This window comes from Panthera tigris, chromosome D1 (genome assembly GCF_018350195.1).
Source record: "Panthera tigris isolate Pti1 chromosome D1, P.tigris_Pti1_mat1.1, whole genome shotgun sequence".
Classification (NCBI taxonomy): Eukaryota; Metazoa; Chordata; class Mammalia; order Carnivora; family Felidae; genus Panthera; species Panthera tigris.
In genome coordinates this window covers 42,884,995-42,937,809 of record NC_056669.1, presented here as the reverse complement: position 1 = coordinate 42,937,809, position 52,815 = coordinate 42,884,995, and the positions used below count along the sequence as shown (strand labels likewise).

General features: G+C 39.6%; 2 protein-coding genes across 2 annotated transcripts; one reads left to right on the top strand and one right to left on the bottom strand.

Moving 5' to 3' along the window:
• The first annotated feature begins 5,782 nt into the window (after positions 1 to 5,782).
• Positions 5,783 to 9,308, top strand: LOC102958341 (tripartite motif-containing protein 77-like). The gene is made up of 4 exons (XM_042958617.1): positions 5,783 to 6,190; positions 6,660 to 6,682; positions 7,557 to 7,654; positions 8,668 to 9,308. Exons 1-4 carry the CDS (start codon positions 5,984 to 5,986, stop codon positions 9,159 to 9,161), a joined length of 822 nt encoding a protein of 273 aa, XP_042814551.1. The 5' UTR covers positions 5,783 to 5,983; the 3' UTR covers positions 9,162 to 9,308.
• A 15,505-nt stretch (positions 9,309 to 24,813) lies between these two features.
• LOC102953201 (heat shock cognate 71 kDa protein-like) lies at positions 24,814 to 47,622 on the bottom strand. The gene is given in 3 exon segments (XM_042959602.1): positions 24,814 to 25,792; positions 47,337 to 47,419; positions 47,478 to 47,622. Coding segments are annotated over 3 exon segments (1,143 nt in total). The 3' UTR covers positions 24,814 to 24,877.
• Between the last annotated feature and the right edge of the window lie 5,193 nt (positions 47,623 to 52,815).

Here is a 52,815-nt window from a genome sequence, read left to right as displayed (position 1 = left end):
AAGTAACTTATTTTACTCATACTATGTCAAGCTTATTCATTATAAAGTGTTGGTAAAAACAGAAAATAAGTTGCTACCATTATTAAGGAGACTAAAACAGGTAATCCAGGTAAGAGGAGTTAATCCATGCCTAGAATTGGAAAACAGTATTAGCTTCTACTATTATCACTTTAATATTATCATTAATGTTATCAGTCTAGAAATGATTATATTGGAATGAATTCTTGGCCAGTTTCTAGGCCCTTCTACACAGGGCAAATTTAAACTTTCTTCCTGTCCCTCAAACTATCTCCTCCAGATGGGTGGGTTTGGGTAGAAGGCTTTATGTTCCATGTCACTGAAAATCGTGTGTTCATCAAGCAGAAAGCCATGAATCTCCTCCCACAAACTGTTATTCATAAATATATCTGTCAGCATTACTGCCTCGTTGCTACCTATTTTTCAAAGAGGTATTGTAAAGCTGGTTTTATAACTGTTCAGTAAAGCAATAATTCACCTTATGTCTAACTCCAACTTATTTTGGACCCAAAATGAATTTTCAGCCTTGCACGTATACAGTCTCTCCCATTCAAGTCCTTCCAGATGGGAAAGATAACAGCAATCATATAATTAAATATTTAGTCACAATTTATGGTAACTAAAATCATGTATTTTTAAAAATTTCAATAAATGATTTAATATATTAGCTGGCAATAAAGCGAAGAACTTATTAATAAACAATCTTTGGATGAGTCCTGTTTTAACCAATGTTTTTCATATCCATTGATGATTCTTGCCAGAAAAGATGATCATCATGATTGTAAAATGATTTTTCTATTTCCTTAATTCCTCTTACATGTATTTATGGTCAGTCCCAGAGTGGCTTACTTTAATGCCTTGATGACATTGTCACACACCCAGGTCTTCCATTTCTGTCATCCTCAGGGTGTATGCTTTGGTCTCTAGGCAGGTGGACATTGTGGTAACAAAATGACAGTCTCATGCATTACATTCAAATACTGTCCAGAGGGGCATGAAACAGTTGACTTTTCCTTATGGTTCTTCTCAGGAGCCTATAAACACTTCACAAAATCCTCATAATAGCATTTCCTTCAAATAGCATTGGCTAAATAGGGTCAAGCGGCCTATAACCAATCCCTGGCAAAGGGATAAGGATGATTGCATTAGGTGAAATCTGATCCATGCTCTGTTCTGGTGGTTGGATCTGTACTACATTCCCAGGTCCACTTAGAAGGGAAGACACAAATAAACAAATTTGGAATTGTACAAGGGAGCTGGAACTCTGGTATGAAGGCCATGTTTGACAAATCAATAATCTGACCTATATCATGAGGACTGTCTTTTCCTCAGCATCTGTTATATGCAATATATAGCGTGTCCTGCTATATATACTAGGATATTCGTAATAAAGGAAGGAAATAATTTTTACACCTCTTGGTATTTTTTAATATATTTTTAAACAATTTTAATGTTTATTTTTGAGAGAGAGAGCACAAGTGGGCAAGGGGCAGAGAGAGAGGGAGATGCAGAATCTGAAACAGTCTCCAGGCTCCGAGCTGTCGGCACAGAGCCCAACACAGACTCACACTGACAAACCATGAGATCATGACCTGGGCCAAAGTCAGGTGCTTAACCAATTGAGCCACCCAGGCACCCCCACCTCTTGGTATTTTTTAAAGTTTTGAATATTCACTTCTTTAAAAGGCCTATGACAAACTAATTTCCTCTTTCTTTCCTTTGTCTCCTCAGAAATATGGATTCCAACATCTTCCAGAATGAATTCACTTGTTCCATATGTGTGAAGTACTTCATAGACCCGGTCACTATAGGCTGTGGGCACAGCTTTTGTATGCCTTGTCTTTGTATCTTCTGGGAGGAAGCCTATCATCCTCCTTCCTGCCCTGTCTGCAGGGAAACATCCCATCAAACGAACTTCAAAACCAACATTGTTTTGAAGACACGGGTATTCCTTGCCAGACGGGCAAGACCTTACCACTTACCGAGCTCTGCAGAACAGATGTGTGAGATACACATGAAAACTAAGAACTTCTTCTGTGAGGTTATGAAGGACCTGCTCTGTTTGCTGTGCTGTAAGTCAAAGGAGCATGAGGCCCACAGACATTGTTCCACTGACTGGACCGCTGAGGAATACCGGGTAAGCAATGGCTGAGACAGAATCTGGGGGATCTGATATTTGAGAGACTAGAAAAAAAGAATTTATTCATCCATTCATCTTACTGAACAGGTATTAACTGGCATCATGTGTCCGACACTTGGATAACCTATTGAAAAAAGGATGTTCTCAGTCCTACAGCATTTACATTTCCACAGTTAAAATCTTACAACTCAAGCTTGATGGTGATAATAATGTTGATCATAGTTGGAACTGTGAAGACCAAGGTAGACAAATCTGTTAGTTTCAGGAATGGTTATTGTCCATTATAACCATAATTACACAAAGCCTAAACTAATAGACTCTATTTAGAAACACCGTCTCTCCACGAAAGTAATAGGGTATTAGGAGATGATAACTGGTAACAGGACCATTAAAAGGTGAGATAGGTTCATTTAGTGAAAATTGGTTTTATGATGTAAAGTTTGACAGCCAGTTTCCTCCATGGTGAGACACCCTTTCCAACTGTAGCTTTACTATGTTGTTATAAAAGTCCTCCATATTTGACATTGAGCTTAGCAGTGAAATGCATTGGCACTTTGCCCTCTTTAATAATCATATATTTTGCATTCCCTGCCCCTCTCTATCTGTTATGACATGGAAGTTTCAATAACAGTGTTTCTGATGCTCACATTCATGGTTCTTTTGTAGCAAAAGCTCCTGAAAGAAATGAGGTCTGTGTGGGAAAAGACACAAGAAAATCGGAGAAATCAAAAAAGAGAGAGCAGCAAAATCAGAGCATGGGAGGTAAGCAAGGGATTCTTTTTTCTTTAGTACCAGCTTCAACCACACAGTGACTATACAATAAAAACTTGAGCTAAAATCATAATGTTAATAGTCTTCCATGAGTGAGTAACCAATAGCAAATCAGTTCTACCTAATCATGTACAGGGAAGTACGTCATTATTGTGAGGCTTTCTTCCTAAAACCAAAAAACCCACCTAAAAGATTTTATTTCCTGGATAACACCATAACACACCAACAGGTATAGGAAAATCACTATCATAATGGGAGACAATAATTGATACATGAGATAAATACAGGGTTTCTTAGAAGGAAAAAAATCTTTGAATGTGCAGAAGATACTCTCTGATTATATTAATGATTGGACAATTTGATATTGTAAACTCATGAGAATATCAAGCAGATAAATATGTGAGGGTTGAGCCTAACAGCTAGAGGAATCCTGAAGAAGTTGATATCCTAAAAGGTTCATGCTGGTTAACACATGTACTGTAAGAGATGCAGTGTTGAGACATATGGCTTGAAACAGTAGCATTGGCTACTTCAAAATGTGACCTAATGAATGAGAGAGGAATGCAGATCTATCATTTGTGGATTCAAAAATATGGATTGAACGCCACTAGTAGAAGATGTGAAACAAAAGCCTATCCGTATTTTTGAGGAAGTAAAGATTTCCTGATGGAAATATAAACAAACAGTATGAGGGAACCTTGTCAGCACTAATAAAGGAATCAAATGGGGCTGTGTGAATGACAAGGTGATAAAACAAAATTATCTTCATTACTTAAAGATGATATCATTAAGTATATAACCTACAATATTTTTTCTTTGAAATATCCAGTGCCTACTGTGTCTCAGTAACTGTTCCAAGCCAACATAGAAATAGACAAAAGCAACAGATTTCTTTGCAGTCAAGGAGCTCATGCAGTAGTTGGGGAAGGTATTTGACAAGTAAAAATATAAAACTTAGAGTATGAGTCATCGTGATAACTGCTTTTTGAGAAAAATACAGTAGGAAAGTAAATAAGGAAAGTAGCTTTGACAAAATTGAGTTTTCAATACGGTGGTCAGAAAAGACTTACTATGGAATATCACTTTGGGCAGACACCAGCATGATGTCAGAAATCAAGGCATGTGGCTATTTGGGAAAATAGCTTTTAGGAAGAGGTAATTAAACACATCTCACACTAAACTTAGGATTTCCCCACACCTGCCTGTATTTCTCCATTATGAAGACAATAAAGGAAAGTGAGTAACACTAGAGACATTTGAAGTCAGATCTAAATATTGAGTGTGACCTATTTATGAGAAGCACAGTTGAAGTAAGCATGCTAAGTGGGTGAACTGAATGTAAGACGAACCAAAAACTCATTTAAAATACTGAAGTTTAACTGGTGTAATAAGGAGAAGTATCCAAATGGATAGATAAAGGCATAGAGATAATTAGGTGTCATTTTACTGAAGGTTCATCTAATATATGCTAGGAAGTTGAAACATATTGAACGCAGTTAAAAGTTGCTGAAGGAGTTAAAGCAGAGATATCACAATTCTTTTTTAGAAAGTTCATTCAGATAGCAACTTATAAAGAATAATGATTGATTGGAAGACCTCAAAATGAAAGTCAAGGAAGCAAATAGGCTGTTTAGGAACCTTGAAAGGAAATTTGGGGAATGAATTGAACACAGATAATGGGAAATAGAAGGATTCAAAGGACAGTCTTTATGGTAGAGAAATGCCAGAAAATATTATCTGTTTGAGTGTAGAATGTTAAATGGATAAAATTTAAAAATGCACCAGATTTGCTTGAATTTGGAACATCACCAAGGTTAGAAATGGAGGAGGTATGGCTGGTCTGGGTTAAGATAATGTTTGTTTGAGAAATGTGCCACTGTAAGTTCCTGTGAGATATCCTAGAAGAAATGTGCAGTAGGCAGTTGGATGCATAAGGTTGGAACCTATGTGAAAGATTGGGATGGGACAGGGGCATTTCACAATTGTTGGAAAATTTTAGGCATTGGAGCAGAGGGTTTTCACATGGGAATTTTTAGAAAGAAAAGTAAAAAAGTTTTCACATGGAAAGATAACTTGGGAAATCCCTGTATTAGTAACTCCAGCTGGGAAAGAGTAGCTGGAGAAGGCAAATTGTTAGAAAGAAACCAGGAGACAGGGATTTCCTTGAAGCCCAGGGTATGCAGGGTTTATAGCAAGAAGGACTGATGAAATATAAAGAACTTTGTAACGTGCATGTAACAACTCATGTGGATTCAGCAAAGAAGGTTCTGGGGAGATAAAGAGCAATCTCATTAAAACAAGAATAAAAGAGAGATTTCACTGATTGGAAGAATGATTGAGAGTTCCATAAACAAGTCCAGTGAATGTATACCTGTGAACAAGAAGTAGGCTTTTTTGGAGTAACAATGACACCACAAAAGCCAAGACATCGGGTCAACCGAGTACGTTTGTTTTAATTTCAAAACTATGTGCATGAACAAACCACGTTTAAATGTTAGGAGGAAAATAGGGAAAGATAAAGTGAAAAAAAGTGAGAAGAGAGGAATTAATACTGGAAGGTGGTTGTCTGTTGACCAATGTCTCTAAGGACATGTGGAAGTCAGCTAAGAAAGGGGGTGTAGAGCCTTGGGCAGGATGAGTTAAGCTGCACTCATACACACAAGGTTCTGGAAGTAATGTTTGCTATTATTTTCAGAAGCGAGTTAGTCTGTAGCTAAAATATCTGGGCATACAAGAGATGAAATGGATTTAGTAATGAGGATTCTTAGCATATTAGGCAGGACAATTATTAAGTCACAAGTACCTATTATTAAGAAAACGTAGATATTTGGGGGAAGGAGTTAGAGTCAAGTTTTCACTTCTAGTGCCAAAAAATAACCAAATGAGCAGAAAAGGGGATCAGGGGGCAGAAAGATGTCCCTAAATTTCTGTTTTCAAGAAACCACCAAATTGCTAAATGTCAGAGGAGAAACAGCAGATGGTAAGACAGGGAGAGCCTGCTCTGTGATCTAAACAACCCACTCACCGCAGGGTTATGTGTCTCTGCGGAGGGAGATGATCCGTGCTGAATATCGGAAGGTGTACCACTTGCTTTACGAGGAAGAGAGACGTTATTTAGAGAGAATGGAGAAAGAAAGCAACGAGATTTTACAACAACTCAGAGCAAGTGAGGACAGCATGGACCAAAAGGGAAAAGTCCTAAGAGGAATGTATGAGGACCTCAAGGAAACGTGTCATGAGCCAGACGTGGAGCTGCTCCAGGTAAGGACTGAGGAGAGTCACGGGGCTGCCTGGAGAACGTCCACAATCTCTTCGTCTACCGTCACGCGTCACGCGTTGGCAGTGATGCTTTGTGATGCTGTGGGAGCGGTTTTACCTGTCTCTGTGATGCAGAAGTCCAAAGGGTATTCTTGCCATACATAAGAACCCAAGTCTGAAAAAGCAGGTTAAAAACAATCCTAGAGAATACCTCCTTCTCAAGTTGTCATATACATTCACTTACTGATGGACAGCCCCGAGAAGCTTGTTTGAAGACTCTGGATTTGTGTGTGGACCTGGCAAAAATGAGAAATTTCAGAATCTATACAGTTCATTTTCTCTTTCTGTTTCCGTGCGCATGATACAATTTCCTGGAATTGGGGCTTACCCACTCTTGGGAATAAGTAATGAGGTCTCTACTGCGAATCTTGCGGCATATACTGAGATTTTTTTTTTCTGTTTCTCTTTGCAGCATTTTGAAAACACTTTAAAAAGGTAAGTTTACGCCTGTATTAAAAGTTTGAGAATTGTTTAAGAGTAATCAGGCTATTGGTGCTGAAATAGGAGCATAATTTATTATGATAATAGAACCCATTTTATAATACATTTATTTTTCCATGTCTCAAGGTAGAGACGCGTTTGTCATTTTGTGTAAGGTGGAGCTGGACAGGGCTCTGTGGAAGCCCGTGCGGTTGGCAGTTCTGTGCACAAGCTGCGTGTAGACAAAGCGCCAACTGCGATTTTAATGCCTAGAAACGTAAGAACACATTGAGGATGTGGCCCAAAGCTGTGACAGGCTTATGTGGGAGAAATAGGTGTTTCGGAGAAGCATAAAGTGGGAGAAGGGAGAGAAAGCCACGGGGCGGGCGGGGGAGGACCATGTAGGGTTTGGGCTCCCACGTAGCACGTGGCTGACTCCAGCTTCACGTGGAAAGGCTGTCTGTGGCACTTAGGGAAGCTGGGACCTGGGAGCAGAATCTCTGCCCGGGCTAAGCTCCTCACCCCTGTGCTGTGCTTATATGGACACAGCATCTCGGTGGTGACCAGTGTGGATTAAAAATCAAAGTGCCCTTCTGTAATGTCCTGAGTTTCGAGCCATTTTGCAGAACCCCTGCTTGGCTGTGAAGAACCAGATCCTGAAATATTATGCCAGGATCTAAGCGTTAGGAGGTAGAATTGGGTTTAGTTTGCTCTTCATAAAATAAATGGATATTTGTTAAGTTTCCTAGTTTGTGGAGTTACATTCATAACTATTTACGATGCTAACTATGAGGATTTTAATGAAGCATCTTCACTGGGACGTAGATTAAATATCACCATTGTCATGAAAATGAACTCAGAAAGAGTAAGTGACTGTTCTTTTTTGCAGGAGTGAGTCAGTGCAGCTGCACATGCCCCAACCTGTGGATCCACGGCTCAGTTCATGGCCCATCACGGGGCTGATAGAGAGACTCAACCATTTTCTTGGTAATAGACCGCCCTTTGGTGGGATAGCCGTACGTTCTCCTCAGCTAATGTCTATGGGTTATGTTGCTCCATTGTACGATTGATGATTTCATATCTGGGCATTTTGTAACCCAATTTGCCTTTGTGGAAAAATGATATATGTGGACCAACAAATAATATCTGGAGAAAAACCCAGTATGATAGTTTATGATAAGCTACCTGGAAGTAAGCAATAGGAAAAGATAGTTGATGTGTGCATCATGCTGAGACTTGGTGTTAACTGTATGAAACGTGTAAATCTGCACGAACATTCAGTATATTCCAGGTTTCGGGTTATGTGGTGATTACTGGCTGTGAGATGAGCAGAGAGTTTTGTTTTCTAGAATGTTTCACAATAAAGGCGCTTTACACAGTACATCCTTTATTCACATAATACAAAAATACTTTGTATAAATCAATAGTGTTAAGAACAGAAAATGAATACTTCTACACAATCCCACAAAGTAAGCTAACCACTTATTGCATAATTTTCTTCTCAAAAATTACATTTGCTGAAAATTCTCACAAACATTCTACTTGTAAAAGACATGGATTTTTCTTTCCGGTTATTTTATCTTGATATATATTGGTAAAAAAATACTTAAATATGAGGCAAAGTGACCACTCTTTAGGAATTACTATTATTTAGAGTTATTCTTCTTTTCTGAGAAGAGAAGTTGGCTACTCCTTTCTGTTACTGTCAATTACTAATGATGTCCCAATTTTAAAAGTTTCAGAGGAAAAAAACCAGAGCTTAGCAATATCCCTCTTCTTTATACATTTTAAGAAAATTCATAAATGTCTTCTATTTTGTCTCATTAATGATTTGCTCATTATGAAGACAGGCCCTGGCATACAGTAGATTTCTAGAGCTTCCTCACTGCCCTGGCCCTTGTTTCCAGGGAAAGCTAGAAACCCAGACACGATATAAAGCCCAGGTCCACCAGGAATTGGTAACACTCCATGTTAATGTGACTGTTTCCTTCCTCCTGCAGTGCCCATTTTTTTTGAAAATGAAACAACGACCTGTCACATGCCGCTGTTTGAAGATCTGAGACATTGGCTCTTCAGTCGCGATCATCCTGACGTTGTCACTAATGCAACAAGATCAAAATACTTTCTGGCATGGGGAGCCCAGACATTTACCTGTGGTCAGCATTACTGGGAGGTGGATGTGGGGAACTGTCGGAACTGGGCCCTTGGATTTTGCGATGATTCTTGGACAATGAGGAATGACATGGCGCTTGACTCAGAGGGGATTTTTCTACTCTTTTGTATCAAAGAGGACAACCAGTGTCGTCTCTTTAGCTCCTCCCCACTGTCGCCTCAATATGTAGAAAGGCCTCTGGGCCACGTGGGGGTGTTCCTGGATTATGAGTGTGGTGTGGTGAGCTTTGTGAACGTGGCCAATTGCTCCCTCATTTGCAGTTTCCTCTCACGTTCCTTCTGTCTTCCTCTCCGACCCTTTCTATGCTCTGCACCCTCGTGAGGAGGGACATGTCAGAAAGTGACCGCAAGCATCAGCTTAGCGAAGTGCCTGCTTTATGGTCTTCAACGTCTTCCTTTATCCAACCCATTGACTATTTTTAAAGGTTGATAATTACAAGCGTATACATTTGTTTCCATTGTATTTAAATAAAAATAATCTCTCTTAGAGGTTGATCTATCTTTATTCTATGTCGTGTCCTTTCACTTGATTCTAAGGTAGCTGGAGGCGAAGAATACCTGAGTGGGTTTACTCGGCTGCATGGGTTAAAGCAAGAGCACAGTTTTCTTCTCACTGGCAGACCTGGAATTCTCTCCTCTTTGCTCTGCATCTGCTAAGGTGTGTTTCTTCACCAAGTCTCATCTTTAAAATGTCTTCTTCATGGAACGGTTTTTTAAAGCTTCCGGACTAAATGAGGTCTCCTAATTGTATGGACTCAGAAGACCTTATACTCAGTAAAGTCCACAAGCTAATATTGCCCCTCTCCTCTTGTTTACCCATTATATGAGAAGATATATGCCAGGCTAATGTATAGATATATTTCAGCAGGTAGCACTAAGTTTAACATGTAATTGACATTCAATAAATGTTTGAGTAAATTCATACATATTACACAGTAGCAAATCAGGACATGGGGTACCACTGTCAAAAGCATACTAAATGTAACCAAAATTAAATGGGACTACTGAGGAGTATTATTTAAATGTATAGTGACCTATATCTTACGTTCACACACAGTACAAATCTGCCTCTCAGGCAGTAAGGCAAAGATTAAGCATCAATGCTACCTAGCCCTCTCTCTGAGGGACATGAAAATTATTGATCCTAATGAATCAGATTCCAGAGCATGAAAGTTGAAGTTCTTTAACAGACACACCATATCAATGCCAGTTGGGAAACAGAAGCAGGATGTTGTCACTTTTTCTTCAACTCAAAAAAGATTTATACATTGGTGTGCCTGATAAAATTTGACACTTAATGAAAGAAAGAAAATATCGTGGCAGCCCATGTCATATATATGTCGGCATGGAACTATTTCAATTTTCACCTGTAACCTGTCTTCTTCTATATCAAGTTTTAAGTAATCTAATTTTAAAAACATTGTGGAATGATGAGCTGTACATATGAGAAAAGAATAACACTTTAGGTTTAAATTCAATCATTCTCAAACTCAACTACACATTAGTATCACCTGGATAGATTTTAATTCTCTGGGATGTTGTTCAGGCAGTGGCACTCTTTAAAGTTCTTCAAGCGATTTCAATTTAGAGTCAAGTTTGAAAGTATTGATTGAGAGTAGTAGTTCTTAAACTTGGCTATACATTAAATACACCTGGGGAGATCTCTAGAAGCTGGGTTGCAGACTTACATGGGAGTCTAAGATAACCGTGCCTGTGCCTAATGTGCAAACCCCGTGCTCCTGTGTTCCCTGTGTTTGGCCATTCGGCTCCAATCACATACTCATGTATTTTGGTAACTCCCGCAGGCTCACAAAATAGGTGAGCAGTGATGACACAGTATTCCAGATAAAAAGCCCACAGGAGATGATTCCGATATCCAAGAAGGTGGAATGAAATGGCAAAATTCTGGGTTTCACAACCCCTTTATTTGAAGAGCAGTCAAATGAACTTATAAAGTAGAAAAGTAGAAAAGGCAATCAAGTATCATTGATTTGCTTTGATGGATGAGGGCTCCCTCAGGTACTAGGTTCCTGGTGTCCCAGGTCAGGCTCCTGACTTAGCCCAAATCTGTGACCAGAGAATATGAAAGACTTTACAGGACATTTCAAGAAGCCATCATTGTATGTCCAAATGATCCACTGCTTTGTCACGTCCACAAAACTCAAACTTCCACTGTCAAAATCAAGGAACACACCAATGAACAAGTAGTTCAGTTTCTCATAAGTAGGAACAGTGAAGTTTCATATTGATTCACAAAACACTGCAAGGACACCGATTAACTAAATCAAAATACTCAAGTCAATCTCATCCCTTGCCACTTAAAACAGCATCCAGATGACTCTACCAGTGAGTTCCATACATCCAAAAATTCATGAACTCCCCCTTCTCAGAAGCCTTCATTCCTCTTTCCTTCATTTGTTTTTGATTCTTCCAAAACTATATGAAAAGCCAAAACCACATTCCCTCAAACTACTTGCATCCACTTTATGAATTCCTGACACTAGCGAAAAGCTTGTCATTGATAATCTCTTTCAAACCCATCCTCTCACATCAGAAACTGGGCAAGCAATTGAAATGTATGAGTGATTCAAATCATGCAATATTCTGCTATGGGTTAGGTTAGGAAACTCACCTCCAGTCTCAAACCTCCCTCCTCCACAGCCTGACGTTTCTCTCTTCAGGGCAATGTTGCATTTGACTCTCTGGTTTGGAGGCCACCAGAAAGGATCTTCCTAAAATTCTCACTACCTGCTTTCAAAATGGATGTCTGTCCTCATAGCCCTATCTTCTGCTGTCCACCTTCGAAGGAGAAGGCCCTCCGTATTCATTAAGGACACTAATCCTTACTCCACTGCATATTCCCTGCCGGGATTTAGGGTCTGTCTCTCATCCTGCATGTCAGCTTTTTCTTTTGCTTTTTTCCCTCATTTTTTAAGTTTTATTTTTAAGCCTAACATATTCTTCTATTTGACCTGTTGCATTCTCTACCTCCTACTGTTTTCACCATCAGGGGCACACTTGTTCAACTGCTGTTCATGTTTCCTTTTGATCCCCGGGATCAAAGGTCCTCACTGGACTAATCAAATGGAAATACCTGCAGTTCCCAATGATACGCTCTTTAATACCTGGAGTGTATAAACGTAGAAATCTCTGCCTCAAATATCCAATGATTTTTCACATCTACTTGACCTTGAGAACTCAGATTGACCTTCAGCCTGAGGAATTTGTCCTGAGAGCCTGAATAATGGCTATTGAACTGGTCTAGATCAGGCTCTGTGCCTCCATCTTAACACTTGTTGAACATTCTTCTCATAGTCCTTTTTTGGTAGTTACTGGGATAGTAGAGCCTAAAGATCCTAAGAGGCATGCTTGCTACCTTAGGTTCAATAGATGGCTGGGTCATTTCTCCTGCTGTTCTGTGGCAGAATTGCGTGCCACATGATTTCAGCTGAAGTTCCTAACGGCACAGTTTCTAGGTCATCTGTCTCACCCTGATTCAGAGGGAAATACAGTCTTATACTTACCATCCAAGGTACATTCATACTGCCATATTTATGGAGGCTCTCTTGGATTCCTTGAATCTTCTTCCATAAATATCTCATCTGGTTTGAGAGCTTATTCTGTAAAAGAACTATGGATTGTGGCAAATACATCCAAGTTTCAGAACTCCAACGGTGGGAAGGATGTAGGGATACTAGAGCCTGTTTGCCCCCACTACTGATCAAAATTTAGGGGATTTCCAATTGCAGAACCACGCAATGTCAGGTTATCATTCGCCTGGTGAAACTGGTCAGCATCTTGCTTGGCAGGGTCAGTCTTCAGAACACAAGGCATCTTCGATCCCAATATACTTCCAGTGATGCTTTTCCCCTGCTAATTCCAATGCACTTTATCCCACCTGTGCCCACTGTTGGGGATATATGTAGCCTATAAGAAAACCTTTCTGTACTTTTGTAGTTTTCACAGCCAGTGGCTCTTTCTCAAGGGGAGGGCTTTATAGTACCTTGAGCATGATGACATCTGTCTCACCGATGGACATCATGACCATTTACTTAATCATCCTGCCATGAGGAGCAGTAGACTGGTGTATTATTTTTTAAAGTTTATTTTGAGAAAGACAGAAAAAACATGATCAGGAAAGGGCAGATAAGGAGAGACAGAATCCCAAGCAGGCTCTGCACTCTCAATGCAGAGCCAGGTGCAAGGCTTGATCTCACAACCTTGAGATCTGAGTCATGTTCAGTTAGATTTCTTGAGGAACTGAGCCAACCAGGCGCCCCCTGGTGTCCTGGTGTATTTCCTTCACAGCCTCCTCCTGGGTACCCAGTACCTGGCATTCATGAAGGAGGACTCAGGCACCCTCATACCCCTCATGTCCTTACTAAAATCCCACCTGTCAAAGTGTTCCCAGTGCCATCACTTACGTGCTGTTCCTCAGCAGCCTTGTCAACAGAGCAGTATTTGTGCGCCTCATGCTCTGGAGAGTCAGAACAGAGTAAACAGTGCAGACTCTGCTCCTCACTACAGAAAATCATCTTTGTCTCTTTTTGGCCCCACACATCTGCTCCTCAGAGCACAAGAATTCCCTTAGACTGGCTTTCCTGGCAATGGACAGCAGATTCTTCAGAACAATATTGGTTTTGTACTCTGTTTGGAGAGTTCACTGCATACTGGGAACCTGGGAGGGAATTCATCTCCCCTCTAGGAAAGGCAGAAACAGGACCAACAGAAGCTGTGCCCACAGGATATGGTTACTGGGTCTGTAAAGGAATTCAGGAAGAGTGGGCAGATGAGTTCTTTCATGATGGCGTCTGGGATGTTGGACTCCAGGTTTCTGGGGGAAGAAAATCATATAGGTTATCTATTCCTCTTCCTTAGAGAAATAAAAGTCCCAAGAAAAATTTCACTCGGGGTGTTACTCTTATTACACTGGGTCTGGAGCATAATAGGTTTGATTTTGTAGAGGACACACAAATGGAAAACCAAGACTCAAGAGAGCTCTGAGATCTGTAGAAAACTGTCTTGGCTGCCTAGCCAAAACTATCCACTTCCAGCTCCCCTTCCTTTGCTCCTAAATTGAGAGAGGGACAGAGAATAGGAGGGGGAGAGCACACACAGTAACCCCAGTCTTGCTGAGGTTTCATTTTTCACCAAAGAGATGGAACTAGAGGAGGCTGACATAATTTATAGCTCCAGTAAAGGGTCCCGAATGCTATTAAAAAAAAAAATGGTGGGGCGCCTGGGTGGCGCAGTCGGTTAAGTGTCCGACTTCAGCCAGGTCACGATCTCGCGGTCTGTGAGTTCGAGCCCCGCGTCAGGCTCTGGGCTGATGGCTCGGAGCCTGGAGCCTGTTTCCGATTCTGTGTCTCCCTCTCTCTCTGCCCCTCCCCCGTTCATGCTCTGTCTCTCTCTGTCCCAAAAATAAATAAAAAACGTTGAAAAAAAAAATTAAAAAAAAAAAATGGTAATGCTCATTACCAGTCATTGATTTAGTTCAGGGTATCTAAGCCTGCATGTCCATTACCTTATGTAATTGTCAGGCAATTCTCCTAGTATGCCCTTCTCTTAATTAGAACCCACGTGTCACATCTGTCTTTCCACAACAATTTCTGAATGTTAAGTTAATGAAGAGGAACTAAACATTGTTGAGTGGGGCCTGATCCTAAATACAGTCTACCTTCATAAATAGACTCACCATGTGAAATTTTCCACCCTCATATTTTTGTTATCTGTACCACTCTAATAAAACAAATGGAGAATTAAACAGAATGACTATCTCTTCCACGTCTTTAAGACTATTGCCAAACAGCCCTTCACATTGTGATAAGATATAATCTAAATGAAACAATAATCAGTACCAAAAACAAATCCTTCCCCATGAAATTTATTCTGCATTGGGTCCTTCTGTCTATATCAGTCAAATACAGATGTTCTTCAAATTTCTCATATTTCTATATACTCACCAATATCACTTTTCTATTTACCCAATCCTTTCCTAACTTCTTGAACATCAAAGTCAAGAGAACTCATATGTTTCTTAAGAGACAAGCATTTACTTCGCTTAAAAACAATATTCTCTTACAAATCATTGAATGCCCCATCTAGTCCCGTATTATAGACTATTACCTCTCTTGTGAATCCAGGCATGCAGCAGAGTAGACCATCATAGGTACTCCATGTCTAATCAAACACTCCTAAAACCCTTTTTAGCATCCACCCAAGTACAAAACTACAAGACAGGTACAGCTTGGCAACTACTTTCTTAGTCTTTCTACTATGTATAAATGACTAACGGATGCATAAAATAACAGAACTAAAACTAATCATCATACTAACTCCATATTAACACCCATAATGAGGCTAATAGAACACGGATGGCTCTAAGTAGGCAAACATCACTTCACAGATACACCTCAGGTCCCTCATAGGAAAACAGGAAATCTGATTTGTTTTCCTTTGGGAAAGTCGCTGCAACCAGCCAACCCTCTTCTGCTACCTTGTGTACTCACTTATAGAGCATGCCTCTGATCTCACAGATGCTTGCTGTAGCAGTGCTGATAGGAAGTCAGCTTGAGGACCAGGGCTTCCAGGTGAGAGCTTTCAGAGGTCTCCACAGCCAGGTGAGCTCCAAACATATTCTCCTAGTTCTGGAGGAAAATGAGTCTGGCCCCTAGAATCTCCTCATAGTGAGTCTCTGAAGACCACCAATTTCTTCCAAGTGATAGCACTTCAGAGGTCTTCAGAGGGGTGTTCCTATGGATGATGGGATTTCTTCAAACCAGAGGAAAAAATGGATTTAACATCCTGGCTAATCTCCTCCTGGCTAATCTCCATAAACCCATCTCCCCAAATGTCATCTCACCAAGGGCCACCTGATTTCACAACAAGCCAACTGGTAAATGTGGTCTTCATATCTAAATTTCTGTACACCAATGGCTTTTGTTCTCAACTTGCAAAGAGGTAGAGAGGATTAGTTTCATCAGTTAGTGATTTCATCTAATGTCTTTGAAAACTGGTTTGAAATTGGTTTCATGAGGTGTGTGCAAATATCTTCCTTTCCTCATGGAGGTAGTGCTTTGTTTCATTGATTGATTTACTGTTGTTGTTTTTTAAGGTCAGACTTTCATGTAGAACATCTCTGGCCACCTCTCCAGGATGGATGTTTCTTCTGTCCCTCACACTCCAGATCAAGCCCAAGGCCTCCCAGCCGCAGCAGGACAGGAGCACTCTGTCTAGTGCTCCCCAGTCCAGTTCAAGGGAGACAGTAAAGAATGGCCCCAGATCACACACCCCCTTAGGTCAACTTCATTCATAACTTGCATTGCAACACAACAGAAACAACAACCAGGATGGATGGGAAAAGGACAGTAAAAAGAAATTTCTTCTTTTTTTAAAATGTTTGTTTATTTTTGAGAGGGAGAGACAGAGTGTTAGCAGGGGAGGGGCAGAGAGAGAGGCACAGAATCTGAAGCAGGCTCCAGGCTCCAAGCTGTCAGCGCAGAGCATGACCCAGGGCTCGAAGTCAGGAGCCCTGAGATCATGACCTGAGCCAAAGTTGGAGGCTTAATGGACTGAGCCACCCAGGTGCTCCAAGAAGAAATTTCTTTTTAAGGAATAACTGATAGTCCCACTCTATCAGAACTGGATAATTCAATCTGAAAACCTAGCTTTCCTGATGTATTTCCCACCTAACAATCAGCCTGGCAATGCATTTCTGGAAAGAGTGGCAACTATGACCCAGTCTTCAAGTCTTACAAAGTATATGTTTATATACATGTGAAGTGGATGATGCTCCAAAGTGTTCATATGCATGGTTTTTAAAAATCATCTTGAATTCCAAAAGCACATGCACCCTCTCACTGGGGCCCACTATTGTCAAAAGCACCCCTAAGGGTTTAATTTCTCACTGCTTCCCCAAATTGACAGCGCCCTCCAGTGCTCCCGGCAGCATCGAAACATACGTCACTTAGGGCAATAATATCTCTTTACCCCAAACGGTCATAAAGTGTTGCCAGGAATGAGGACGTTAAAGGGATTTTGTTTTATTGTGGGTTCTTGCATGCTTCCCAAGCTGGAAGTGGTGGAGACACTGGGGGCGCCCACACTGGCCCAGGCACACCCCTGCAGAAACTGGTGCTGTGCGGGGAGGCTCGGGGGTGCCACCAAAATCATTTGCCCTAGCCCTGCAGGTCCATAGAGAACATTAACCCTCTGCCCCTCAGGCAGCAGCTCTGCAGATCTGCTAGTTGAAACTCAGCAGTTTAACTGCAAATCTGCAGAATCCGTCAAGGTAGCCCTTACATTAGCAGCTGGATTCAATAACCAAGGGAAACTGGGTGTAGGCTAGGAAATGGCTGCCACCCTCTTTTCCCCCGGGGTAGTTTAGCCTAAGCCCCCTGGTATGTCAGAAAACCAGCATGATGTCCATGCCATTAAACCTGCAAAATATGAAAAGAGGACTCCTCCTTCTATTCCAGGTTGACCAGACAGCAGCACCTACAGGGTGAATGCCCTGGATATATATTCTCTTTAATTCAACAGATTTCCATGTCAGTCAACATTTCAGATTCTCTGGTCAGAAATGGAAACTTTGGCCTTTAAGATCACTCACTGTGAACTTGAACTGAGGTCAGTGAATCTTTATTTTTCATGTTTTCTCAGTGGTGTGAATTGGCTTGGAGTGGTTTGGGGTTGTCAGGTTTGGTTTTGGGTTTTGGGTTTTGGCTTGGAGTGTTTTTGGGTTTGTTTTTGAGTATTCATTGAATCCCTTAGCTAAGAACACACGAGATAGTGTGGGCCGAGTTTCTAATGACAGAATGTCATCACTTAACAAGTTGAACGATTTGTAGCCTATTTTATCAAATGATACCCCGAATTTCAGAACGTCTGTTTACTGTTTATTTAGCCTTTGGAAATGCTCCACAGTACACCCTTGTGTGTGTATTATTGTTTGTGAGAGAGATTGCTAGACGTGATGTTGCTCTGGTAAAGGACATGTGAATGCAAGATTTTGAGCGTTACCACTGCACTGTCCTCTTACGGAGTGGGATGGTCTGCTCTGGCTGGACGGATAGGGATGGGGGACGCTGAGCAGGTTTCCTAAACCACCCGCTGAATGAGAAGTGTGTTGGGATGGACACGGCTCAGACCAGGGAAGGGGTGGGGCTACAGGGCTGCTGAGGTTCTCTCACAGGGGCCCACTATTGTCCAAAGCAACCCCAAGGGCTTTATTTTCCTCCCAATGCTTCACAATTTCCCTGTTACCTCTGAGATTTTGGCATTTCCTCATTCTGCTCCTTTCTCAAGTTTTTAAATAAGGTTCCTTTTTTTAACTATTGTCCCAGCCTTGCTCAATATGTATGTCATTCCCAATAAGGGAAGGTTTTGGAAGGTTCTGGAAGGGAGTTCTGGCTGGTGATGTTTGAGAGTCAAAGGAAGCAAATGGTTCAAACCCCTTCACATATTATCATTAACTCCTTGCATTTAAAGTGTGCAAACTACCCTTTTCCCTAGTTTCAGCAGCTTTCCTTAAATTGACTTGCCACACTTCCTAATGAATCCCTGTTGATGACTTTTGGGGTTCTTAAGTTCATTTGATAGCCTTGTTTCCTTCTTCTGTTTCCCCCTACACTGAATTTGGTACCCTACAGATCATGTAGAGGTCTTGGCTTGTCTGTACCAGTTCCTTCTGGACATCACTGCTCCTTCCCCTTTTCTTATGTAACACTTATTTTTAAGACCAAACTCTAGAATAATTTCCTTCCAGTAAATTTTTTACATTTTAAATAATGTGCTTCACTTCCTATCAAGTGCTTTGCAGCCAAGGACCTGTCCTGCTGTTATTACCTACAAGAATATATTAAAACAGAGCCAATGATATTAAAAAAAATTGTTAGTGATATTTTGGGTGAAAGTTGCATCTAAATTCCAGCACGATTATAGACCTCTCTGATATATGCACTCTAATATATATATTTTTTTTTCTTTTTTTTTTTTTTTTTTTTTTTTAGAGAGAGAGGGAAAGGGGCAGAGAGAGAGGAGGACAGAGAGAATCCCAAGCAGGCTCCATGCTGTCACTGCCGAGGGCCTCAAACTTGCAAACCTCGAAATCATGACCAGTGCCAAAATCAGGAGGCAGACGCTTAACCAACTGAGCAACCCAGGTGCCCCTGATATGTACACTCTAGAGTAATTTTATTAGTTGAACTTTTATTCATTTTAAAGTTATTAATTTTGTTATAAAAATTTCATTACATAAAGACTTTTTATTGGACTTAAAGAAAAATATAGCTGGTGGAATAAATAAAAGACAAAAATTAACCTACCATTATTCAAAAGTTCCTAGGAAGCATTTTATTTTTTTAATTTTATTATTATTTATTTTGTATACATGGTTCCATTTAATTACTTATTTATTTTTATTTATTTTCAGGAGTAGAATTTAGTGATTCATCACTTACATATAACACCCAGTGCTTATCCCAATAAGTGCCCTCCTTAATGCCTGTCACCATTTAGCCCACCCCCACCCATCTCCCCTTCCAGCAACTCTCAGTTTGTTCTCTGTATTTAAGAGTCTCTTATGGTTTATCTTCCTCTTTGTTTTTTATCTTATTTTTGCTTCCCTTTCCCATGTTCATCTGTTGTGTTTCTTAAATTCCATATATGAGTGAAATCATATGATATTTGTCTTTCTCTGACTCATTTAACTTAGCACAATACACTCTAGTTCTATCCACATTGTTGCAAATGACAAGATTTCATTATTTTTTATCACCAAGTAGTATTCCATTGTGTATGTGTTTGTGTGTGTGTGTGTGTGTGTGTGTGTGTGTGTGTATACATATACATACCACATCTTCTTTATCCATTCATCAGTTGATGGACATTTAGGCTTTTTCCATAATTTGGGCATTTATTCATTGCACTTCTATAAACATTGGGGTGTATGTGCCCCTTCAAATCAGCATTTTTGTATTCTTTGAATAAATACCTAGTAGTGCAAGTGCTGGGTCATAGGGTAGTTCTATTTTTAATTTTTTGAGGAACCTCCATATTGTTTTCCAGAATGGCTGCACCAGTTTGCATTCCCACCAGCAGTGCAAAAAATGTTCCCCTTCCTCTGCATGCTGGCCAACATCTTTTGTTTCCTGAGTTGTTAATTTTAGCCATTCTGACAGGTATGAGGTGGTATCTCATTGTGGTTTTGGTTTGTATTTCCCTGATAATGAGTGATGTTGAGTATCTTTTCATGTGTCTATTAGCCATCTGGATGTCTTCTTTGGAAAAGTGTCTATTCATGTCTTCTGCCCATTTCTTCACTTGATTATTTGTTTATTGGGTGTTGAGTTTGATAAGTTCTTTATAAGTTTTGGATACTAGCCCTTTATCTGGTACGTCGTTTGCAAATATCTTCTCCCATTTCATCAGTTGCCTTTTAGTTTTCTTGATTGTTTCCTTCACTGGGAGACATTTTATAAGTGCTAACTGCAATATTCACTTATAAACTACATGAATGTATAAACAATGAAATGGATATACAAAGAGGTAATTTTTTTTTGTTTTGTTTTTTGTTGTTTATTTGTTTGTTTTGAGAGAGAGATCTAATCTCTCTGGAGAATCTAGCTGGAGCAGGGGAGGAGCAGAGGGAGAAGGAGAGAATCTTAAGCAGGCTCCATGCCCGGTGCCAAGCCCTGTGTGAGGCCAATCTTACACCATGAAATCATGACCTTAGCAGTAATCAAGAGTTGGATGCCTAACTGATTGAGCCACCTTACATGCCCCAACAGGTAATTGTTTTAACTAGTGCCATCTTATTTTAGGAGAAAATTCAGAATTCCAGTCCACTTTTGTTGAAATCCAGTATTATTGCTTTTCTTGACCAAATTATGTAGCCTCTTGACATTTCCTGGTCAGTCTTTCCTGCTAGACTATGAGTGTCATGAAGTCAAGAATTGTAATTTTCATCTGTTACCCATGTAATTAGGACAAAGGTTAGAAAAAAGTATTAATTCAATTAATGTTAATACAAACTAGATTGTTATGAACTAAATATTAATTATAATCCCCAGGACACCACCAAGGGAAATAACTCAAATATATGTAGCAAAAGAAAAAACAAGGAAATTAAAATGGTACACTAGAAAATTTTTACCATCTGAATAGATGCAGTAAAATGCATTTGACAAAATTCTGGAAACCATTAATGATAAGAACTTGTATCTGGCAAACTAGCAATAGAAAAGGAACTTCCTCAATGCAATAAAGGGAAACTTTAAAAAAACTACAGCTAACATAATAAAGATGAAATATTGAAGACTTTTCCTTGAAAAACAAGAATAAGACAAAGATGTAAGTTCTATTTTCTTTTTTTAGTTGGCTATACACCCAATGAGGGCCTAAAGTCACAACCCCTAGTTCAAGAGTCACACACTCCACCAACTGAGCCAGCCAAGCACTCCAAAGTGTAAGTTTTCACCACTTTTATTTAATAGCATACCAGATTTCCTAGACATTGAAAAAAGGAATAAAAGAAAAGAAACAAAGATAGAACAAAAATAAATCATTTTAATTATAATTGGCATGATTGTATACATTGAAAATATAGAGTATTCAAAAAACTTACTAGAATTAGTGTACAGAGTCAATATATGTAAAAAATTTTTTTTCTCCCACTCCAACACAAAAATCATTTGTGTTTCTATAGACCAGCAGGAAAAATGGGGGAAAATGTAAAATTTTTAAAATAACATCAAAAAGCATGAAATACTTAGGAGTAAATGAAACAAAAGACATGTAAGCCCTCTACTTTTACACTAAAAATTATTAAACATTACTAAAAATGATCAACGAACATCTAAATTAATGGAGACACCATGTTCATGCTTTGGAATACTCAATGTTGTCATTCTCCCCCAAAATAACCTATATGAATTCAATACAAATGTAGACAAAAATCTTGAAATCTTTATTGTACACATATATGTAAAAAAAAATTGTGGGAGGGGTGCCTGGATGGCTCAGTTGGTTAAGTGTCCAACTCTTGATTTCAGCTCAGGTCATAATCTCATGATTCATGAGATCGAGCCCTGCATTAGGCTCTGTGCTGACAGTGTGGAGCCTGCTTGGGATACTCTTTCTCCCTCTCTCTCTCTGCCCCTCCGCCTCCCCTGCTCACTCTCACTCTCTCAAAAATAAATACATAAACTTTTTTTAAAAATGCCTTTACTGTGCTTGAGAAGAATTGTTGTGCCCTCCATAGATGCATTCTCGAAAAATTACTTTTTTATAAAAGCTTTTAGTAGACAGAAATGAGAGATAAACATTCTTAGGGCTTTGTTGCAGTAGTAAATCAAGAAGTTGGTTTGCAAAGAGAAGAGCTTCATTATATCAATTTGGTCTTTGTATTAATATATTTTAGTGAAGTTGAATATCCATATAAATTAACTGACTGATGCTTATTACTTACCTCTGTGTAATTTTAAGCTTGATAATTATTTAAGATGAGAGTGTAGTGAACTGACATTTTCAGGAAGTTCTGTGAAAATAGGGTGCCATTCCTAATACACTCAAAATAATCACTCACTAAAATCATGTGTGATGCATTAATATGATTTGGTATGTGATGCTATTAGGTACTTCTAGGCACAATGAAGTATGATTATCACTGAGCCAGAGCACAAGGAGGGAGAAAACAAACTACATGTGGAGATGTCTCATCATTATCCAAGCCTTCCAGCTTTGAGGTGAGTAAGGGATGTGTGGAGAATTTTATAGTATTGGTTCTCAAACTTGCTCAAATGTTGGAATCATCTGAGGACTCCTGGGAATGGTAATGCCTGGGTTTCTCTCTGAGAATTTTTGGTAAATTGTTCTGGGTTATAATCTTAAATTGGGGAGTTTCAGGATCTCCCCAGATGCATCTAATTTGTAGTCAAGCTTAAGAACTACTACTCTAAACCAATACTGTTCAAACCAATACTTGACTCTACATTGAAATCACCTGAAGACCTTTAAAGAGTGCCACTATCTGAGCAGCATCCCAAAGATTTAAAATCTAACCAGGTAATTCTAATGTGTAGTTGAGTTTGACAGCCATTGCTTGAATTAAACCTAAAGTGTTCTTCTTTTCTCATATGCACAGTTCATCATTCCACACTGTTTTTAAAATTAGATTACTCAAAACTTCATATAGAAGAAAAAAGGTTACAGGTGAAAATGGAAACAGTTCCATGCTGACATATATATGACATGGGCTGCCATGATATTTTCTTTCTTTGATTAAGTGTCAAAAATTTTTTTGTAAGAATTTATTTATTTTTTAATTTACATCCAATTTAGTTAGCATATAGTGCAACAATGATTTCAGGAGTAGATTCCTTAATGCCCCTTACACATTTAGCCCATCCTCCCTCCCACATCCGCTCCAGCAACCCTCTGTTTGTTCTCTGTATTTAAGAGTCTCTTATGTTTTGTCCCCCTCCCTTTTTTATATTATTTTTGCTTCCCTTCGCTTATGTTCATCTGTTTTGTCTCTGAAAGTCCTCATATGAGTGAAGTCATATGATATTTGTCTTTTTCTGACTAATTTTGCTTAGCATAACACCCTCTAGTTAATTCCACATAGTTGCAAATTGCAAGATTTCATTCTTTTTTATTGCCAAGTAATACTCCATTGTATACATATACCACATCTTCTTTATCCATTATCCATTGATGGACATATGGGCTCTTTCCTTACTTTTGTTATTGTTGATAGTGCTGCTATAAACATTGGGGTGTATGTGCCCCTTTGAAACAGCACACCTGTATCTCTTGGATAAATACCTAGTAGTACAATTGCTGGGTCATAGAGTAGTTCTATTTTCAACTTTTTGAGGAACCTCCATACTGTTTTCCTGAGTGGCTGCACCAGTTTGCATTCCCACCAGCAGTGCAAAAGAGATCCTCTTTTTCTGCATCCCCACCAGCATCTGTTGTTGCCTGAGTTGTTAGTATTAGCCATTCTGACAGGTGTGAGGTGGTATCTCATTGTGGTTTCGATTTGTATTTCCCTGATGATGAGTGATGTGGAGCATTTTTTCGTGTGTCAGTTGGCCATCTGGATGTCTGCTTTGGAGAAGTGTCTATTCATGTCTTTTGCCCATTTGGATTATTTGTCTTTTGGGTGTTGAGTTTGGTAAGTTCTTTATAGATTTTGGATACTAACCCTTTTTCTGATATGTCATTTGCAAATATCTTCTCCCATTCTGTCAGTTGCCTTTTAGTTTTGCTGATTCTTTCCTTCGCTGTGCAGAAGCTTTTTATTTTGATGAGGTCCCAAGTTCATTTTTGCTTTTGTTTCCCTGGCCTCTGGAGACATATTGAGTAAGAAATTGCTGCGGCCAATGTCAAAGAGGTTTTTGCCTGCTTTCTCCTTGAGGATTTTGATGGCTACCTGTCTTACATTGAGGTCTTTCATCCATTTTGAGTTTATTTTTGTGTATGCAGTAAGAAAGTGGTCCAGGTTGATTCTTCTGCCTGTTGCTGTCCAGTTTTCCCAGCACCACTTGTCTTTATTCTGTTGGATATTCTTCTTTTTTCCAATTAATTTTTTTTTAACGTTTATTTATTTTTGAGACAGAGAGAGACAGAGCATGAACGGGGGAGGGGCAGAGAGAGAGGGAGACACAGAATCAGAAGCAGGCTCCAGGCTCTGAGCCATCAGCCCAGAGCCCGACGCAGGGCTCGAACTCACGGACCGTGAGATCGTGACCTGAGCTGAAGTCGGACGCTTAACCGACTGAGCCACCCAGGCGCCCCCTTTTTTTCCAATTTTAAATACAGTTTTAAGACATTGCATTTTCCACTTAACAATACAGTGCTTATAAAGTGCAATGTTGCATTTCCTTTTCTTGTGCACATATTCCATATTCAAGTATCAAGAATGCCCAGTTTATTAACTATATAAGCTCAACTTCACTGCCATAGAATTTGTTACAAATTTGGGTCCTTCAAATGTTTTGTGTGGAACAATGCTAGACCTATTCTCAGGTTGGCTTAATCAACCTCTTCAATGGTGGGCCCAGAGGAGGCACCACCAGAGGGGGGAGCTCCACCACCAGGGAAACCTCCAGGCATTCCTCCAGGCATGCCTCCTGCACTCTGGTACAGCTTCATGATGATGGGATTGCAGAACTTCTCCAGCTCTTTCTGCTGATGTTCAAATTCTTTTTCTACAGTCTGGTTCTTATCCAGCCAGTTGATTATTTCATTACTCTTGTCCAGAATCTTCTGCTTGTCCTCATCATTGATTTTACCCTGAAGCTTTTCATCTTCAACAGTTGCTTTCATGTTGAATGCATAAGATTCAACTGAATTATTGGAGGACACCTTGTCTCACGGCTTCTCATCTTCAGCTTTGTACTTCTCAGCTTCCTGGACCATGCGCTCAATGTCTTCCTTGCTCAAGCGACCTTTGTCATTTGTGATGGTGATCTTGTTCTCTTTTCCTGTACTCTTATCCACAGCAGAGACATTGAGAATGCCATTAGCATCAATATCAAAGGTGACCTCAATCTGAGGAATGCCACGGGGGACAGGAGGTATGCCTGTGAGTTCAAACTTGCCAAGTAGGTTGTTACCCTTGGTCGTGGCTCGCTCACCTTCATAAACCTGAATGAGCACACCAGGCTGGTTGTCAGAATAGGTAGTTAAAGTCTGGGTCTGTTTGGTAGGAATGGTAGTATTGTGCTTGATGAGAACAGTCATGACTCCACCAGCAGTTTCAATGCCAAGAGAAAGGGGAGTGACATCCAACAGCAGCAAATCTTGAACATTTTCAGATTTGTCTCCAGAAAGGATGGCTGCCTGGACAGCTGTACCATAAGTGACAGCCTCATCAGGGTTGATGCTCTTATTCAGTTCCTTCCCATAGAAAAAGTCTTGTAGAAGTATTCCATTGGATATTCTTTTCTGCTTTGTCAAAGATTAGTTGGCCACACATTTGTGGGTCCATTTCTGGTTTCTCTATTCTGTTCCGTTGATCTGAGTGTCTGTTCTTGTGCCAGTACCATACTGTCTTGATGATTACAGCTTTGTAATACAGCTTGAAGTTTGGGATTGTGATGCCTCCTGCTTTGGTTTTCTTTTTCAAGATTGCTTTGGCTATTCGCAATCTTTTCTGGTTCCATACAAATTTTAGGATTGTTTGTTCTAGCTCTGTGAAGAATGCTTGTGTTATTTTGATAGGGATTGCATTGAATATGTAGATTCCTTTGGGTAGTACTTACATTTTAACAATATTTGTTCTTCCTATCCAGGAGCATAGAATATTTTTTTCATTTTTTGGTGTCTTCTTCAACTTCTTTCATAAGCTTTCTATAGTTTTCAGTGTATAGAATTTTCAACTCTTTGGTTAGATTTATTCCTAGGTATTTTATGGGTTTTGGTGCAATTGTAAATGGGATTGATTCCTTGATTTCTCTTTCTATTGGTTCATTATTGGTGTGCATTGATTTCTGTGCATTGATTTTATATCCTGTGACTTTGCTAAATTCATGGATGAGTTCTAGAAGTTTTTTGGTGGAATCGTTTGGGTTTTCTGTATAGAGCATCATGTCATCTGTGAAGAGTGAAAGTTTGACCTCTTCCTGACTGATTTGGATGCCTTTCATTTATTTGTGTTGTCTGATTGCTGAGTCTAAGACTTCCAATACTATGTTGAATAATAGTGGTGACAGTGGACATCCCTGTCTCATTCCGGACCTTAGGGGGAAAGCTCTCAGTTTTTCCCCATTGAGGATGATATTAGAGTTGGGTCTTTCATACATGGCTTTTATGAACTCGAGGTATGATCCTTCTATCCCTATTTTCTTGAGGGTTTTTATCAAGAAAGGATACTGTGTTTTGTCAAATGCTTTCTTTGCATCTATTGAAAGAATCATGTGGTTCTTGTACTTTCTTTTATTGATGTACTGTATCACATTAATTGTTTTGCGGATATTGAACCCAAACCTGCATCCCAGGTATAAATCCCACTTGGTCGTGGTGAATAATTTTTTAAAATGTATTATTGAATCCGGTTGGCTAGGATCTTGTTGAGGATTTTTGCATCCATGTTCATCAGAGAAATTGGTCTATAGTTCTCCTTTTTAGTGGGGTCTTTGTCTGGTTTTGGAGTCAAGGTAATGCTGGCTTCATAGAAAGAGTTTGGAAGTTTTCCTTCCATTTCTATTTTTTGGAACAGCTTCAAGAGAATAGATGTTAACTCTTCTTTAAAAGTTTGGTAGAATTCTCCTAGAAAGCCATCTGGTCCTGGACTCCTTTTTGGGGAGATTTTTGATTATTAATTCAATTTCCTTACTGGTTATGGGTCTGTTCAAATTTTCTATTTCTTCCTGTTTCATTTGTGATAGTTTATATGTTTCTAGGAATTTTTCCATTTCTTCCAGATTGTCCATTTTATTGGCATATAATTGCTCATAATATTTTCTTATTATTGTTGGTATTTCTGCTGTGTTCATTGTGATCTCTGTCCTCTCTCATTCTTGATTTTATTTATTTGGGTCCTTTCCTTTTTATTTTTGATCAAACTGGCTAGGGGTTTATCAATTTTGTTAATTCTTTGAAAGAATCAGCTTCTGGTTTCATTGATCTGTTCTACTGTTATTTTGGTTTCAATAGCATTTATTTCTACTCTAATTTTTATTATTTCCTGTCGTCTGCTGGTTTTGGGTTTTATTTGTTGTCCTTTTTCCAGCTCTTTAAAGTGTAAGGATAGGTTTTGTATATGAGAACTTTCTTCTTTAGGAAGGCTTGGATTGCCATATACTTCCCTCTTATAACCACCTTTGTTGAGTCCCAGAGGTTTTGGGCTGTGGTGGGTGATATCATTTTCCTTGCCTTCCATGTACTTTTTAATATCCTCTTTAACTTCTTGGTTAGCCCATTCATTCTTTAGTAGGATGGTCTTTAGTCTCCAAGTATTTTTTATCTTTCCACATTTTTTCTTGTGGTTGATTTTGAGTTCTATAGCATTATGGTCGGAAAATATGCACGGTGTGATCTTGATCTTTTTTACTTGTTGAGAGCTGATTTTTGCCCCAGTCTGTGATCTATTCTGGAGAACATTCCATGTGCACTGGAGAAGGATATGTATTCTGCTGCTTTAGGGTAAAATGTTCTGAATATATCTGTTAAGTCCGTCTGGTCCAGTGTGTCATTCAAAGCCATTGTTCCCTTGTTGATTTTCTGTTTAGATGATCTGTCCATTGTTGTAAGTGGGGTGTTGAAGTCCCCTACTATTGTGGTATTATCATCAGTGAATTTCTTTATGTTTGTAATTAATTGATTGATATATTTGAGTGCTTTCACATTTGGATCATAAATGTTTACAATTGTTAGGTCTTCTTGGTGGATAGACCCTTTAATTATGATATAATGCCCTTCTTAATCTCTTGCTACAGTCTTTATTTTAAAGTCTAGATTGTCTAATATAAGTATGGCTACTCTGATTTCTTTTGTCGACCATTAGCATGATAGATGGGTCTCCATCCCTTAATTTCAATCTGAAGGTGTCTTTAGGTCTAAAGTGGGTGTCTTGCAAACAGCATATAGATGGATCTTGTTTTCTTATCCATTTTGTTACCCTATGTCTTTTGATTGGAGCATATAGTCCATTGATGTTTAGAGTACTGAAAGATATGAATTTATTGCCATTATGTTGCCTATAGAGATGAGTTTCTGGTGGTGTTCTCTGTCCTTTATAGTCTTTGTTGCTTTTGGTCTTTTTTTTTTTTTTTTTCATCTTTTCTCCCCTCAAAGAGTCCCCCTTAAAATTTCTTGCAGGGCTGGTTTAGTGGTCACAAAGTCCTTTAGTTTTTTGTTTGTCTGGGAAGTTTTATCTCTCCTTCTATTTTGAATGATAGCCTTGCTGGATAAAGAATTCTTGGATGCATATTTTCCAATATACCACAGTGAATATATCCTGCCACTCTTAGAATTCTGGCCTGCCACGTTTCTGTGGATAGGTCTGCTGTAAACCTGATCTGTCTTCCCTTGTAAGTTAAGGACTTTTTTTCCCTTACTGCTTTCCTGATTCTTTCCTTGCCACAGTATTTTGTGAATTTGACTATGATATGCCTTGTTGGTGGTCGATTTTTGTTGAATCAGATGAGAGTTCTCTGTACTTCATGGATTTTGATGTCTGTCTTTCCCCAGGTTAGGAAAGTTTTCTGCTATGATTTGCTCACATAACCCTTCTGCCCCCTTTTCTCTCTCTTCTTCTTCTGGGATGTCTATGATTCTGATGTTGTTTCTTTTTAATGAGTCACTGATTTCTCCAATTCTTAAATTATGCTCTTTTGCCTTAGTCTCCCTCTTTTTTTCAGTTTCATATTTCTCCATAGGTTTGTCCTCTATATTGCTGATTCACAGCTCTGCCTCATCCATCCTTGCCACTGTGGCATCCATTTGAGATTGCAGTTCAGTTATAGCTGATATATATAGCTAATTTTATATATATATATATATAATTACATATATATAATTTATATATATAATTTATATATGATTTATATATATAATTTATATATGATTTATATATAATTTATATATTATATATAATTTATATATATAAATAATTATAAATATATATATAATTAGCTATATATATATATATAATTATTTTTTATTTCATCCTGACTACATTTTACTTCTTTTATCTCTGCAGAAAAGGATTCTAATCTATTTTCAACCCCAACTAGTATTCTTATTATTGTGATTCTAAATTCTGGTTCAGACATCTTGCTTTAAGTCCCTGGCTGGCTGTCATTTTTTCCTGTTCTTTCTTTTGGGGTTAATTGCTTCATTTCATCATTTCCTTCATTTCATCATTTTGAAGGAAGAAAAGGAATTAATAAGGTAAAAAATTAAAATTAACAAATAAAAAACAACACACAAAAAACCAAGTAAATGATGCTAGTTCCTAGTGTGTTTTGGTCTGCTTGCTGAAAAGAGCTTGATATATTAGAGAAAAAAAGGTAAAGATAAAAAAAGAAAAAAAGAAAAAAGAAAAAAAAGGAAAACGTTTGAAAATTTGAAAAAATAAATACAATGAAATAGAATAAAATAAAATGATGGAAGTAAAATAGAATTTGAGAATTTTACAAAAAATATAGTAGAAAAAAATTAAAGAAACATATTTAATAAAAATGAAAAATAAAAATGAATATTTTATCTTTCTGTATTCAAGAATAAGAAAAGAAAAAGAAAAAGAAAAAAATTGAATAGATGGACCAGCAAACAGACTGAAATACGATTGAAATTATATCAGTTTCCCCTAGAAGTCAAACTATGAAGCACTTTATAGTCCATAAACTAAGCAGGCAGAGAGACTTATGGTGTTCCTGAAGAACGAGTTTGGCCCAGTTGTGTGGGGCTCAGTGTAACGGCTCCATTCTCCACTAGATGGTGCTGTTAGCTTACTGGGGTGGATTGTTGTGGCACTTGTAGGTGTGTATACACATGTGCGGGGGTTGGGGGGTTGTGAAAATGGCATCACCTAGCTTACCCAGTCTCTAGTATCAGAATTCTGTTCTCCCTGACCAGTAATTGCGCACCCCTCCTTTGTCTCCAGCTTCTGTTCACTCCCTGCTTTTACACTGTCCATGACCAAGCCGTCAGGTTGCAGGTGGCACCTCCCTCCTGAGTTTTATCTCAGATAGGGCTGTTTCCCAACCCCTCACTTCTGAGGGACTGTGGCTTTGACCTGTTCTGTCCCTCTGGGGGAGGGTCTCACCGAGCAATGGCCAGGTGCTGGCCACACCCAGGAACATTCACGGGACTGTGCTGTTGCCGATGCCCAGAGACTGCAACTGGTTGCCAGCCCACCCCAGAAAATTTTCACACGATATTGCAGCAGCAGCATTTCAGGGATTATAGAAAATCACCACACACGTCTGGCACCAGGCTTCACCATAGTGAATGTGGTTGTTTTCCAGGGTCCGCTGGGACCTTTGCCTGTGGGGTGGCCACACAGCCTCTACCAAATGTCCTCCCAGCAGGGGAACTGCCTCTTCCTGTGTGGTCCAAGGACCCCTTGGACCTTGCTCTCTGCTCTTGGGTATTCACCCTTTCCACCAGAGCACCACGAGGTATCTAGCTGTGGAGTTGCAGACTCTGCGCTCCCCCTGTTTATAGAGTCTTAATTGAATTTAGACCCACTCCTTTCTCCTTTTTACTTTCTCTCTTTTTTTGTTCAGTCCCTTGTGTACTTTCTCTCCAGCTGCTTCTGGGCGGGGTGGGGGATGCTTTCCCATACTCCCCCTTCCCCCCACCACTCCATCTCCATCCTCTCTCCACAAGCAAAAACAGCTCCTTGCCCTCCGTGCCTCTCTCTCCCCTAGTTCACCTCTCCACACTGCACACCTGCCAAGTTCTGTGGTTCAGGTTGTGCAGATTGTTGTGTTAATCCTCAAATCAGTTTTCTAGGTGTGCAAGATGGTTTAGTGTTGATCTGGCTGTATTTCACAGACAAAAGAAGCAAAAAAAACTTCCATGCTTTTCCACCGTGTTGGCCCCTCCAAGTACCAAAAAATTTTTAAAGTTTATTTATGTATTTTGAGAGAGAGAGAAAGATCATGCACAAGGTGGGTTGGGGAAGGGAGAGAGATAGAGAGTGAGAGAATCCCAAGCAGGCTCTGCACTGTCAGCACAGAGGCTGATGCAGGACTTGAACTCACCTGAGCTCAAATTGTATGCTTAACCAACTGAGTCATCCAGGCAGCTAATTTTATGTGTCAAATTTTATCAAGCACACCTATGTATTATTCTTTTTTGAGTTGAAAATGTGACAACATCCTGCTTCTGTTTCCAAATTGGCAATGACATGGTGTGTCTGTTAAAGGACTTCAACTTTTATGCTCTGGAATCTGACTCATTAGGTTCAATAATTTTCATATCTCCCAGAGAGAGGGATAGGTAGCATTGGTGTTTATAAGAGAAAATGGCTGCTTCTACATCAGAAAACATTTCTGCTCTCAGCTCAACTCCTGATAGAGGTGTGTTTTGGTCAAATTTCCTCATATCTCTTTGATTTTGTATTGCCCGTTTGAATAGAATTTTAAAAATATCTATGTCTTTGAGGTCTATGATTTTATAAGATTTAACTTTCAGTCACCAAATACATATTGGTCTTTGAGACTTCTAAACCTTTTGAGCTGTTAGGGGCTCTGAAACCTATGAGCAAGCTCTTTTGTTAAGGTGGGGAGGGAGCTTAAATTCAACATCTCCTTACTTGAGAAAATCTGAAAGGAAATATTAGTGAGAAACAAAATATGAGCAGAAAATCTAAGGAAATCTGGGAGAGGAGGGGCATGTACTTTGAATATGGAAAGGTAACAATGTAACAGTAACAGTACTATGATTTCCTTCAATCCAATCATATTAGAAAGAAAAAGATCACTCCTTCACTCAGCATTTATCATGGCACTTGGAACTCTTCCTTTATGAGTCTTTCCCCTGACCTAAGTCCACTGCCAAAGGCATCTGGTAATCATGCATAACACTGCATTAGTCTAATCCTATGAAAAACAAAAATCACAGTTACAGAAAGAATGCAGCCTGCAAGAATCAAAAAGAATCAAGAAAAATCGTGTGATTTTTGTAGCCTTGTGCTTGGAAGATCTGTACACTTTTGGAGACCTAGGGTAGTCTAGAGATGCTCCTTATATGGAGGGAAGGGAACATTGCCTCATGAAGGTTCAGAGTAATCTGACACCCTTTCTCAATAAATTTGTACTAACATCATTCTTCAAATGACAGTAAGAACAAGCTGTAGAGGCTATTATTTTCTCTGGCATCCTATCCTTAAATACTGATATGTAATTCTGTATGTATCAACAAAAGTATCTTTTCCTAGAAAATGGGTACTAGACTATAGCTAATTTGTTCAAAATATTACCTATTCACTGGTATGCTTATATTTTCCAAAGCAAGTTTTCTATGGACTCTCTTTTATGTTACTCCCCCTTATATGTTCTAGATTTTAAACACCAGTTAGAATATCTAAACAATTTTAAAGATCTTATCCAATGTAATATATGTGTGCGTATATATATATATATATATATATATATGTATATATGTATATATGTATATATGTATATAAGATATGTATCCATATGTGTATATGTATATAGTTCCTAGTACAGTATTTCCGGGGGGGGAGTTTTTCTTTCAGGGTACATTTGTTGATGTCTGGAAATATTTTTGGTTGTCACAGCTGGAGGTCACTACTAGCATTAGTGGGTAGAAGTGTCACAGATTCTTCAAACATCCTAAAAGACAAAGGACAGCCCCACCAGAATGAATGATCCCATTGCCAATGTTGATAGTTCTGATTTGAAAAATCCGTGGCTGGAGGATTAATAATAACACTTTTAACCATCCAGTAACTGGAGACAACAGGCAATCAGTGGAAGTCATGCATAAATGGAAAGCTAAGAATGAAAATTAAATGCCATAGGCTTAAGGTTTCTCTAGGATTCCCTGATGTTATAGATGATTAATTTCAATTCCAATCTACGAGAGGACAATATTTTGACTTGGGATTATTGTCACTATGATTTGAGATGTCTGGCCTTTCAATGTGTAAATATATTTTCAATGCTACAAATAATACATCTGAGGGCATTCTTGGATTACTTCATTGCTTATTTCCTTATTAACAGTTTGTTCTGGGTACAGAGGGGTAGCCAGGATTGAGACAGACTTCATTCCCACCTGCTGAAGGCTATCGTCAGGGAAGGAGGCACAGAACAGATAGCTACAGGAATTGTAGCTACAATTTGGGTTATGGCTGTGAAGAAGAAAACAGGGGGAAGGACTAAGGGAATGGATAATGAAGGACAATCTAAGACTAGGGTGAGGAAGTGGCCTTGGAAGGCAGACTCCAAAGGAAATTAGGGTGTAGTGGGTGGAGATGCTAAAGTGGGAAGACTAGTGATAAATTCAAGTTACTAAATCCAGTGCGAGCAAGCAATAAACGTGGAATGAAGTAAGCAAGGAGCAGAAATTGAGGTTTTTTAGGTTTCAAAAAATATTGAGTGCATTTTCCTACCCGTTTCCCATTTTTTCCATTGGTTTGTTGGTATATAGCTTGTTTTTGTTAATACAATCTTCTCCTAAAGATCTCATTGTATGAACAGTTTTATTGTCTTCCTGCCAGTCCTATACTTTTGTGTTCTTCACTCCTCCCACAAATATGTTTATAAATTGTGTGGGCTAAGACTTCCATCCAATATTGGGTGGAAGCGGTGATAGTGACTATCTTTGTCCTTTTGTCTCGTTTTAAAGAGAATGCTTCCAGGAATTCCCCCATTTACAATGGCATTGCTTATATTCATATAAAGAGTATGCTTTCTCAGATTAAATATTTCCTTTTAACCATGACTCTCTCCCTAATATTTTTATTGTGACAACACGTTGCATTATTTTTTACTTTCTTTAGGTCCTAGTGATGTGTTTTTGGAGTGTTGGGGTTCAGAGCCAATGGCTAAGAAAGATTTCTTAAGACATCTTCGGTGCAAAAAGATGGTTTTATTAAAGTACGGAGACAGGACCTGTGGGCAGAAAGAGCTGTACTGAGGTTGTGACAGGTGATTGATTATACATTTTCAGGTAGGGAGGGGGTTAGGGATAGCGTAAGTCTTCAAGGTATTTTGGAAGCAAGGTTTCCATGACCTTGAGGGACTGTTAAGAAAGGTCATTTATGGGGCATTTATGGGACACCTGGATGGCTCAGTTGATGAAGCATCTGACTCTTGATTTTGGCTCATGATCTCAGTTTTCATGAGGTTGAGCCCCCCGTTGGCACTTCACAGTCTCTGTACTGACAGTGTGGAGCCTGCTTGGGATTCTCTCTCTCTCCCTCTCTCTGCTTCTCCCTCGCTCTCGCTCACTTGCTCAAAATAAAGAAATAAACTTTTTTTTTAAAGGAAGAAGTCATTTATTGCTTTTTTTTAAAATATGAAATTTATTGTCAAATTGGTTTCCATACAACACCCAGTGCTCATCCCAAAAGATGCCCTCCTCAATACCCATCACCCACCCTCCCCTCCCTCCCACCCCCCATCAACCCTCAGTTTATTTTCAGTTTTTAAGAGTCGCTTATGTTTTGGCTCTCCCCTCTCTAACCTCTTTTTTTTTTTCCTTCCCCTCCCCCGTGGACTTCTGTTAAGTTTCTCAGGATCCACATAAGAGTGAAAACATATGGTATCTGTCTTTCTCTGTATGACTTATTTATTTCATTTAGCATAATACTCTCCAGTTCCATCCACGTTGCTACAAAAGGCCATATTTCATTTTTCTCATTGCCACGTAGTATCCCATTGTGTATATAAACCAAAATTTCTTTATCCATTCGTCAGTTGATGGACATTTAGGCTCTTTTCATAACTTGGCTATTGTTGAGAGTGCTGCTATAAACATTGGGGTACAAGTGCCCCTATGCATCAGCACTCCTGTATCCCTTGGGTAAATTCTTAGCAGTGCTATTGCTGGGTCATAGGGTAGATCTATTTTTAATTTTTTGAGGAACCTCCACACTGTTTTCCAGAGCGGCTGCACCAGTTTGCATTCCCACCAACAGTGCAAGAGGGTTCCCATTTCTCCACATCCTCTCCAGCATCTATAGTCTCCTGATGTGTTCATTTTAGCCACTCTGACTGGCGTGAGGTGGTATCTGAGTGTGGTTTTGATTTGTATTTACCTGATGAGGAGCGACGCTGAGCATCTTTTCATGTGCCTGTTGGCCATCTGGATGTTTTCTTTAGAGAAGTATCTATTCATGTTTTCTGCCCATTTCTTCACTGGATTATTTGTTTTTTGGGTGTGGAGTTTGGTGAGCTCTTTATAGATTTTGGATACTAGCCTTTTGTTCTATATGTCATTTGCAAATATCTTTTCCCATTCCGTTGGTTGTCTTTTAGTTTTGTTGACTGTTTCCTTTGCTTTTTATCTTCATGAGGTCCCAATAGTTCATTTTTGCTTTTAATTCCCTTGCCCTTGGGGATGTGTCAAGTAAGAAATTTATTGCTTTTTAATAAAAACTCAGTCATGAGACCTGTGAGATGTATATCAGGGGACCATAAGCTTGGCGTATGATTGCTAACATATATCTTGGGGGGTGGGTGGTGATGGGGAGAGATAAATGAAGTTTCCAAAGGAATTTTTACATGTTAAAGTAGACTTCCAAGATTGCAGCAGTTGGGATAATGTTAAGCTAAGATTGCCTTTTGCCCTGAGCAAAGTGTCATTGTCCAGGCAGCTGAGGTCCCAAAGGAAGCTCACTCTCAAGGACTTGTCAATGAGCTGTAAGTTGTAAGGAAATTTAATTTTTCATTTGCCTTTGTTTTACACATCATTCTCCCCTGCACAATTTTGACCCTTAAATCTTCAAGGTTGCTGAGGGTGGAAGGTCTCTTTTTATGTAACTTTTTCCTGGTAATGAGAGGCATAGAGATGTCCCTAATTATGGGTCAACGTTTGTCAGTGGGGGCTTATACATGTAGGAGTTATGAAAGGCAGAAGCAGTTGAATCCCAGGGAGACTGAATGTATGGATCTTCCCGAGTAGAAAGCATTCTCTGTCAGTTTGAAGTTATGGCAGTGAAGGAGTCTCGGCACCAAGGGAGAGACATAGGAGAAAACAGCAAAACATAATTAGAATAAGAAAAAGAAAAGCCCAAATACAAGTCCTTTGATAGTTGACAAAAATCCTCTTCCAGTCCAGGAGTTTAACAAATCAGTAAAGGAAAGAGAGGGGTGGTTTAGAGCTCTGATTTGAGTATTCATGTCGGATAGAAACCCAGAATTATTTCTGTGCTTGTCTGGAATGTACACACAGCATTCTGTGTTTATGAGGGCAAGTTCCACCTTATGCTGCAGCTAAAGCATCTAATGCCATTCCATTTTGTAAAACTGCTTTATGCATTTGTGTTACTTAGTGTTTATTAGGGAGATGTTATTTTGAGTGTCATCTAGGCCTTTGTGTACGAATGAAGAGCTTCCTGTGCCAAACAACATCCTCTAATCCCAAAGAGGGAACAAAGATAGATGCTAGGTGGTCATGCCAACGAAACACAGAACATGTCCATCGTTGTTTTAAGTGTGGAAGGTTGGCTGGCTGATAATGGTTTTAATAATGCGTCTGTGCATCCAGGCAAAACCCAGAGGACAGCAGCCTATCCAGCCAGGGGGAGCTATAGCCACAAGTAAGAGCTGCATAGCCATTGGATCCCCTTAGGAGCCAGTCAATTCTGTGCCTCCTTCACTGCAGTCAGGAGATTGAAGGCCATTGGTTTTGGAGGGCCTCCTTTCCAGGGGATTTTGGATGCCAGGCTGAATGCAAATAGTCATTAATTTTTAAGGCCCTATCTATTTGCTGAGTTATGTTTACAATAAAAAGATGGTCCATTGTCATTCTGTAGGGACCAAGGGAGACCAAATCTAGGGACAATTTTTCTTAGCAGGTTTTTGTCACCTCAGTGGCCTTTTGGCTCAAATAAGTGAACTGGTATAAATCCTCTATTACCTTCCATTGGTTATTTTTTGGGTATAAAGATTTTCCCCTCATTATTAACAAGTCAGTCCTGTTCATTTTTTAATATCCTCATTCCTGCACTATGTGAATTTTGTGGTCTGAATAGACTGGAGTTATGGACTTTATTGGAGTTAAAACTGGTATAAGACTTAATATTTGCTATTTTGTGCTGTCTTCTGGGCTGCACAGTCTATAAAATATTGTTTCCTTCATAGTCTAAGGTCATATTCTTTTGATGTCCTTTGAGGTGAATTATAGCTACCTCCTTAATTTGGTGTACAGCCACAAGAAGAGTGATAATTTTGGACCCATATTTGATTGGAGTGTTCAGGCTTGATGATAATCCCCTTTGCTTCCAAATTACCTCCTGGGCATGGAGGACTGGAAAGGCATATTTAGAGTCAGTACAGATATTAATTTTGAGGTCCTTTGCCAATTGTAAAGCACGAGTGGGTGTTATTAAGTCTGCTTTTGTGGGAGATATATTTTCTGGGAGGGCTTTGGCCTCAACTGTCTGAGTTAGACTGACTTTGGCATACCCAGAATTTCTAATCCCCTTTCGCCTAAACTACTGCCATCAGTAAACCAACTGTCATCTGCATTTTTAATAGGGGAGTCTTTTTAGTTTGATCGCCTAGAATAAACAAGATCAGTAATCTCTGAGCAGTTATGTTCTAACATGGAATAATGATGGTCAGCCCCAGGCACAAGGGTAGCTGGACTTAAAGTTTGACAGTTTAATTTTTAAATCAGGCATATATATAGGCATAGCCTGCTATTTAATAAGTTGGCCTCCTATCATCCATTGGTGGCCTTTAGTCTCTAAGACACTTTGGAACAGATGTGAACTCTTTATTGTCAGGGACTGTCCCATAGAAACTTTTGAAGCTTCTTCTACCGGGGGAGGGGCCTGTTATACACTTGGCTAAGGCCTATATTTGCAATTGTACATCAATAGAGGTAGTTCGTGGGACAAATATGGCTAAGAGATAAAACCATCAAGAAGACCTCATTTTCGAGGCCTGATGCTAACAATATCCTAATTACAAGGAATCACTAGCAAATCACTTGTCTCGAGAGACAAGGGCATCCCCAAGGCATCATTCCATCCAGTTATAAGGAAAGTGGGGTCACCCATTATCTCCACAAGTCCATAGTTAACCCGGTGGAGTAGGGTATGCTCTGGCTTTTAAGGAACAAATTTATCATTCCAGCCACATAAAATTGGTCAAGGTGATAGTTGAATTATACAATTGTTGGAGAATGCATCTCATTTTCCAGCTGTTCAAATAATCATATGTCCATAGGTCCTGTTAGTATCCCCACAGAATAACAAGCATGAAGATTGTCTATATATGAGCCTTTGTAGCAATTTCTCTGAAGTTGACCTCAAGTTGTCTAGCTTAGGCAAACAAGAAACACTCAAAGATAATCAGAACTAGAATTTAACATTGGCAAAGGTGTGTTATTGAACCATAATTTTTCTCTCTATAAACACCATTATCTCCAGTGGTAGTCAAATCAAGACTAATTCGTTTGTAAAATAAGTCCAGTTTTAGCAAACTTGGCCTAATTATTTACATAAGCTCAGCAAGAACACTGATTGGCCATATAGATCTTTTAAAATTTGCTTTGCTGGAATTTTTCATAAGGAATCTAGATTTAACTTTTAGTAGCTTCTCTAGGCCAGAAACCAAGCCAAGTACTTGCCACCAGACATGTCTGCAGTACCCGTAGATTTGGGCAAATTCCTCTTCACAAGGTCCCCATGATATCCAGACCTGCCAGGAAGTGACATTCTTTACTCACTTGGCATGGCTACTGGGTAAGCAACATAACAGGCCAACAATGGGGTTTTATGGCTCCATTTCATAAAGCCAACCTCAATTCCTTAAAGCTATCTGGTCATATCTGGGTCTATGCATGTCTCTCTCAACTATGACATTACAGTCAAAGCCTTGGTAAAATAGTCCGTGTTTCCAGTGGTGTCCTGTTGCAAAGAGAACTGGTTATTATTAACTTATGCAAATAACTGTGATTGCCATGGAAGAATACTCACTGAGACTTTTTGAATTTCAAAGCATTCAGGTAGAGAGAAAAGTTAAATGCTTCAGTTTGTTCACAAATATTTTGTCACATTTTTATAAGTCTTAGATATCCTAAGAGAAATTTCCTTAATCTGGATGAACAAACATTATAGAACCAGCAATGTTTCCAACAAAAGTCACAAAACTATAATCATCTTCTGCAGTTCATTTAGTTCCATGTTACTAATTCCTGCTCAGTTTGAATGCAGCTTTTAGTTAGTTCTGGAAACTCTTACCCATTTCAGTTTTATGATCTTAAACATAAAAATAACTATAAATGACAAATAACTCAGAAATGGAGATAAGAAAGTTCATTATGATGCAGTTGACAAGGAAATTCAGTTATTTCTGTGACATTTAACGTTTTATTTATTTAAAGTTTATTTCAAGAGAGACACACTGCATGCAATCAAGGGAGGGGCAGAGACATAGGGGGACAGAGCATCCAAAACGAGCTCTGTGCTAACAGTGGAGATCCCCATGTGGTGCTTGAATTCATTAACTGTGAGATTATGACCTGAGCTGAGGTCAGACACTTAACTGACTGAGCCACTCAGGAGCCTCTCTGACATAAAACATTTTAATAATCAGAATAGAGTGATGACCTTATACAAGAACATAACATACCAAATAAATAAGCCTAATTAGTCAGAGACTTCATTTACAATTTAAATCTTGGGGAAGTTTGTTAAAACCTTGGAAAGTTTTAAAACACATGCCTAAATAGGATTACAGATCATTAAAGACCTGATAACGTCACACCATAGAAACTGGTTTTTCTGGTCAAAGAAAACACAATTTTGTTTACATTTTCTTGTCAAGAGCAGACCAATGATCCAAGAGCAGATCCAATGATCCAAAGCAGAATTTTGAGCTCTTAGAAACCTTAATCTCCAATGAAAACTAAGTAGTAACCAATTGTGAACTGTTAAACCAGAATTCTTTGGAAGGCAAATTTGTGAATCAATTAAGCACAAAGCATGTTTTCCAATAGACCCAAATATCCTTAGTTTCTTTACAATAAGTCAAAACTGCAAACCTATGTTCAGTAATCAATGCTTTAGCACTTTATCACATTTGGAAAAGACCTAGAGGTCCAACTAATTCAATCCAATTTATTATCCAAGCAAAACTTTAAAGTTTCAGGTTACCAAAGACTATCTTAACAATCACCCATGAAAAATTTGAGAGAGGCAAAATTAGCCATTATTTTAAGTCATCATTTTGCTGACAAATAGCAAAAAAGATAACATGAGCTTATTTGACCTTCAGCAAACCTTGGTAGAATAAATGTTTCATTTAGATTAAATACCAAGATAGAATTCTTGAAGACATCTTTGGTGCAAAAAGTGATTTTATTACGGCATGAGGATAGGACCTGTGGGTAGAAAGAGCTGCACTGGGGTTGTGCAGAGTGACTGATTATATACTGTGGAGTTGGGGGAGGTAAAGTCAAAAGGAAGTTTCTTTTTTTTTAATTTTTTTTAACGTTTATTTATTTTTGAGACAGAGAGAGACAGAGCATGAACGGGGGTGGGGGGGCAGAGAGAGAGGGAGACACAGAATCGGAAGCAGGCTCCAGGCTCTGAGCCATCAGCCCTGAGATCGTGACCTGAGCTGAAGTCGGACGCTTAACCGACTGAGCCACCCAGGCGCCCCTAAAGGAAGTTTCTTAAAGGGATTTCCATATGCTAAAAAAGATTCACAGATTACTGGAGGCATAGCTATTGTCAGGCTAATGTTGTTTTTCCCTCTAGCAAAGCATTATCATTAAGACAGAGAATTTCTGGAGATTAGGCTATTGATAAGATTGCCATTTTCTTGTAATATTACTAAAATATTTGTAAACTGATGGAGATTCTATCAGTTTAACCCTTTGTTTTCTGTCCTTTCTTTTTTTCTTGGGCAGCAAAGAATGCCTGAGAAATGTCACAAATATCCCACCTGGGGGAAGGGGGTTGTGCTAGCTTATGCTTGGCCCTCAGCTTGCCTTATGGTCCCTCATCAAATCTGTTCCCATGTCAGTTTTACCTGGGGCACCTGTGAGGAAATCTGAAGTGTACAGTGTAAGTCCAAGAGGGTGTTTTTTGCTCCTTGACGGCAAGGGTAGAAGGAAGAGTCAATGGCACCAGTTACCAAGGATAGTATAGTAACTGGTTATAGGCCACACCAAAGGTGGTACAGAAAGAGGAGGAAAGAGAGGGGGAGGCAAAAGAGGCGAGGTGCCTCCAGAAGGCAGAGAAAGAGGGTTCCTGGTTCTAAACCTCACTGCTTGAACAGAGGAGCAGATGCCATTTTGTTTTTTTCCACAAAATTGGAAATACGCAGTCCATGTTGAGCCAGAGAAAACAGGGAATTCTCCAAAACAAAGGGAGTCTCAGCAGCTGCTTCATAATGTTGGCTAAAGTCCCTGTCCAAGGGAGACTAACCTCAGTTGGCTCCAGTTATAGCCATTCACCCAGGAAATGAATGAGGGAGAAGCCCCCACATCTATTAGAAGGAGCAACAGTGAGAGAGTCAACATCCTTTTTTGCTAGGAATGGCCTGTGTTTCCTCCAGCAACCTGGCTTCTATCAGGAGGAGGCCTATTTAGATAATTATCATCCAATATATCAGGGGGGGGAGTTTACTGGTATGGTTACTGACCAAATATGTTCTGCAAGAGGCCCTTAGTTCCAGGTCCTGACTTACAGGCCTGAAGGCCTGGACCTAGGGAACCACCATCCATTTGCCCTGTTCCCTACAGAAGAGATCCATTGATAGATCTTACAGAGGTCATGCAGTGTTGCAGAATATCAGTCTTTTTTTAAATTTTGCAATCTGAATTGTTTCCAGCGGGTTAAAAGACATTCCAAGGATGAGTACTCGAGAAATGAAGAAGAGAAGGTCCATTACCAAAAATCCCCTCCCCCCAACTCCTGGGTGGTGTTCTGGCCTTCTGGAGGCACCTCGCCTCATGCAAGATAGGAGCAGAGGTTCTGTGTGTCAAAAATGACCAAAGGTGTCCCTTGGATGAAAATCACTATTGATCACATTCTGCCATAAAGGCTCCATAGGAGGGATGCTAGAGTCCCCCCAAACTTCCCCATGGCATCCTAGGCCTGGTGGGTGCCTGGTGAATGGAGTGAAATACCATTCGGTTCGTGTCTAAGCCTTCCCATGAAAGCCTCACTATTGCCTTGCTGTGAAGGTTATGCTGTTTTTTAACACATGGAAAACACTAGAAAAGTTTTACAAGGAGAAATTACTCAATTTTGTAGGGGACATTGACAGAAAACAGTAAAGATAGAAATCCATTTTGGTCTAAGTGACATTCCAGCACATGTAGTCTTTACAGCCAACTCCTTAGGAAACATTTCCCATTTGGGTTTTAATTGAATCAGATACTGGTTTTGGCTGGCTCCCAGTGGAGGTCTCTTGGCCAGAAGTAGCTAGACCAGAGATGTGGAGGTGATCACATTAGACCAATCAGGAGGACACATCACACAGGAGTCTTAAGATTGGCAGCTATGCTGGTGACCTAGGTGGCTGTCCCATGCCCAAGACAGACAACATTGTATAAGGACAGGAATAAAGAGAGGACATCAAGTTTCTGGATATTATTACCATTCCAGCCATGGAACTAACTTCCAGCCAACAGGCAGCCTTTCCTTTCTGTAGAGTAGCCAGGGCTAGAGGACTGCAGCCTGAGCAATGGACATGAAAGTGTTCCAAGAAGACCATAGTCCTTGAAAAGCCCCTGAAATGAAAGTAAAGGAAGAGAAGAGAAAGCACTCACCAAGTTTGCACCAAGGCTCAGAGTCCAAATGAGAAGGCTCAACCCGACATTAGAACACCAAATGATATTGTTGGAGTGTTGGAGTTCAGGGTTGACAGCCAAAAAAGAATTCTTGAGACATCTTTGGCGTGAAAAGGTAGTTTTATTAAAGCAGAGGACAGGACTCATAGGCAGAAAGAGCTGCACTGGGGTTGTGATGGGTGACTGATTATATACCTTCAGGTTTGGAGGTGGGTAGGGATAGCTTAAGTCTCTAAGGTATTTTAGAAGCAAGGTTTCCAGGATCTGGAGGGGCAAGTTGCTGTTAGGAAAGGGTCATTTATTACTGTTTAGGAAAAGCTCATTCATGAGACCTGTCAGACATATATCAGGGGGCCATAAGCTTGGAGTATGATTGCCAACATGTATCTTTGGACAGGGGGGGTAGAGATAAAAGAAGTTTCTGAAGGAATTTTTATATGTTCAAGTAGACTTACGGAATCCTGGGGTCAGGATAATGTTAAGCTAAGATTCCCTTTTGCTCTTAGCAAAGTGTCATCATTGAGGCAGCTGAGCTCCCAGGGGAAGGTTACTCTTTCTGTCCAAGGACTTGTCAATGGGCTCTAAGTTGAAAGGAAATTTAATTTCCCATTTTCCTTGTTTCCAACATCACTAGAAAATGACCAGCCTGTGTTTGACAATAATGTGATTTGGTGTCTGATAATAAGCTTAATCTCATTAACTGAGTCCTTCAATTCCCTGACGTCCTTGCTGAACTTCCTGTGCACTTGACTTATCCATAGCTGAGATAAATGTTTCCTGCTTCATGTAAATGTGTATATGTCAATGATCTCCAATGTTTCTTTTAATTCTGAAGCTCCCAGTTGTCTAAATATTTAGATTTAGTACATATTATTGAACTGTTTTTTTTTTTTTCATTTTTGAGACAGACAGAGGCAGCCTGAGTGGGGGAGAGCCAGAGAGAGGGAGAGAGAGAGAGAGAGAGAGAGAGAGAGAGAGAATCCTAAGCAGGCTTCGCACTGTCAGCACAGTGCCCAACACAGGGCTTGAAATCCTGAAACCATGAGATCATGACCTGAGCCCAAACCAAGAGTTGGACTCTTAACTGACTGAGCCACCCAGGCACCCCTGAATTGGATTTTTTTTTTATTGTATATTGTCCCTCCAAACACACTGGAACTTTTCACTTAACTTTTTGTCTGAGAGCAAGCCAAGGTTTCTTTCACTGAGTGTTTTCTATTATTTCATTTTTTATTTTTTTATGATTATTTATCTTTGAGAAAGAGAGACAGAGTACAAGCAGGGGAGGGGCAGAGAGAGAGGGAGACGGAGAAAATGAAGCAGGCTTCAGGTTCTGAGCTGTCAGCACAGAGCCCAACGCAGGGCTCAAACTCACGAACCATGAGATCATGGCCTGAGCCAAAGTCAGATGTTCAACTGACTGAATCACCCAGGCACCCCTCTATTATTTCATTTTCAAACTTCTCCTGTCATTATTTACTAGTGTCTCTTCTAAATAATAGCCCCCATTTATCCTCTTTTTGTCTAAGATGAAATATGTATTTCATAACTGGTAAACTGAATCCATTGATGTTAATTCCAATTAACATAAGCCTTTTCAGATTGACTGCCCTCACTTAGTAATCTGTGTTTAAAGTCTCTGTCTACTGCCTGCTTGGCAGCGCATTTCATTTACTGTTAAATAATAATGCTAATCCATTCGTGGTAGTCATTGATTTTAGGTGTGAAATCACAGGAAAGTATTTGAAGATATTTTCAGAGAACAGCTTTATTGTGTTAATCTAATCATTAGGGACAGCCTTCTCAGGACATCACAAAGAAATCCAGCGTCTTAGGGCTTTCTGAAGAAATGGGTGTGGGAATTTGTATTAAAAAAAAGATTGTAATCACTAGAAAGTTTACCAAAAAGTCATTCTTAAAAGAAACATTTTTCCAATTTTAATGGCCTTTTCAGATTCTTCAGATCAGGGTACTGTGAATCACAACAGCCTGTTGTCCTTCAGGGAGGCACAGCCTAAAGTGGCAAGACATGTGATGCCAACAAGGTTATTTCATTTTTTTTTTACTTTATTTTATTTTATTTTATTTTATTTTATTTTATTTTATTTATTTTTGCTTTAAATATTTATTTTTGTTTCAAATATTTATTTATTTTTGAGAGAGAAAGAGAGAGAGAGCATGAGCGGGTGGGGGAGGGGTTGGAAGAGAGGGGGGCAGATGATCCAAAGTGGGCTGCACAATGACAGCAGTGAGCCCAATGCAGGGCTTGAACTCTTCATCATGAGATCATGACCTGAGCCAAAGTCGGATGCTCAATTGACTGAGCCACCCAAGCACACCTATTTTATTTTCAAGGTTATTTATTTGTTTTGAGAGAGAGAGAGAGAGAGAGCAGGGGAGGGGCAGAGGTTGAAAGAGAGAGAGAGAGAGAGAGAGGATCCCAAGGAGGCTCCACACTTTCAGCACAGAGCCTGACTTGGGGCTCAATCTCACTACCTGTGAGATCATGACCTGAGCCAAAATCAAGAGTCAAATGCTTAACCAACTGAGCCACTCAGGAGCCCCAAAAGGGTCCTTTTAGAACAAAGTTTGCTGCAATAATTTTCAAAGCCCGTCTGGCAAGCACCAAAGTTAAATAAATAATAAAAATTTACTCACAACCACTTACAAATGTTCTGTCATCTAGAATCAGTGTCTGCTGCACATCTCCAGCATATTAAAAGCTTGCCTAAATGCCACTAGTTTAATTAATATTTTGAACAGAATTATTTGTGTTTTACTAATTCCAAGCACTGATTTTCATAGCATTTGCTTACTGTTTGCCATATGCTCCATTTCTTACCCTATGTTCTACTTGCACTCTAGATTGTGAGATTTGGGAAGTGGACTATCCAGGCATTTTCGGTTTGTTCGTTTGATTGATTTTTTTTATATTCCCTGAAAAATACCCTTCTCTCAATCACAAAATGTCATTTATCGTGGCATGTCTTGTTCTCTCCAATTTACTACCTACAAATGAAGTTTTAAAAGCCTTCTAAAAAAAATGCTAAGAGATCACAGTTTCTACTGAAGGCCATGCTTTGAAGGAAACACACATGAGATTTCCTGATTTATTTATTTATTTTTACTCTGGACAGTTTCATACTATTGAACTTTATCTACTTTCAAATAACTTGTTTCTTGAATCTCACTCATATGTGGAATTTAAGAAACAAGACAAACAAGCAAAGGGAGGAAAGAAAAGAGAGAGAGACGCAAACAAGAAACAGACTCTTCAGTATAGAGAATAAACTGATGGTTACCAGAGAGGGGGTGGGTGGGGGACGGGTCAAATTGGTGAATTTCTGGTTCTCCGATAAATTTATGTTGACATTTTAAGAAATGCAGAATTTCTTTTCCAAGGGTGCTGCATAGAAGCCATCCTGCACCCCTCCTAAGGCACTGGGGCCACATAGGCAAAAGGGCCTACATTTCCCTCCTCTCTCTTCTCCCCAGCATAGACTTCAAGAAGCCACAGCAACAGATCCACAGCCTGAACTTCCATCCCTGTGCTTTCCGAGGTATACTCTAAAAGCATATTATTAATGAATATTGGCCTAAGTTAGAGGTTCTCAGACATCAATTACATTAAATCAGCACCAACACCAGCATCTTCCAAATTGTTAGACAGGCAAACTCTCCAGCCACACCCCAGACCTACTGAATCAAGAATCTCTGTGATGGAGACCCAGAAGTCTGTGTTCTAACAAGCCCTGCAGGTGATTCTGATCCACCTCCTAGGTTAAAGCAGTCTTGATGGTAATTGCCGAGAAGGGTTCTTGCTCAGAAAGGAAACAGCACAGATGAGAAGGGAAGCTTCTCTTGCCCTCTCCCACCCAAATCCTCCTCTTCCTGAACCTGGACAGTTTAGGTAGAGATACAGAACATTGGTTCTGGGTGGTGGGGGCAGACAAGAACAGGCAAGGGAGCTTCCCGGAGGAGAAGACCGACAAGAAGGTGAGAAAAGTTGAGTTGTGTGACACAAGATTACCTTGCTTCTGGTTACTATTTGCTTCTCTTTCTGTGTAGTTTTCCTGAAGCCTTTAATCAAACTTCTAGCCTCATCTCCACCCCCTGTTTGAAAAGAAATGGGACCAACTTCAATAAGCATATTAATGTGGAACACACACACCCATAGTCACCTCAGTGGTGACAGTGGTGATCCTGAACGCCTTCAAAGAATAGAACCAGAGAACCACCTTCTGCACCTGGAGACCTGCCTCCAGAACACCTTGCCAGGTTCTGAGTTTCATTTCTGCTAATGAAGGAGGCTTCATATTAGTCCCGCAAAGGTCTATGAATACTGTAGAGACAGCGGTCTACCTTCTGTCTCCTAACACAACTGTGCACACATATTTTTGCTACTTGCAAAAAGTTCATAAAACGTGCAACAAGAGGAAATCACATTAAATCACAGTAACCTATAATACAGAAAGTTTTTAATAATTTTGTTAATATTTGGAAGTAACTTTTTACATTTTGTGATCCATTGAGAGGAAATGTTATTAAGGAAATTAACCAAATAATTGGGATTGGTTGGTAAGACTGTTTTTATATATATTGAGAGGGACTGAGGGGCACAGAGAGTGAGAGAATATCCCCATGCTGTGAAATCGGTTGCACTTTTTTGCTAGCCTCCTTGGGAAAATGCAGAATGACAAAAATTTCTAGGGGATAAATAGTGTTTTGAAATATATTTCACTATTCCCTAATCACAGCAGTGTGTATTTCCTCTTGAAAAAGTCTGAAAGTGAGTGTGTGAGTGTGCGCATGCACATGAGAAGGAGAGAGAACAAAGGCAGATACTCCCATCCCTCCCTAAAGATTTGTAATTTTTGAGGAGTTCTTGAACCTGGAGAAAAAAGGCAAGAAAAAGGCCATGTTTTTCAAGGCTGAATGAGATCCAGGGTTCTCTCTTTCTTACCTTTCATCATTGTGAGAAGCTGATTTGAAGTAAAGGCTAGGCTAAGCAGAAGTGAATATTGAAGAAAACTGTCCCTTAGTGGCTTTAAGAGGAACAGTACAGATGGTTATTTTGACTGTTACCTTTCACAGCTTTGGTTTGTATAAATCAGTTGCTATAAGGGAGGCAATTCATCCCATTTCCTTTTGTTGCCGTTCCCTCCCTGCTTTTGAGAGGCTACTACTTCTCTCTGAGGGACAGAGGAGAGAAGTTCCCTCCCTAGAACCTTTGACCCTAGGAGGTTGCTTAAATGCCTATTTTCAGGAAAACTAAGATGGAGCCTGAGGGTGTATGATTAGTACTCCACTTAGGAATATTACACTCATGCTGTGGGGGCCGCATCTCCCAGAAAACGAGGAAGGGGGGGCAGGAACCTATGAGGAGCTCTGTTCTGTATGTCAGGTGCTTGCTCTCAAAGCTGGAACAGGGACTAATCTACATCCAGACCTCCCTAATCTAGGGAGCTATATTCCAAGGCACCTGATGAGCTATGGCTTCACAAAACAATGGGAACATTGAGTCCTGGATGTGTGCTTAGCTGGGTGCTTGGTGATAAAGAGGATCCCAGGACTCATGAACTCACTTCTCCATGCTTTACGATGCCTAGAGTCCTCAGACAGCCCCATTAATTTTCCCGTCCTTCTGTGGCTCCACTATGAACCTGACAGGAGTTCCTGGTCTCAACTATATCTAAAGGCAGCTGACACCCTCTGTGACTCTGTTTAAAGGAGCCACAGGAAAGCTCCAGAGCATGAGGGAGCAATTATGGATTCATTCTAGGGGTTGTGGGAGCCCAAGGTAGCATTGTGCCTCAACCCCCACATTGAGAGGTAAATGAAAGAGGTCACACTGTCTAAACCCCAGCTTTCAGACTGTGAGTTTGTTAGCTGAGACCTCTGGCCATTCTCTGCTGTGATTTTTGCCAGGTTGGGGTGCTGCAGGTAGTGACACTTGAGACGTGTTACTATTGTGGGACATGACCATGGTGGGGGGGGGGCATGTCTTGGAACCCTGAGTGTGAGAAACATATGAAATCTCCACCCTGGATTATATCCAATGTGTCTGTTTTCCAACATCAGTTTTCCCTTACCAATTTTAAAGTTAAAAAACCTTGTAGGGTTTTTCCTGGCTCTTTCACCTATTACTGTCTCAAACGTGGATTTTCTCTCAATCTTATGCTAGATTTTTATTGTTCCCTACTTAAGTCTCTACTTTTCCTCTCATCCCTCTCTTTTTGCCCTTCTCTCAGATGCTCCCTCTCTCTTTTGTTGTCATCCTGTTCATGTACTTAACAACAGTGCTAGTGAACACTTGTGCAAGGCCCTGGTCCAGTTTCTCCCCCAAGACAGACACTTTGTTTTGCAAACAAGGTAACTGAGGGGTCTCCAGGTGTCTGGGCTGGTAAGCAGTGGGTCTGGGACTCAAACTCATTAGCTGGGTCTCAGGAACTGCACTCTCCATGACAGCACTATATTACTCTCAACTGTCTTGTCCCCTTTGGGTCTTAATGAACAGCAGAAGCTTTGTGCCAATTCTATGAAGTAGAATTTTATACCACCTGAGAGTAATTTTGAAATATACATGAAATGTTGTCTGTCACCTCCTCTATCAGCATGCCATATCATCTATAACTTGGCCACTGTTCTCCAAGGATTGTCTTCCTCCTGGATTCATGTGTACGTTCAGTTAAAGTAAGGGAAGTTTACTTTGTGTAGGCGCTGTTTGAACCTCTTTTTTTCTCTCTAGCTGCCCACAGTGTCACTGGAAACCTTTTTGGCTCGAACTCCATTTCTCCTTGGCATTGCTTTCTCTAAGTTCCTTGCTAGTCCTGATGCTTCTCTTGTCCCACACTCAGTTTTATTTATTTACCTGGACATTACTTTCCTCTTCTTCTCTTCCTGTTAACACAATCCCACATACCTCCTGTCTTATTAGACATGATCTCCTTACATGTTTGTGGGATCAATAAGAACAGAAGAAACTTCATTCTAGTTATTTGCTTTTTTTTTAAGTTTATTTTGAGAGAGAGAGAAAGAGAATGGGGTGGGGGGCAGAGGGAGGGAGAGAGAATCTCAAGCGGGTTCCATGTTGTCAGCACAGATACTGATGCAGGGCTCAATTTCATGAACCATGAGATCATGACCCAAGCTGAAATCAAAAGTCAGATGCTTAATACCCAGACACCCCACACTCTAGCTATTTTGAAATGAAGTCATGCCATAGGAATAGGACTGAACATTTTGAGAACCCTCACCTTTTGCCTTGTCCTCCTCCCCTTAAGATCTTACTTTTTTTTTTATGTTTTTATTTATTTTTGAGTGAGAGCAAGACAAAGTGCAAGCAGGGGAGGGAGAGAGAGAGAGAGAGCGAGAGAGAGAGAGAGAGAGAGAGAGAGACAAAGAATCTGAAGCAGCCTCCAGGCTCCAGGCTGTCAGCACAGAGCCTGATGTGGGGCTTGAACTCATGAACCACGAGATCATGACCTGAGCCAAAGTTGGACGCTTAACCAACTGAGCCACCCAGGCACCCCAGGATCTTACATTTTTATTGCTAGGTCTCACGCAAGAACAGCAGTTCCCATTTCTTATTATGGGATATTTAGATGATCAACTCATCTCATGTCATGAATGTGAAGAGCAAGAACAGAGCCCTGGAATGTGGGTAGAGACACTCCAGACATTTACACCGGGATCTGGACTGAAGGAGAAGGACTTCAGTGTGATTCTATCAGGCATCATATCATGGTTCAGTAGAACAAGAGGAGAGGTGAATATAGGGACACAGCCAGTGGACCGTGGCAAGGACAGGGTCTTCTCCTTTAGAACAAACTCTTAATATAGACACTAGATGTTAGTAAATAAATGACATGTCTCTGAGCTAGCATCAAAAACCTTCATGATACAGGAGAGCTGGAGGTCACCGGAACTAACCTGATTGTCCCTTCAGTGTATGGGTCCACAGGGACCATGAGAATAGAACACCACTGTCTGAGGGTGGGGCCAAATTTCTCTCTCTTCAGTCCACACTCACTGGTAAGGTCCAGAGTCCAGTAGTGTGATTTTTCCTCCATATCCTTGGCAGTGCCTGGCATGGGTCTGTTTTGCTGTTTTGGTTTGACTTTAATGTTAGCTATTCCCCTGGGTGTGTAGTTGGATCTCATTGTGGTTTTAATTTGCATTTCCTTAATATGATGTTTAGCTAATGTAAACTAGATGTAAATTAGATGTAAACTAATGATGTTTAGCATCCTTTGCTTATCTGCCCATTGTGTATTTTCTGGGGTGAAGTGTCTGTTGCATCTTTTGCCTACATTTTAATTGGTTTGTTGCCAGATTATTCAGGTTTGAAATTAACAGATTTTTGGACAGAAATCCTTTATCAGGTATATAATTTACAAATATTTATTTTTATGGAACATGATGTTGGTGTTGTAGCTAAGAAATCTTCGTGTAAATCAGAGTCACAAGGATTTTTAATCCACATCTTCTAAAAATGTTTAAAATAATTTTACATTTTACATCTCTGATTCATTTTGAATTAATTTTTACATAAGGGGTAAACTCAGTTGGAAGTTAAGTTTTTCTTGTATTTGCATGCTCCATTATTCGAACATCATTTGTTGCAAAAACCTATCTCCATTGAGTTGATTTTACACCCTTGTTTGAAAGTCAACCATCCATATTTGTGTGAGTCTATGGACTCCAGTTTATGGACTCTATTCTGTTACATTGATCTACGTGTGTGTCTCTTTACCAACACTACATTGTCTTGATTATCATAGCTTTATAGTCAGTTTTAAAATTAGAAAGTATGAAAAAAATAAAATTAGAAAGCATGGTTCTAACTTTATTTTTTTTTCAAAAATTATTATTGCTTTTAGTTACTTTACCTTTCCACATAAATTTTAATAGCAGCTTATCTAAACTACAAACATCCTACTGAGACTTTTGTAGGAATTGTGTCATATCTATCGATCAAATTGAAAGGAATTGACATGTTTCCTATGTTGAGTCTTCCAACTACACGCCCCACCCCCAAAAAAAAGATCTCTCTCTCCATTTATTTTGGTCTTCTTTGATTTCTTTCATTAGGACTTTATAGATTACACCATATAGATTTCGTATGTTTTGATCAATTTTCCTACATTTTTATTCTTTCTCTTTTTCTTTCTTTCTTCTCCTTTAACATAGTGCAAATGGTTACCTTTACTTTGGTTTTCAAATAATACACTGATGGCATATGGAAACGTGTTTTTGTTGTTGTTGTTGTTTGTTGTTGTTATTGTTTCTTTTATATAAACTTTTTATTTTGGACTTGAAGAAAAATTACATGGATACTTCTGAGAGCTCCTGTACACCCCTGAATTTGTTTTCTAGGGCTGGCATAGCAAAATATCACAAACTGAGGGGCTTAGAGCAAGAGAATCATATCATCTTACACTTCCGGAGCAACTGAAATCAAGGTGTTCACAGGACCAAGCTACCTCTGAAACCTATAGGGAACAATT

What these genes read in the sequence shown, in the direction of transcription:
- LOC102958341 (XM_042958617.1), top strand. Translation starts at nt 5,984, where the DNA reads ATGATCCGTGCTGAATATCGGAAGGTGTACCACTTGCTTTACGAGGAA. An exon ending in CAGACGTGGAGCTGCTCCAG is followed by an intron (nt 6,191 to 6,659) that starts GTAAGGACTGAG and finishes TTCTCTTTGCAG; the next exon opens with CATTTTGAAAACACTTTAAA. An exon ending in TTTGAAAACACTTTAAAAAG is followed by an intron (nt 6,683 to 7,556) that starts GTAAGTTTACGC and finishes TCTTTTTTGCAG; the next exon opens with GAGTGAGTCAGTGCAGCTGC.